The sequence below is a fragment of the Sturnus vulgaris genome, chromosome 17 (genome assembly GCF_052056855.1).
Source record: "Sturnus vulgaris isolate bStuVul1 chromosome 17, bStuVul1.hap1, whole genome shotgun sequence".
NCBI lineage: Eukaryota > Metazoa > Chordata > Aves > Passeriformes > Sturnidae > Sturnus > Sturnus vulgaris.
Window position 1 is genome coordinate 466674 of NC_142259.1, and position 59118 is coordinate 525791.

General features: G+C 42.6%; 1 protein-coding gene across 2 annotated transcripts; it reads right to left on the minus strand.

Moving 5' to 3' along the window:
- Positions 1 to 1378: 1378 nt before the first annotated feature.
- UQCC1 (ubiquinol-cytochrome c reductase complex assembly factor 1) lies at positions 1379 to 48672 on the minus strand. Of its 2 annotated transcripts, none has more exons than XM_014886230.2 (10): positions 48613 to 48672; positions 44345 to 44449; positions 42927 to 43031; positions 37635 to 37742; positions 35005 to 35077; positions 29229 to 29286; positions 23311 to 23419; positions 7441 to 7518; positions 5975 to 6088; positions 1379 to 2969 (listed from the first exon to the last, which is right to left on the minus strand). In XM_014886230.2, exons 1-10 carry the CDS (start codon positions 48634 to 48636, stop codon positions 2835 to 2837), a joined length of 909 nt encoding a protein of 302 aa, XP_014741716.1. In that variant the 5' UTR covers positions 48637 to 48672; the 3' UTR covers positions 1379 to 2834. The 2 variants fall into 2 exon arrangements, with proteins under 2 accessions (XP_014741716.1, XP_014741717.1); XM_014886231.2 differs by having other exon boundaries at positions 35005 to 35074; positions 48613 to 48668.
- Between the last annotated feature and the right edge of the window lie 10446 nt (positions 48673 to 59118).

Consider the following 59118-nt stretch of genomic DNA (forward strand, 5'->3'; position numbering starts at 1 on the left):
GAAAAGATGGGCTTCACAATGTTTGGTTAACCACCCCCCATTCTGCTGCCCTTGAAGCAGAACTGTGCATAGGAATCACTCACCTGCCAATCTCTGCTGCTGGAACACTTGCAGAGGGCAGATTTTGCTACTTGGAATGTATTTTCTTTCCTTCTGGCTGGAAAGAGGTCTTATATAAGATATTGGCAATGGCAGCTTTCTACCTCACTTTTCTTAACTTCTTGAGAGCAGTAGGGGTCACATTAGAATCCCAGAATGGCTTGGTTAGAAGGAACTTTAAATAGAGCTCATTTCATTCCACCCTCTGCCATGGACAGGGACACCTTCCACTATCCCAGGTTGCTCTGAGACCCACCCAACCTGGCCTTGGACACTTCTAGGAGCAGCCAGAGCTGCTCTGGGCACCATGTGCCAGGGCCTCCCCACCCTCCCAAGGAAAGATTTCTTCCAGGTATCCAATCTAATATCGTAGGATCCTGTTTCTGGGTAACTAATACTGGGAAGCAAAGTCTGTGTAGCCTCCAGTGGATTTTGACTCTAACAAATTAACCTTTTAATTCAGAGATGGTATCTGCTTTTTTTTTTTTTTCCAAGGTCCCACAGCCCAAGCACACCCCAGTGCTGGCTCAGCCCTTACTGCAGGTGGGTGAAGGCATTTCATGGCCCAGCCAGAGCCATGATTACAGGCCTTTATTCTCACCCTAATAAAAGGTGCAAGGGCAGATGCCAAGGACTCCAATCTGACACCATCACTTGTAGAGCCTCCTGCCCATAAATACAGGGGAGGGCTCAGTTTGACCACATGCTGTTCCACATTCAGATCACAAAGGTGTTCTTCCCTCCAGGCCAGCCAGCCCAAGAATTCCAGCGGCTCTCCAACCTCCCTGCAGCCACGCATGGTCCCAGGGCTGGATGGTGGTGTGGTCCCAGCCCTGTACTCCCATGGCATGAAGAACATGAGCCTAGGGTTAAATTACACAGCAGGAAAGGGGTTAAAGTTTAAATAACTGTTTTGTATATGAATTAATGTATGTAGCTTTGAGCCAAAATATCTACCATTAATTTTTCCACCTATTTTAGGAGCAGTAAGATATACAAAGTAAAGTTTATTTTGGTACTTGGTATACTTCACTCTCATTAAAAATAAATTAATCAGCAAATTCCTACACAGCTCAGCCTTCTTTTATGTAAATACAAGCCAGCTGTAATGAATTACAAGGTGTTATTATCTCACACACACTGTATAATACTTCACACATAAGAGGTTTCTCTGCTTAGCTCAGCTTTCAACAAAAGCATCTTAAATAAACTGCAAGCAAGTTGTTTGGGCCGTAATGTTTTCACAGACAAGGGATACACCTCACACAGAGAGAGGGGCTCTTTACATGACTCATTTTATTACAAGTTAAACGGAGGAAGCTTGCCCTGGAAAAAAATAACAAAGTGCCTTTTTTATGCACAGAAGGCTCCCTAAAAGAAGATTAGAAAAACCCCCACAAGGCAGTGTTTGGAAGCCTCTTTGCTGCATCCCATTGCTTTTTACGTGGGGAAGGGATGGCAAATATTCCCGAACTTCAATCAACTTGAGAAGAAAGAACAGTCACAGTCAGGCATAGTTACACTTTCACCAGACTAAGGAGGGAAAAAAATTAAAAATTAAATTAACAAATTAAGGATTATCATCTTCTACTTTTGCTTAATACTTTTATTAGGAATAAATCCTGATTTTATAGGGCTTATTCTTATCAAAAGCACACATGGCACAGAATACAAACATACAGCAATTTAACACAGAATGACATTTATTACTGACTTAGATTTTGTACAGGAGAGAAATGAAAACTGTTTTTGCCACTGACCTGGAAAACAGCCTGGTGAACCATCCACCCACACATCCACCCTGGCCTCTGCTGATCTCATCAGTGCAGTTCCTGCTCCCCTAATTACTACGTTGGCACCATTTGCCTGCACAGCCATAGAAAATTTTCATCGGTGTTGAAGGATCTTGCTAAAAAGCCCTGGACTGCTGCTTTGGGGGATGAAGGATGGCAGAGTCCGGTCCCAGAGACACACAGACACAAACAGGGATATTATTTTCATAAAGGAATTCCTAGAGCACAATTCCACAAGAATGTGGACGTATCAGCAAGGCAGACTGAAACATCAAGTACTGAGGCAGCTTTTAGTGCCAGGCCAGCCCCAACTGGGGCTTTTATCTCCCTAAGACAGCCAAAGTCACAGAAGATTGCTGGGGACTGTGTATTATTCTTTGTATTCTCTTATCTTTGTGCAACAAAGCGGAGAGTTCCTAAAAGGTATTTTCATAGAAAACCCTTCAGAATCTGTTAAAGCAATTCTTAACTCCACTAAAGCAAAGATGGACCATTCCATCTTGATATCAAGCATTTAAAATATATATTTAATATCTAAATAGGCATAGCTCAGATTTACATTTATAACCATTCAGGGAGCAGAGGACACCACTGTGTCTCTGAGTAGCAGCTCTTTAAACAAGGCAAGGGACAGAAATGTCTTCTTGAGAGAACTCTACATCATGGTGAATACCTGGTTTCCTAAAGGCAGAAGGCAGCTCTGTCCATTTGTCAGCAAGGGCCACTCAGGGCCATAAAAAGGACAGACGTTCTTGAAACAATGAGCATTTATTTGCAGGTGAAGATTCAGGATTACAGCTGTCCAGGAGGCTACTGAGGCACCACGGATGGGAGAGCTAATGAAATATTTTCCTTCCAACAGCAGACTGTTCCTCCTGATCACACAGCCTCAGCCCAGTCCCATTCCAGGCATGCTTCCCAAGCTGTTCTGGCACATGGATCTCAGAGTCCTTCGTCGTTGTAAACGGGGGACACGGGCTTGAGGATGCTGCGGGCATTGCTCTCCACCAGCGGCCGCCAGTTCACCTCGCCTGTGAGCAGCAGATCCTCCCCACTCAGCGCGTCCAGGTGCTGCACCTGCAAGCACAGCAAGTCACTGCCACGTGTCCCATCGCCCAGCCAGCTCCCTCAGCAGCTACACAAACACCTGGCTTTCCAAAAAGCAAGCACAACAGGGAGATTTCAGCCTACTCTGCCATTTGTGTGAGGTAGACCTAAAAAGGTCACTTTTGACTATGAGAAATCGTGGAAAGGCCAGGATAAGGATCTACAAGTTGTCTGGAGTTCCCTGCGTCACTGCTGCCTTAGCTGATGCTAAGCTCCTCTGAAGCTTTGGCAACAGGGCAAAGAGGAGCCACGCAAAGCTGCCATGAGTCACTTCATCCTCCTGGTGGTTATTGCAGGTGACACTACCCGGATCAGCACCCCATGGAGAGCTCCCATCCTGCAAAGAACCGAGGCTTTAGCTACAAAAAACTTGCCAAACCAGCAGGGAACACCCGGGATTTATCAAATAAAAGCAGATGAGCTGGAAGAGGTGAACATGCAATGAATGCTCATCCTCACAACAGAAGAAATTTCTGAATGGTTTGAGTTGGAAGGGACCTTAAAGCCCATCCACTCCCACCCTCTGCCATGGGCAGAACACCTTCCACTAGACCAGGCTGTTCCAAGCCCTGTCAGCCCGGCCTTGAACACTTCCAGGGATGGGGCATCCACAACTTCTCTGGGCAACGTAACTGGGATCTAATGTAATTTTAAGGGGCAAAGTAAGCAAAATTTTTAGAAACCCCCTCTCATCATACAGCGGAGGGTCAACTTGCTGCCACTGCTCACTCCAGATATGGGAAATAGGGGGAAAAAAAAGAAAAAAGTCACTCAAGGATCAGTCAAAGACAAACCCAACACTATTAGCTCAGGAAGGCCAGGAGAGCTGACTAGGGGCACAGTGCATGTTGTCCTGTCAGTATGTTCTCCTCTGGCATCCACTAATAGCCATTGTTAAAGACAGTATCCACAAGAAATTGTGGGGACAACCTGGTACATAATGTTACTGGAAACAAAGGACAAGGAGTTTCTCAACAGGGCAGTGAATGCACCCATGGCCACAGAGGGTCACACTGGAAAGCCACCTAAGCACAATGTCCTGTTCCTGACAGTCACCACCAGCAGTTTCCCTAGGAGGAGTTAAATACAGCATACAATGCTCTTTTCCTTGTTCATTTTCTGTCCCTCTCAAAACCTGAAGTGGCTGTGGATTTAAGAGCCCCCGGCAAACTTTACTTCCATAAACCTTGCCAGTGGCTTTGGAACCCACATGCCATTGCAGCACCCCAGCCAACTGTGGCAATATTCTGTCCCCACATTCCTGTGTCCCTGAATACCTTTCCTTGCTCACCTTTCACATCCCTTTGGGATTTCCCAGAGATATCTCCCATTTTTTCTCCCATTCTTTTTTGGGCAGGGGATTCTACCCATTGCTAATAAAAGAACAGTTTCACTGTCACCCTTAGTGCTCCTCTATGAGCCTTCTTCAGTTAATGTTTTATCCATCCTGGTGGTCAGCACTCAAACCAGACACATTATTCCAGCTCAAAATGGTACCAGAGATGTAAAACTGGCACCACAGCAATATTAGACCCTCTATTTCTTCCCTAGTAGTTCTAAGCATTTGTTTTACATGTTTTTAAACACTATGGAGTGCTGAGCTGACATTTTTATAATACAACTGTAATCTCAAGGCCTCATTCCTGTGTGGTACCTATGTAAAGCTGGGAATGTTTACCTCAAGTGCACCACTTGTCTGCAGGAATGACCTGTCTGCACAGAACCTGTGCTCATTCCTCCCCAATGTGCCACATTTTACTGCCTGATCCCATTGAACTGCTGATTGCTTCAGACCTATTCTTTGCTTGAATATCCAGAAATGCAACAAATCCCCCATCTGGCAAGAAATTATCCCAACTTGCATAGTTTTTATATGTGTTTGTCCCCAGCAAACTTTCCTACAGCTTCACCATTGAGCATCAGCAACATTCAGCATTTAATTAAGCCAGTCCTTCCCAAGAACTCTCTGGCATTCTCAAAGTGTCCTCAGTCCCTTAGGAAGCTCAGGAATTTCCCATTTTCTCAGACACACGCTTAAGTACTGTCTCTCCATACCTCTATCTGATCCTGAATATGGTAATGGAAATATTACATAGAATGATGTTGTGAAAGTTCTGATCTTTAATTTCCTGTCCAATACCCTCCACTTTTCCTCCATAACCTCTCTTACCCCTTTTCTTTGGCACCCACATGGACTTTATCCTACCAACATTTCCTAGAGATCTGGTTCATAAACCTCCTCAGGGCTGAGAGGACAAACACTACTCAGTGTTGTCTCCTCCAGGTAATAACTGAAAGAAACAGAAATAATTCTGGAAACAAACTCGTTTGTTTCTTTTCCTCAAAGGTCACCGAGAGACTTTCAAGCTCTATGCACTATTTCACTATGAGGAGAACCCCAACTCTCTAACATTGATAACAATTCTACAGAAGTCTTCAGACTATTTCTGGCATATTTTGCCAAGCCCCTCCATAGCACGGGTCCAGGAATAGGTGAGAACGATTGCTTTCAATATTCCATTTATTTCTCTGCAGCCATTTGTCATCAAACTGCAGTAATGATCTGTTCTCTCTGGTGACCAGGAAAGGACCTGAGGGAATGGCTGGAGCTGTGCCAGGGGAGGGTCAGGAGATCAGGGAAAGGAATGCCCAGGGAATGGGCACAGCCCTGAGGCTGCCAGAGCTCCAGGAGTGTTTCGACAGCGCTGCCAGGGATGCTCAGGTTTCGGGTTGTTGGGGGGTCTGTGCAGGGCCAGGGGCTGCCCTGGATGATCCTTGAGGGTCCCATCCGGCTTAGGATATTCTGTGGCTCTATAATAAATACCATCCAGTTTCCAGATTTTTACCTTCTTCTCCTTAAAAATGATCACTGGATATTAAAATCAGATTTATTTATGGGAAGTGGGCTGCATAGCAAGCAATAAAAGCAAGCACTCCCTGTCCTGAAGCAGAGGCTGAGGAGAGCGAGGCCATACCTGTTTGCGCACGTACTCCACAAGCAGCTCCAGGTGCCGAGGGTCATCACAGTTTCTGTTAAAAAGGTTTCTCCAAAGAGCTGCTGCCAGAACATGATCATCACACAGGATTCCCTAAAGGGAAGTAAAGAGGGGGATTAAAAACTGCACGTGAATAAGGTCTGAACACAAACCACCCCCATTCGTGAACTTGGCCTCTGGCCACAGCACCTGTCCCAGAGCCCACAGCTGCCATGGGCTCTGCACATGGAAAGGCAGCAACATCACTCTTTCCCAGAATGGAAAAACAGCCCTGGCCTTAAATTAATTTACAGAGCAGCCTGTAACCAATTTTCTGGCAAGTTAATTTGGAAAAAACCTGGGTCAGGGTATTCCTAACGTCGGAGCTGATAACTGAATTTCTATGTTATGAAATCTTTACCATAAAAATGGTGATATTACAGAGAAGGCAGAACCACCTCATGGGAATGTGTGAAGCCTATGACACTTTAGAAAGAAAAATTAAAGGATGTTTAATCCAATGTTGCAGAACTGTAGTCTGGAGTTTGCTATTTTTCTTTGCTTTTTTACTTTTCATTCTAAATGAGAGAGAAATCCTACTCATCAAGAACTATCTAGATTTTTCCAGTTAAATCTGATATTAGCTTTGGTTTATACAAGAACTACATCCATTAATGTTATTTGTCCAAATTCTCTTGAACTTTTATTGTCTTTTTAGATTATGTGGTGCTGTCACCACAGGCTCGTAACTCCTGTCTTCTGCTGACACATTTGCCAAAGGCAAAAGACTTTAAAATATTCAGTTAAAAATAAAAAAGTCAACATTTGTCTTTAATCAAAGCAAACATTTTGTTTCCAAAAAGACTGTCAACAAAGCACAAGCAGCCAAATCCTGGCTATACTTAAAACTAGATTAAACCTCGCATGTGTAACACTGTCTACAAGTTGATGAGAATACATTAATAATGCAAATCACTGTGCAAAAAAATAGTATCATGATGTGAATAAGAGTATCTGAAGAGCAACACTCACTACAGCAAAAAAATGATGTAATTGTATTTTCCTTTTGAAAGTCCTCCAGACACCTGTGCAGAGTGGTGTTTTTTCTTTTTTATGGCAGTGCCTATAAATATTCTCGCATAGAGTCCCTATAAATACTCTACAAATCCTCTCTTTGCTTTCAAAGTACAGTTGAGTACAACAGGATTCAGAGGGAGGAAATGATTTAGTGGTTGCCAAGAAGGGATGGTGAAGCAGCACAAAGAAAACCCTACCTTCCATACCCCACAGTTTAAATCCATATGCTCTGTGCTGTTTTCTTCTAAGAACTTTCACTCAAAGCTGCTTCCCTAACATAATATTTGTCCAAATAAATGGACATTGAGTGTTTTACCCATCTAGACTATTCTGTGTTCAGGAATTAGATGGTCTACTTGTTGTACATTCCCTGAAAAGAGCCTTCTTACCTCATCATATCCAAACAGAGCTGCATAGAAATTTTCTACCATCCTTTTCAAGTCTTCTTTTAGAACAGCAGAATTAATCTGAAAAACAAACCAGAAAACCATCAGTACAGGCTCTAAGGAAGTGGTGAGGAGAAAATATTCCCAGTTTCACTGTGAGTGGACAAAGAACTAGCAGTGCCCCAGCCCACTTTGCTGAGATTTGGCTGCAAGCAAGAGACAGTCACTTTGGAACCCTCCATGACACAGCTCTGTTAATTCTGACACAGCTGAGGTCAGTGTTATTCAACACACAACTGGCAGGAACATCCCAGCCAACAGCTCTGCCACCAGCTGTAGGAGTGGAGAGAAAATGCTGCAGGGGGAGTGTGAAGCAAGGCTGCCCTTGCAGTGGCAGCACAGCCCAAGAGCATGGAGACCCCTCCGTAGCTTCACTATTAAGCAGTTATTCTAGACCTTCATTCAACTGTAGAAATTAAAAGGTTTTTCAACTTTTTTTTTCCTCCAAAGCACTCACTGCAGGGCTGGATGTACTACTACAGTGGAAGTACTGGAATGCTAAAGACAGAGACACCACCCTGCCACTGCTCCTCCTGTACTGTCCACACTGACTCTCAGCCAGCAAGAACATGAATTCTGCCTCTCCAGCATCTCTAGCAGCTCTGACTCACAAGTTTTTGGCTATGATTAAACTTCTTTCAGAGCCTGTGATGACACAGCAACTTCCTCCACGCTCTAAGTGTGACTCAGTCCAAGTTCCATGCTGACCTTTAACTAAATTTAATAACTGCATAAGTATTTGCTGGGTTGGCCTAAGCCATCCATTGGTGTGAGAACTGACCCCATGTGAGCTTAAAATGGGACTGGAGCAACTGCTGGATGCAGAGGGATGGCTGAAATGCCTCCTGTGCCTCTCCACACTGTCTGTCCCTCTTGCCTCTCCTCGTTACCTCTACCAACATAGTGATGCAGCTCCTCTCCCAAGGGCCCAGCTACACTTTGGTAAAGCTTCTTCTTTGTACTGACTCCCATGAGGGATCCAAGAGACACAAAGCATTTCTTTTCTGCAGCTCTCACACGCTCCAGAAGTACAAATTACAAGGTCCATCAGTCCTGCGCACCAGCAAGATCCTCAGGTGTGACACTGCACTTTGCAGAGACAAGACTTACACACAAGAGACACCAGCCCATCACACCCACCACACTGGGAACCCTTTGTCCTGAATTCTCTCTCAATATCCTTACGAGTATTCACCTTGGCAATTACACAACAGCTCTTCTATCAAAATATGAGTTAGCTTCTGCCAAGTGAACAACCCTCCAGTTCATATACTCTTCCCTTAAACCACTGTCTTTTTTCATCTGTTGATTTTTATAGCAATGCACATAGTGCAAACACAAGGAAAATTCCTTTTATGTCAGTTACTCATATTTTTCCATTAATATAAACTATTAAAATTCAAGCAGATATTTTATAGGCTATCAAGATTTGGAGACTGGTTATTACTGAATGTTTAAAAAAAGAACTAAACATAAGAAATCAGAGGGTTAAATGATGACTGCAACTTCTGTAATGACTTAATTAAATTTTTATTGAGTACATAAACTATGATGTCATTTCTACCCAACCATGCTCAAACCTTCTGTGCATGTCAGAGATCGTGGTTTTTCTCAATAGAAAATACTTCCAAATAAGCTGCACTTCTACAGCTCTAATAAGGGGGAGCAGGTCTCATGTAACACACTCAATAAATTATCCTTCCATTTTAAACAAACAAATTCCCTGAGTTATTATATATTTGCCACGCACTTTTTATGACATAATAAAAATGTTACCTCAAGGATTACTTAACACATACTACAAACGTTACAGCAGGCAACTGCAAGGGGCAAAGAAAACAAATAGTCCCATTACAGAGACAAGTCCTGGACTATACATCCCTGGGGAAGCAGCTTTAAGTTAGCAAGAAACAGATCGCTGAAGGAGATAAGCAAGTTAAACAAACATGGCAATAAATACATCTTAAAAGACAGTTTCAGATACAAAATCTGAGTTTGGGGATGGAGACCTATCTCTGGCAATGAAATTATATTTAAAGGAATATTGCAGTTTCTGAAGAATACAAATGGCATCAGTCAAGTGCAAATACTGAAGGAAAAAATCCTTTATAAATCAAGTAAAATGAGCAAATCCAAAGCAGCGTTTGCTGGAAGTGCTTCTTTTGAAGCTTGTACAAGTTCTTACCACTGGCCAGTTTCAGAATCTGGTTGGTCAAGATTCCGCTGACTCTTCCACAGTTTGTTATAAAGAAGAAAAACTGCTAGAGAATTCCGAGTCAGTAATTGCTAATAACAAGGAAAAAATCAGTAACGTTTGGAGCTCTTCTTGGGACTTTGCCCCTTTGCCTTCCTTGGAACAGCCCAGTACAGAGCTGTTATTGAACAGATTTATGTGCTGAGCGACACAGGACTGTTAGTTTAAAACAAGGGACCCATTTTTGGTACACATCTCACCTTTACAACATCTCTGAAACAAGGAAATGTACAGCTAACATTATCTTCCTGGTACAGGTCACAACTGTTCTCTGAAAGGCTCCCTGAGCCCACGTTCTGCCTGTGGGACAGCCCCAGCAAGCAGCTGCTGGATTTTCCATGTCACAGTGAAGAAACCATCTTCGGCCTCAGGGAGTCCATGTGCATCATCCAACAGCCATGTGCTGGGGGTGACTCTGCAGCAGACAAGTGGCAGCCAAGTCACACAGAAGGTTTTGTATTCTAAGAAGACTTCTAGGGAAGTAAGAGCACAGTGCTCTTTTGTACAGCTGGACACGTAGCAAAAGCCCTAACACATGGACATGGTATTTAAAGTGAATGCTGCTCTAGAATCAGTCCATATCAGTATCCTGTGATGGACCAAGAACTTCCTTTGGTAATGAATCTCCTCTTCCTCCCAACTTGCTTTGGCTCATGTTGCAGAGTAGGATCACAGACTGAAAGGTAACAAATGACAGGGCAAAAGGAACAGCCTCAGGTTGTGCCAGGAGAGGTTTAGATTGGACATGAAGGAAAAGAAACAACAAAAAGACTTTTAAAAGATTGGCACAAGCCATCCAGGGTAGTGATGGAGTCACCATTCCTGGTTCAAAATACGTGTGGGTGTAGCAGTTGAGGACATGGTTTAATGGTATACATGGAGGTGTTGTTGACTGATGGTGACTGGATGATCTGAATGGTGTTTCCCAAATTTAAAAATTCCATGGGCTCTGATGTGCTCTGCCTCCTAACAGCTACCAGCCCAGGGACAAGCCCAGGCACCAAGGTGCAGCCCCTACCCTAGGAGCAGGACATGGATCCCTGGCACTGTCACTGCACACCTGTGTCCTGCCAGCACTGCCCCAGCTGGGATGGCCACAGGCGGCACTGTCTGAGAGCACTGCAACAGGAGTTTCTTTCTGCTTCAGCTTTTGCCAGCATGTGTTGCACCCTTAAGCTACTTTAAAACATTAATCCTTCCATAGACTATAAAGCCAGAAGGGGCACTTCTAACTGCCTCGTACAAGCACTAGTCATTGAATTCCAGGCAGCAATTCCTCTCTTTAGGCTGTAAGTTATGCTTGAACTAGACTTTTTTATGAAGAGATTTCAGCCAGAAGAAATGATTAGATCATAGAACCTGACCCTCTGCATATCACAGACCATTACATTTCACTGAGTTCCCCCTGTACTAAGCTCACTAAGTTGTGTTTGGCTAAAGCATATCACCCTCACAGTTGAACATGTGTATCTCATTTCATATTTTAATTTTCTGGCTTGGGTTTCCACCCCCTCATTCTCATTATACTATTCCTGCTACAATAAATAGCCTCTTCTGTACAACGTGTTTGCTCCTGTACTTGTACACAATGGATGTGTCAGCACAGTCACATTTTCAAACCAGGACTGGGCTCTTCCTGGTGCACTGCCACACCACACCAGCAGCACACTCCTGGAGTGGTCAAAGTTGCAACAGCAAAGTAGTGGTTTATGCTGATACAGTATAAATTAATCCATCTCTTGGGCAAAACAAGTTCCACAGGTCTGAGTACACTCATCTTGTCATGGCTGAGTCCACTCTGGGGACTTCTGCAGCCCCACTGCCATAAACATCAACCACCCTCACTGACGCTTCTGACTGCTGGAGCAGGAACATCAGCAGAAATTCCTGAAGGAGACACAGGACTGATCTTTCATGGTAAAAAAATGTCACTCCACAAATATTTAGGCTTTTTTATGCCCCTCTTCTCAAGTTGCAATTGGACAGAATTACTTGTAATATGGTTTATGTTATTCATAAATAATAAATAAGCACTCTTATATTTTATATATTATATAAAAATACTTATATTTTATACAAGCACTTATATTTTTGAGTGTTTGCTCAAAACACTGTGTTAAAACACTCATGACATTAAATGGCCAAACACAGCCCTTTTATTTCATCCTGTAACATAATGATTGCTTGCAGGACAGTAATTTTGACATGACTGAGACTGCAGCTAGGATCAAAAAGATTAAATTAATAAAAAAGATTAGGAAGATTTCCATAGCAAGGGGCCATAATGGCCAGTTCCTTCAGGCACATACTTGTGAAATGACAAAGATATTGAAGAAATTATTTTTACAGTCTTCAATCTTTGAGCCTTTTAACTGCCCTGCTACTTAGTCTGAAAGTAGATCATTGCTTTTAATCAGCCACAGCTTGAGTTCTGTATGCTTCAAATATCAACTCTTCTGATAAATTCTCAATTGTTTAAAATTAGAAGTAATTTTGTAACATACCTCCACAATCAATAACTTCAGAGAATAGTCTTTAAAGTCTTCTTCAATATTCAGTGATAACCTACTCCAATATTCTTTTAACCTAGACAAAAGCTAAATGTCGGGTTCTAGCAGAACCAGCTCCTGCCAAAAGCTTCAACCCATAAAAACAACATCTTAATGGAAAAAGTTGTGCATGCTCAACCTTCACAACAATTGTGCAATCATCAATAAGGCTTCTCAGAGCAAGTTTATTCCAAGAAAGACACAGAAAAGCAAGTTATACAACATTACCTACATCTTTCAGCAAAAGCAGATGCTCACACCTACCTTTCTGCTACCCAGAAAATGAGGTTTGTTCCTACCTTGCAGTTTATTAATTTGGAACCTCTGCCGTGGTAACAGTTACAGATGCAGAGATCACAGTACAATCTGAACTGTATTCAATGGCTTATTCCAAATTCCTGCTTCTCTGCAGAATGCGGCTGGCAGAGCTCACTGGCAATCTCTCAAGAGAAGGATCAGGGAAAAGAGGTCAAATTGCTGGGCTTCAGGTTGTGCTGATTCTCTGTAAGGTGAGCAGTTGTCAAGGGATTTTGCTGTAATGCCTCTTGAAAAAACTAGTTGCTAAAAGCCTAAAGCTAATTACCAATGCGTTTCTGAACATACCATTGTCAGGAATTCAGCCTGATAAACTGATAAAGGAAACTTCAGAATCAAGTTTGAAAGCAGCACTTGGAGAAGACAGTAGTAAAGGTAGATAAATCATTACGGTAAATATGCACCGTGAGCACTCACAGAGATCCTGTAAAGCTCCAGCTCCTCACTGAGACAAACCTCAGGGGCTGTCAAAGTGTCACACACCAGGAACACTGAGCAGACCAAGAGGCTTCCTACCAGGGTATCCTGCCTTCAACAGCAGCCAGAATCCCCGAGAAAAGGCGAAACCCTACAAAAGTTGATATATGCTTCCTCCAAGATTCTCCCAACCAATTTCAGCTAAGAATACTTCCCAACTCTTTCTATTTGTTTAGAGAGTAACCTCCAGAAGGTCTCTATGTCCAGCAGCTTGTTCAGGGAACTTTCTGTGCTCACTATGTGCGTCAGCAAGAAGCACCCTAGTCTGCTACCCCTAAGGACATCTATCTCCTCCTGTGGGTTCCCCCTGAAACTGGCTCCTGCTGGCTTCCTCTGCTGGCCCAGTCTTTCCACAGGATTAGGCAGTGAATACTCATTGCTCCAACACCTTCTCACAGCACTCAGGATTTTGAGAGTCTGAGAATGACCCCAGAATGGTTTGGGTTGGAAGGGACCTTCAAGCTCATCTACTTCTAACCCCCTGCCATAGGCAGGGACACCTTCCACCAGACCAGGCTGCTCCAAGCCCTGTCCACCCTGGCTTTGGACACTCTCAGTCCATGATACTCCAGGTGATATGATCCAAGAAAGGCTTCCAGTAACTTAATAAAAGTCAAGAGCAACAAAAATCCAGGGATTGTAAAGTACTAAACTAAATTAAAATCTTAGCTAACATTAGCAGGGCTGAAGAGACAGGAAAGGTGGCACCCATTCTGAAAAGTCTTTCAGCAAATTAGTAGAAAAGACAGTAAATGAAAATAAAAATCACAAATAATTATGACCAGTGATATTCAGTGCTGATAAAGGTACTAGTAGTAGGTGTTAAAAGAAATAATCCATAAAACCTGTTTAACAACATGCACACATTTGGCAGCTACAGATTGGAAATGGATCTTTAAGAGAAAAAAATTAAGTTCAACAATTCAATAGTGAGGAAAAAGATAAATAAATTTTAGGAATTCTTATGAGAGGAATAGAAACCAAAAGAGGAACCCTATTCTGCATAAATCCATAATGTACTGCATATAAAATGCTTAAAATGCATAATTGTTGCCTTTTAATCTCCAAACAGATCTAAAAGTAGTAGAAAAGACATAGAAAAAACTACGATGACAGGATGCGACAAATGACAAAACACTCAGGAAACTTTTCAGGATGAAATGAGGAAGAAGATGGTGGAGAGGTAAAATCATGAGTGGCATCAAGCAGTTAAACAAGGACTTATTGTCCACTGTTTCTCATTAAAAAAGATGTAGAAAAGAATCTAATGAAATGACCAAATAATATTTTAAAATTTAGGTGTTTTCTCATGCAACACATTTAAGTGGCAGAAGTCATTGCCACAGGGCATTAAAGAGCAAAAAATATGGAAGAGGTAAGAAAAGGCTGCACATTCCTGGAGGATTCCTGGAGGATTTCTGTCAGTGATCCTGAACAGGCGGTCCCCGTGCAGCTCTCGGGTTACTCGTTAGTGAATGCCAGGAGATTGTACCAGAAGGAACTGACCCACAGTTCTGTTTCTTATCCTTTAACCCAAATATCTTTGGTCATTGGCAGCCACAGCACACACTGGATCTTCATCTGACAGGAGTAGGAGCTCTGAGCATGTTCTGCTTCATTCATTTTTTGCTGACCTTTGCAGATACTGGCTGGTATCTCTCCTGTCTGGACCTCTGTTCTTTCCTGCCCTGATTTCCAGCAGGATAGGTACAGCTCATGAGATGGTCCTGGACACCAGACATCAGGTCACTTTGCTGACTTGGCAGGAATTTCACCTGAAAAGTGCTAGTGCTATTAAAAAGCCGTCTCCCTTTAACATAGCCTTTAATACCCTCATGGGAAGAGGCTACATTTTATGCAGTAATATGAGCAAGAATGATCCTGCTCATACCAAATAGGTCATCCTCCCCTAGGGGAAAAATAGTAAGAGCACAAAAAAACCAATTCTTTCTCCAGAATTTGGGACTAGAACGAGCTTCTGTTGGAGGGGAACAGCAAGGCACCCTCTCCTAAAAAAACTGTTAAAAAAAAAGTTGATTTCATTTCAAATGGAGTGACAATTGCTAGGATCCATACAATTAACCAGCATTTAACCAGCCTAATCCTTACTGCAAGAACCTTTATCCGGTGACAGAGGCCAGGATAAATGCAAATACTCCCAATTACTATCACCTTTTCCAATTAATTTCTGTAGTGCCTGGCAGACTGGCTGGTTTGTGTTTGCTCCATCAGCCTCCCCACTCTGTCCTAGAAGGGCCCTGCTCATACGTGACCTGTTTGACGTTCTCCCATCAGTTCCACATTTGGGTAAAATTCTAATTTGAAGTCACATTGCTTTCACCTTCTACCAATATTCTGCACCTTCTGGTTTCAATTATAAGCTGAGAAAAACCCGATTTCCCCAAGCATTCCTCCTCCCCAGGGCTTCAAACACACACAGGCCACAGAACAGTTAACTGTTAAATATTTTCTTGCCAATATTTTAAGAGTGCAGAAGGTTCCAAATTGCTGGTAAAATAAACAATGCCAGACTGTGAAAACTCTTGCCTGCCATATACTCTGATGTTAACAAGAGTTTCTTTATTACTGTAACCTTTCAGAAGAGAACAAAAATTATTTCTCTACCCTAGTTCTGCCCTCAAGTAAAAGGCAAAGGAGGAAAGTGAACCATGAAAATGCTGCATGGTAAGATACTGCGAGTTTTCCATCTTACTTCTGCATTTCATTCAGACTTGATGCTGCTGTGAATAAACTTCCAGAAGATCCTAAAAACATGAGCAAGGATTTTAAGAAGTCAAAATCTTCCTTACAATAAGGAATATTTCCTGAATAACATGGATTAAACCTATATATGGGTTATCTTCCCTCCTGCAAGGACATAATAAAATAGGAAATACAAAAGGGCAAATTTAGGATGCTCTCAAGGAGACACATTATTTTTAAGCTCTTGGTACCTGGCTTTGTCCTCTGGGGCTTTAGTCCTGTTTTTCCACCAATTACAGGGCCTTTGCCACTTCCCCACTTTGAAAAAATGAAGTCTTCAAACAGCATCTCCAAATAAAATTGTTGATACTCAGCATCAATGAGACGCATTACTCCAAAGCTCAGGGGACCCCTAAAACCTCTGTTCACCCCCAGGCCTGCCTTCTGTTCTCTGCCAGATCCGTCTGGATGCCCAAGCCCTATGAAAACCTATTCAGACCAGTATTGCTCATTTCACATTGACCAAGACTGTACCGACCCCATCTCACATTCATGACAACCCAACCATAAAACTGTCTCTTTTATGCACACTTATTCTCCTGGCCTCAAGGTCTCCTAACTAACTTGGAAATCAACATGATGAACACTTTGCTATCGACAAAGAGAGATCTCCAAGATTAGATTTGCTGGTATTTTAAGCTTTGGCACTATTTCCTGACCTTTGAATGCAATCAAAACATTCAAACTCTTACAGAATTGTAATGGTAATTGACTTATTAAAAGAGATAAAGCAAGTGCTGTTTAAGACCAGTAAGAGAAAACTGAGAACAGAAGAAAGGAATATAATCCACTGAGATTCTCAGACCAGAATGAAACACAGAAAACACCTCAGTTTCCCTAGATGTATGCAGAAGTATTCTGCGCTGTTGCTTTACTAGGGTTGTAAAAGAAATCAGAGGAGCCAGCAAGTGAGGAAGCACTGGGGGCACTGGGATTACTGCAGAGATTGCATGTGCACTTCCGGATCATCATATTTTATTCTCCTGTAAGAGTAGTTAGCAAAAGCAGTCAGGGAAAAAAAAAAAGTTTCAAAGAGCTGCCAGCTCTGTAAATGGATAAAATGGGCCAGAGAACTCAGAAAATGGAAGCAAAAAATAAACCAAGCTCTAAGAAGAAAATACAAGACTCTCTCCCGAAGTGGAGGCAGAATATATCAGTGACTTTCTATCTGCAGAGAAAAGCACAAGCAACAATGTGATTAAAACGTATGGGAACAACAGAGAAGCTCTCAATGGTTTGTTTGGTTTGATTTAGAACAGACTCTGGTCTTGGTATTATTTCCGTTTTTTTTGAAGGATCTTAAAAGCATATTCTGGGGAAGAACCTTTCCCTATATAATGGACATAGAGTAATATAATACTGAAAAATACATAATACTGAAAAAAGGTATCTCTAGAAATCATGCCACAAGGCAGCTTCCAGTGTAATTCCTGCAGGCACTCAAGCAAGGCACAGAGCAGGCCAATGACACCACCTTACAGTAACAGGGTCCAACACATCTAGGAAACATAAATTGATTTTTTTTTTTTGTGCCAGAATTGATTTTTTATGCCAGAAAACTGGTGCAGGCCAGCTGAAAAGAACCCAAGCATTTATTACATCTTGATTTCAATACCAGGTATCCTCAGCATGGCCCAAACATTTCACCCAGGTGTGTTGATCCCACAGATGCTGTCTCTAGAACAACTACATCACAAACTACCTGAGAAAGAAACCCATATTTCAATGCTTCATGTGCTGGTAGAACTACATTTGCATCATTACAGTTTGCTCCAGATATCATCACAGTTGAGATAATTCAAGGTAACATTCCATACACATGCACTATCCTACATATTTAGTTATTAAGATTTCCAGAATCTAATTTACTGAATTTCCTCTGGAAAAGTACCTACTATAATTCATTTATGAAATGACAAAGTACTGGAAACTTAGTGTGAACCTTCAAGCTCTTTGAAAAAAGATCAAGGGTTGATAAACTTTTCTTTGTGATGGTCTTGAAACAATAACATCAGGTAAAACTAATCATACAATGTCTGGTATCCTACTAAAAAAACCCACAAAAACTACACAGAGCAATTTTGTATCTCACTATTTTGGCAATGGATTCGTTTCTTTGGTTTTTTTAAAGGGAAAACTAGAAACTGGTGAAATTTTATATATTCCAAGTGGTCATCAAAAATCGTAACATTTTTCTCCATAAAACGTCCTAGTAAAGCATTTCAAAATATACATAGATAATTTAAAACTTAAACTTCTCTTCTTTAGTTTTATAGGTTTTTAAAAACCTTTTCAACTGTACTGAACATGATCCTCTGTCTCATATCCCAGTCCATTTCCTCAAACAAAATCAGTACCTTCTCTGCAATACTTTGCTTCAGCACATTCCGTTCATCCGAACTCCCCATTCCAGCCCCACTTTTCTTCTGCCCCGTTCTCTCTCAAAAACGTAGTTTCACTCCTGTGCATCCAAAATCTACTCCACAACTTCCCATCAGATTTTAGAGGCAGGCCTGGAGAGGACCCCTGAATATCCCAGTACAGCAACTTCCCACTTCAATTAATACAAAGATCAAGTTCTATTTTAAAATTTTATCCATTTTACACCCTGTCCTCTCATCCTCTAAAGCCATTCTACAACTTGCTGGCCTCACTCTGACCATGCTTTCTTTAGTTACAAGGTCAAACTTTAAACAGAATTAAACTGAGTTTAGGAAATTCTGTAGCTCCTGTAAGGTAAAATGGCATTTTTAATCAACTGAAATTTTCTAATTGTGAAAAGAAAACTGTCATTTTCAAGACAGAAAATGGTATTCAAGTTCCCAGAGCCATTTTCAGCTCTCAGTTACATGTATTGATTCTGATGCTGTTACTTCAGATGTACGTGAGTGTGTAATTGAGAGCAAATTATGGGTCACTGGGTATAAACAGATCTAGCTAAAAGTGTAACAAAGGTTGTATTGTGCTACACACAGCAGAGCCAATAAACGAATTCAAAAGACACCTAGATGTGTTTCTGGAAAAAAAAGGGGGTAGGAATCTGGTGGGAAAACAGGAAAGTGAGATTATGATAAATTAAAACAGGTTTGGTACACTGGGCTGGACAGCCCCTCCTAGTCCTATCTCTTTTAGAACATTTATTCATTATAAAATTAACTGTCATTTTGCACTGAAAACAACTTTAATTCATTTCAGCAGCAGAATTCTACCACAACATACACGACCAAGGCAGGTAAAGTGAACCTACAGTTTATTGGAATTAAGCCTGATGGATCTTCCTGAGACACCACAGGATTTGAACCCAAAAGTTATTAGTGTGGGGTGCTTGGAGGAGGGAGAAGGGGTGTTGAGTTTTTTGTTGTTGTTGTTTGGGATTTTTTGAGTGGTTGGAAGCCTAGAATTTATTTATTTAACCCTCATATCTCTTGTCCTATTATCAGCTGAAATCCTGTTGTAGGGAACACCTACATGTCCTTCCTATCAACCCTGCAGCTTAATCTAAATACACTTAAACTTTTACAACAACTTTAAAATCCACAAAGGTACTAAAGCACAATACTGAGATCAGCCAGGTTAATTCTCAGGTGGCTCCAGAACCCCCTTAGGGAGAAAACAGCACCAATGTCTAGTCCTGAGAGAATTCCCTTTCCAAACTGATGAGGCAGCTTGCACAGGATAAATCTATTCCCTTCAAGCCACGAGGTGGAGATCTCTGGCAAAGCAGGATCCAAAGGAAGTCTTTTTACCCAGCCTAATGTTACTATTAACACTCGGAGCCATTGCATCAAGCCAATTTTTCTGTTTGTTTTTAAAGTTTGATAGAAATGTCACTAGTGGAAAAATTAAGTAAAGAGCACTGGTTAGCCACAGAACTGGACACACCTGGCTGCAAACCCACCAAAAGAGACTGACTTCATTAGTACTAGGGACAGCTGAGTAAAATTTATATCTGAAATATGCCTGCACCAGTCGAATTTGCTGAGGCCACAGACTCTCCGTGTGTTTTTACAGCTGTGTCAAGTTTGGGTTTCTGACTCTTGCCGACATTCAGGAGTGCTGAAGGAGCCCAGGCTAACAGGTCTTTGTAGCAGAGATTTAGATCTCAGCAGTTTTAACAACCAGGTTTTGAAATAATACAAACTCCATTTGGAGCTGGAGCTGATGTAAATTTGCAGTTAAAATGCTTTACATTCTACCCCTTTTGGCTCCAATGAACCAGTTAAGAGCAGATGGCACATTTCAGTAAACCATCAGTATCACTTCAGGAATATAGTGTCCAGCATCAAGTCGTTTGCTAGATTTTTGCTAGATTGCTAAAGAACTGCAACTTTGTATGTCAGCAAGTCAAACTAATTGCATCCAGCCAGCAATTCCATCCAGGTGCTCTGTCACTTGTACCACAATACAGGAGTCAGAGTTAAACCTTGACCTTTGATGCACTGTATGAGAGAAAAGGCAAGGAACAGAATTTCCTAACCTCCTAGATTGTATGCAGATGATAATTTAGTTCTCTGAACGTATTCAGTAAAGTTTCTTTTCATTCATCCTATTTCTGAGAAAGATTCTGAAATTTAAAAGCATTGGCACAGAAACATTAATTTAATCTTTTTATCTACTATTCCTAATGCATTTGACCACCTTCTTGTGGAGGCAGGATATTGACTGAGTGCAGGACTACATTACTTGAAAATAAATTGCTGTTACACATATCCCTCCATCACATCACAAACCCTCCGTCGTTACCTCAGCTTCAGTTTAAAAAAGTCATTAGGGATAAAGAGGTCAAGATTAATAAAAAGAATGTAGCATTTGGGAAACTGCCCTTTATTGGTCACTCAAAACTCCTTGGAATTGCTAAAGGTGAGAAGTGAGAAAGATTTCAGTCAGGGTACAGCTCTGTGAATGGAAGGAAGGTGAGTGGAGAAGAGTGAGCAAAATAGGAACTGCCCATGCAGGGGCATGAGTGTAGTGGGATATGAAGCCAGAACACTGGCACTGACGAAGGAAAATAAAGCAGTGATAAGGAGCAAGGGAACTGGTAACATCTTCAAACATCAGTACATAGATAACTTTCATCTAACATACAATAAATATTACCAAGAAGAAGAAACCAAGAAGTTTGTACATCTCAACAAAATCCCAGAAATTTTGGGTTGAAGCTCATCCCATTTCACCCCTTGCTGTGGGCAGGGACACGTTCCACTATCCCAGGTTGCCTCAAGCCCCACTGAAGCTGGCCTTGGACACTTGCAGGGATGGGGGAGCCATAGCTTCTCCAGAAAACCTGTGCCAGGGCCTCCCCACTCTGACAGAGAAGAACTCCTTCTACATGTGTAACCTAAATTCCCTCCCTTCCATTGTGAAGCCATTCCCGCCTTGTCCTGTCACTGCAGTTCCTGAGGAAGGATCCCTCTCTAGCTTCCCTGTAGGGCCTTCAGATTCTGGACTGGTGCTGGCAGGTCTCCACATAACCTTCTCTCCTCCAGCCTCAACAGCTCCAACCTTCTCAGGCTGTCTCCATAGGGGACGAACTACGAATAATGACTGAAAGATCAGGAATAAATAAAAGATGAAAAAACCAAGCCAAAACAAAATAATCCACTGCAAGATAATGAAAGCCCTCACTAAGACTACAGTGAAGACAACAGTCCTGATTTCCAAATTGACCCCCAGGAGAGTCCACTCTGCTTTCTCACTCCCTCTCAGCGCCTGCTCAGGAGATCGCTTCTCAGTCAAGGAGGTTCATTAAACCAAGGGGCCTCTTTACAGCTCAGCTGTACTAAATACACACAGGTGTAACTGCCTTGCAGATTAATCCCTGAAATTTGCAGGTTCTTCCTCTGAGCGTCTCCTGTGGCCATATAAAGGCTGTGTTAGTACCAGGCCACAATCTGGTGTATTATAGGAATCACAGTACTGCAAGCTAAGCACACTGGAGATTCTGCTGCAGGGTCATTCCTACAAAGACTGCATAATTTAAATTCAAGGATAAACTGACCAGATGCCCAACATATCAAGGCAGAGAATGAATGGCATTCCAGCAACTTCAGAGCTCCTTGCAGTTGCATAACACAGCAACCATGCTACTGCAAAATGCATGTATGAACATCTCAGGGTACAGACTGGATGAAAATATAAAGACACCTATGGGGTTTTTATACTTTGGGGAATTTTGTGGAGCAGTAGAATAGTTTAGTTTGCATAAATGGGAACCCTGTGCATCCCTTTAAAAAGAACTGACTGTAAGCACTATCATTTTTCCCCTAAGGTTTACAGTAAAGCTCTCAATACAGGCCTAACCTGCAACATTCTTTACTTCAGAGCCCTGCATTGCTTGGAAGGGCAGCAAACAGCCAGCTTGGCTTCTCTTTGCTGTCTGCTGCTTCCAACCCTGCACAGAAAACTCCAGGCCAGCACTTTGCTCATATAAGACAAAATTAGGGTAAAAAGAAACAGACAAAAAATTTTCTGTTCCAAAAGTTCATTTTCTCCACGGAATCAGGCAGATACTTTCAGGTGCTTTGGAAGGTTACATGTTTGGCTGGGGTTTGTTTTTGGTTTGGGGTTTTTTTTGCTTTTCAAGAAGAATCTTATATTTACATCCAGAGTAAAGATCTGAGCTGTGTATAGTTACTAGAGAAAGCAGAACCAACCAGCAGTGTGATATGGAAAGCATTGGATAAGGACAAAAATGCAAAAGCTCTTTCCTCCAGTCTTTTTCTCCACTACATCTGATTTGTCAGGCTCACTCACACTGCCTTACCAGAAAGAGGAGATTCCCACACTGGAATTTATCTAAACACATTAATATAGCAAAAAATTCTCAGATGTGTGAATTTAAATTTAATTCAAAAGAAGAGTAACAGAATGTCTTGTCTTAAAAAGCAACGTGTAACAAAGTAAAGCTACGGAATTCCCAAGAACTGGGATTTTTTTTGGTGATAAATATCAGGTATACTGAGAATCCAAAATTAAAAATACACTAAGGACTAGTTATAGTCATGTGCAGGAACTTGACAAAAACCTCTTGTTGATTAACTTTCCTTTTAGCACTTTAGATACAGAGAAAACTCAGAGCTCTGCTGGAATTACTGAAGTTGTAGCTATATTGGCACCAGTCATATTCCTCCCTACCCCAGCTGCTTATTCCTTATCCCCATTCTGTTGTAGCAGCATCTATTTCTGCAATGACATGGCAAATCATGTAGGAAAATAATTAAGTTCATACAAATCAGTACCTTTGTCCAGGCTACAACGCACTTTCAGAAACAATGTCAGTGGCTCAATAGAACAGCTGAGGGAATAAATGGTCAGGAGTGAGGGCTGCAGGTACCAGCTTAAGCTAGCAAAGGAATCAACCGGGTTGATTCTCAGGCACTTTTCTAAGATATTTAAATCCAGAAGAGCATTGAAAGATGAGAATCATCAGGATTAACACCACCAGAGAGGACTTACCCCCATCACCTTCCCACGCTGTTCCACGTCCTCCCACATGCAGTGAACGATGTAGCGGCACATGTACTTCCCTGTGCGGCCCTCCTGCTTCAGCCGCACCAGGCACATCCTGCAAGAGCAACACCAGTCAGAGCTTCTAGGCTTTTTCAAAAAGGAGAGAGCAAATTAAATACATTCCATTATATATACACTCCATTATACTAATTTAATGTTTTTCTTACAGTATAAGTTTGTGATCAGGGGAAAAATGCACAAGGATTTTTTTTTTTTAATAAATCATCACAAATGTCTCCATTTTGTACTCAGGAGCTGTATCTGCTGGATTTTGGCTAATCCAGCCATCTATTCTTGTTGACAGCACTGTAATCTAGTTAAACACTACTGCAACCTAAATTCCTCACCCTCTGGAGCAGGAACACATGGCTTGTCTAATCCGAGCCAGCTGTAGCTCAGCTTGGTGCACTCAAGTGCTGTAAGAGTCCAACTAGCCAAGCTAGGAAAGCTTAAGCAAGTTACAGAAACCAATCCACATTAGCAATGTCCTAAATTATTTCAATTACAGGGGTATTTGGCTACATGTCCAGCCATCTGGTGAAACTGCCATAGGCAAGACTAGCTCGGAGGTTTTTAAGTGCACTGTGAGATCTTAATGAGAATATCAGGTTGAGTTGACTTTTTTTTTAAGCATTAAAGACACTTGAACTTCATTGCTGCTGTTCTGTCTACAAAACAAAATAACAATACTATTTTGCCTCTTATAAAACACCTGTAAAGAGCATAAACTGAAGCCCAGGCTGATTCCTCACCAGGCTGGGACTATTCACCTGCCTCATCTTCTCTACCTCATTCAGCAACTCTGCTCCTGTGCTGAAAGACAGAAGTGCCTGTCCAGGATTTACTGAGTGACTGTAGATGAAGTGATGCTCAAACACTGGAGCTGAGAGAAGCCACTGCTTTTCACAGACATGCCAAGAAGGAAACTGCTTCCAGCTCCTGTAAAACCAAGACAGCAGAGCTGCTGGAGGCCACTGTGCAGCTGCTGCACACTGACAATGGTGTATGTGCCACAAAAGCAAAAAGAAAAATATGACTATTTATTTGTTAATAGGTTAATTTATTTAGTGAATATAAGCTCTACAGGCATTAAAAGTATTTGGTGACCCATGAATGCCAGCTCCACAGGGAAAATCACAAACACCTGAAGTGTGCTGAGATAACCTGTAAAAGTACAATGTCCATCTTTATGATGGGTTCTATCTTGTGTACGGATTGTAAAGGAAATATATTTTTTAACCTGTAAAAGAAGTAAAACTTACTGTCAAGGACAGTCAGAGACAAAAACTGAAGGCAGCAATACCTGCATAAGTTCTGTATTCTTCCTGCTACTCAGAACGACTGTCCCACCATATAAATGCAATTAAGATGGGACCAAAACCAAATCCTCATTTTCTCTCAGAAGGATGACAAAGCTTTCTGTTCAAACAGTGGTCAGAGAACAGCTGTCCAGGTACCAGACCTTCCACAAAACAAATGCACAAAGAGCTTAAAACTTTCAGTTTACTTCTACCCGTTTCAAAACCTTTGTTCTTCTTGTGCATTTACATAATTGAAATGTACAAAGAAGTGAATTACAGAATTGAAAATTCTTACTCACTCTTAACAAGTCAAAGAGAAAAAGACTCAGTTTAAAAGACTAATTTTCCACTAAGAAAAGCATTTTTATACTTCTCTTGCTGAACAGCTGAACTCAGGGGTGAAAAACTCAGCGGCAAGAAAAGCTTCCCTTGAGCATAAATAGTGTTTCCTATCCTGTGTGCCTTCAGTGGTGGAAAAGGAGGACAGAGCAGTGCAGACACCAACAGGGAACAACGGGTCAATGACGAGCAGGAGTGGACCGATGTACAGAGGGAAACCTGCTACTTATGGAGCCTAAAAGGGAGCTCTTGTGTTTGGATGCACATTGCTATCACAGAGCTGTTCTGCAGCCCCACGAGTGAGGTCATGGAATTTGGCAGCTTATTTGAAAGTTTGGTAGTTGGTTACTACACCTGCTGTCTGAGGTGACACAGACTCTTTAAAGCCTACAAACCTCCTAACTAGATCACCATGGTGTGAAACATTTCATCGTTTCACTGCACAATCTGTTCTGTACTTTAGTCATACACTGACTCATCTTCATCAAACCCCAAAAGAAAAATTGTTCCAAACTATCTTTAGAAAGCTGTCTACCTCACACTAGTTGGGTTGGATAATTTTTGCTGTGTTTAAGTTATGCAGAGAGATTATCTTAGAAGAAAATTATATGAAAGGATAACTTAAAAGGATCAGGAGCATCTGTAACTCAACCCATGTCAGCTGAGATGTTGTAGTTTCTCACAACAGCCTCAGCTACAACTGCTTCTGTAGGTGTTCCCAGAACACCAGAAGTGGTGGCAGACACCCCCGATCACTGCTCTGAGGCACCCTTGTATCATGCATCAAGGTGTGATGAGCCATTAAAGGTAAAGCCCACTCAGACCTTCCACTCTACCTGGCCACTCATTCCTGCTTCCTCAGTTGCTCCAGAGCAACTGTTTCGGGAGCTATGTTATAGTTATTCAAAGAAATTACTCTGGCCTAACAACACAAGTATCAACAGCATTTTTGGAAGGCTTTGTTCTGCTTAACCCACTCATGAACAGCTACCAGCTTGGCAGACAGCAGGAAACACCTGAACTGACTTTTCTATCAGCTCTGTTGTGACATTACACTTCAGTGAATGACAATCACCAGAAGAATTCTGAACAGGTCCTAATTAGGTTTGCATGTTCTCCTGTGCTCCAGCCTGGCCAGCTCCCCACCACTGCTCTATCCAGCAGAAAGAACCCAGCCTGGCTGTGTAGCCTTCTCTTCCCTGGGGCCTTTGTTTAGGCTGTTGTAGCCCATTCCCCCATGGTAAGGCAGGATCAACTATATGCTGGAGACATTCCAAATAAACTTGTTCTTTAAATCTCTCTCAAGCAAGACTATCCTGATGCAATTAAGACGCAAAACAGAGAGTTTATTCTCTTTTTTCTGAAGCACCACATTTCAAAATGGTACTGTGTCGTCAGGCTTCTCTATGCAAATCAGAGAAATCTTTTCCTGCAGAAACTGTTTTCTACGTATACTCGGTGGTTGTCATTCTCCTCCAGACTTCCTCAGGCTGATCAAAACTCTCCTAAGTGCAGATTTCCTTAAGAAAAACAATGCTTAGAAGAACTTTTGAAGCAGGTCTCTGAGTCAGGACAGGAATTGTAGCACCACTCTATTTGATCCTAAATACTTTAGAGATGTCACCGTGTTTGGATGGTGAAAATATGAAGGGAGCTCTCAGTATCTGCATGACAAATAATGAACCAAGACACTCCTGAGCAGTCACCCAAGTAATTTCTTTGGCAGTTTAGTAAGAGCTCTGCATTCAGCCAATACTTCATTTAGATGCATGGGAAAATGCAAACCCAGCAGTAGAAATAAAGAGCTTTTTTAAAGGTCTGGACGTCTAAATATAAACCGAGTGTCCTCCTGACATCAGAGGTGTGAAGTAACAGAAACGGCCTATAAAACATGACATTCAGGAAAGAATAATCATAGGTTGGTTTTCTAAGTAAACCATATCGATGGGTTGACTTTTTAAAGCATGATTTTACCACGGCATTGGAAGGCACTGGAGTGTTTCTAAAGGAATATTATCTTGAATGAAGTTTGCAAAAGCAGAGGCTAAACATGAGAGCCCAAATCCCTCTCTTTTTAAGTGGCATCAGTAGGAACATTCTACTCACAGACAACAAGAAGAAGGAGCCAGAGATTCAAAGAGAACCCTCCAGAATGTGTAACACAGCAACCTGCCGTGACAAGCACCTTAAGTCTGTGAAAGCTGGGATGCAAAAAAAACATGGAAAAGTTGACTATAACATGCTGGGCAATGGCAACAGTAAGAAAAAGACACGAAGCTTAAAAAAGTAGGGAAAATTCTCATCTTCTCTGGCTCCAGAAGACACTATCAGCTGAAATTAAGCTGCTGACCAAGAAGGAAGAAGTACATAAGAAAGTGATGCAGACTGCTCTGCTAGAGAACAGGAGCAGATGGTGATCAGAATTTCCCACAGGTCATTGGTCACCAGATCAGGAAGATTTATAGCCCCTGAGGCAAATGGTCCAGCAGAAAAGACAGAGAACCGGAGCCTTCAGACGGGGGTAGGATGTCCTTGACCTTGTCAAAGCCAGCTGAAGCACTTCTGCTCCCACTTTACTGAGGACAAACTACCTAAAGGAAGAGAATCCCAGGGAACATAGCAATAAACGTGCCTAGGAAAGCAAAGTATGTCATGGCAGGATACTGGCCACTGATCTCATCACAAGCAAAGCCCACAGCATTTCCCAACAACCCAGGTAGTGAGCAGGCGTGTCACAGGCTTCTCTGTGTCCTGGAATATCAAACCAGAGCTCTCATTTATGGTCCAGAATGAGAGTGCTCCTTAGCTGAAGCTGCCAGGAACACAGAAGAGCCAGGCTCACAAACCTTAGAAAAATTAACCTCTAGTGCTAACCTCCACACTTGAATTTTCACTGTGTCACAACAAGGCAGAGGGATTTGGTTCTTTCCTGCTTGTGCAGGATATTGCTGTCAACCTGTCCACCGTATCTCACATGCAAGAGTAATTCAATTCCTCTCAGCAAATCTCTCCATAACATCACCAGCTTGAAGTACAGCAACTCTCGGCCACCTTCAAAAGAAGCCAATGTAGATTTGATCTTAGAAACTTGTGTCTATCCTACACCAGTTTCCTCTCTGTCATAGTTCTCTTGTTTATTTTTATAATTAATCTTGAATTTGATGCTGTGTATTAATCACAGGATACATTGTCCTGTCAATGAAAAATCAAGATGAAAATATTGTGTTCTCTGTGGATTTATCTTTGAGATGAAACTCTCTTTGGTTTCCCCAGATACTTACAAACAGTCTGGCTTTTAAAATTTATTGCACTAGTTTTCAAAATACCTATATGAATTATTAGCTCATCAATTCATTTTTAAAACATTTTTCCCATAGGGAACAGTAGGAAATAAATAAACTGCAGATTTCAAAGGTCTTCCTTACTTGGTTCCACTGATTTCATTAACTGATTATAATTTCAACGGTTTTGCTCATTTATTCACTCTTTAGTGTAATGAGCTGCCCCATCTTTCAGTATATTGAAGAGTCAGGAAATTAAAAGGAGGGAAGGGAAAAAGGAGGAGGCAAGGAAACAAGAGGCCTGAAAGGCAGCTATTTCTGTACAAACTTCCTTTCAGCCTTTGAACAGCTGAACCCAAGTCTGTGGACTTCAGTTCCCTGAAAGATCTGGCACTTAAAAAACTACTGTACTCCCTTGCACATCTTCTGACCTTTATAAGTATAATTCTAGAGGAAAACCTGATTTTTTTGGCTACTATTTACACAAATGAAAAAGGGAAAAAACTTCATGTTTAAGGTGTTAAATATTTTTACATGCAGCCAAGCTGGCATCCACCACCCTGCACGTACGTTTCAGAAGTGAAAGAATAAATGCCAGTGCTATAATTTGTTAAACGCTTCTCATCACCACAAATCCTCCCAATTCAAATGACTTTTACATAAATTTAAACCTTTTCTAAAACACCCAAGTAGGACTTTTCCACATAGCCTGAGCAAGGCTTTTAGAAAACTCATGGCAAAGATCATTCCACTAGTGAGGAATTTTGAGATGTAAGAGATGGGACATTTTGTTCTTCAGCAGAAAACTGCTGAAATTCAATCAGTAAAATTAATATAACCTTTTTCTCAACCATGGATAGAAGGCTCTACTTTTTCTCACATTAAGTTGTATATAACTCCACTTCCTGAAAGTAATTATATTACTATTTTCTTTTTCACTTACCAGACATGAAGCTGGGCTACTAGAAACCATGAATTCAAAGTATCAGGCATTTGGCACCCTTGATGGAAGAGGAAAAAAAAACCACAAAACCAAAACAAAACGTTAAAATTAATTTAAACACATTTTGTGCTTAACAGAAATTCACTGCATCAAAATCTAAAAGCATTTTAGTAATTTATTTTCAGCAGTAACAGTACATACATACTGGAAACATACATCATTCACTGTCACATTTGTGCTTATACCCTAGAACATGCAGCCACAGGATGCTGTGGATTCTGAAAGATTTCAGATTTCTAAGATTTCTAAGTGTTTAGAGCTCACTTGGATAACTTTTACAGGGGAGAAAAATTCCACAATGGCGAATGAGACAAACATGTGGCTTCTAGCTTGGAGAGTCCCAAAGCAGCAGTGAGTAACACAGAGGAATCAATGGAAGCTTTGCTCCATTCTTACAGTCTTCCGTCCCATAAGCTGCTGTCTCCTGCCAGGGACAGAATTCTGTGCTACCTGGATCTCTGCTCCCACTCCACTGTTTGGATTCACTCCATGGTTCCATAGCCCACAGCACTCTCAGTGTTCCAGCCAGGCTACATTAGGATTAAACCCATCAACCAACCACAGAAACAATCTCTTTCCAGATTCAGCTCTACTCCCACAGCCACTGTTTTCCCAGAGATGGCTTGTCTATATGTGTGTTCACATGATGGATTTCCATGTGCTGTTAGAATGTGAGGCTGGAGATTTAGGCCACATGGCACAGAAACCATATTCTTCTTCCTCATGCTTGAAAAAAATGAACCTGTGGGTTCTATGCATGCCAAATCCTTCAGTTCCTGTCAGTCTCAAATCTTCCTCCCAGGCACACTTCTGCATCTGTTTCCTGGAATTTTTAATAAGGCAAGGCCCTAACGAGCAGGATCTGAGGCAGTCACCTTGGCCTACCCACCACTTGGCACTCTCTTCTGAGCTGTTCAAACCTAATTGGAACAAGGCCAGAGAGCCTTCAGAAAGTGACTCTACAGTCAGATGTGCCCCAGAGAAGTCAACCTCATCTTTTCTGTACTGAATAGATTCCTTCCTGGCTCCTATACTTCTTGGCTGTCAAGTATTACAAAGGAGATTCACTCAGATCATGAAGCAATACTTTCACAGCCTCCTTCTTTTTATATGCTAGCTCTGGTCAGAAGAATCAAACAGATCACCAGTATTCATCCCTCCCAAGAGAGATGACTCCATCAGTCCTAGGAGGTGCCAAGCTTCAGCACCACTGCCCATACATCACCTCTAAGACAGTACAAAGACACTAACAGTCCATGTTTGGAGACTAAACTCAAGTGTCCCTCAAACGTCTACCCTTTTGGCTCTCTCATTCCTTTCAGAAATAATTCCTGTGCCTAGAAATGACTACTTTGACCTAAAGCCAAGCCAATGCATCTCTCACCAGGGCAGGAGCACACAATGCCTGCATTAACCAAACCATCAGTAAATTAAGGTTCTACAGGCAATAGTCAAACACTCAGTTCAGACAGAGGCTTCTCCAGCAAGAGTTCCCATGGATCAGTCCCCCACCACAGAAATCACTCTGCAGTGGAAAGCAAAGCTCACACCTCTACTCCTGGAAATACGGAAAGTTTTAAAAGACTTATTCAGTACCCAGGAGGCAATAACTTTTTTCTCTAACTTTCCAAGAGTTGCAATTCTATTTTTAGAAATAATTTTTAACTTCTATATTTGGACTGTCTGCATGGTAAATTTAAAGGAAGGGTGGCTCCCTTAAACCAAGAAGCTTGCTCTCACTCAGCTATCAGCTTTGTAAAAAGAATGGAATTCTAAAATTTGGGGGGTTGGAACACCTTATCCTGGTAAATTATGTGGGAGAATAATTTTCTGTTTCATTATAGGATTGACCATTCTCCTCAGAGTAAAACTAGATAATGAAAAAATGTCTGATGATAAAGCTACCTATGGAATTACTGTGGTATTATTAGCTGGGAAATAAAGCTGTTCTGTGCACAGAATCCATCCTGGCCATATGTGTGGAGCCATAAGAGACAGGCATGTGCAGAATTATGAGGACGTGTTTTCCCATAGTCATATTCTGCACTTTAAATTCATGAAGTAAGGGAGGCAAAACTTGACTGTGGACCTTTTCATGATGGGTCATCTTTACCATTACCACAATTTTAGGAAGGACACAATGGAATAATACCCACATATCCTGCAAAAGAACAGGTGTACTGTGCCAGCGCTTCCCTGACTGTGGCAGGCAGCAGCAGGAGCCTGGAAGGCACTGGGTGGAGTAGAGACACGAAAATCGGGAGTCCTGTAAGTTCCAGCCTTTTTGAGCTGCACTGAGCCCCACTAGGAGCCATCCAAAAGCTGATTTGGTAGAACAAGCTCTCTACTGCTGCAGCTGCCTGACTCTAGAGAATTAACAGTATTAATAGTTCAAGTTGAATTCAAAGTAACCCTACAGTCCATATTCATCAGTCAAACATCAGTTCAGCTCTGATTATTACCTGCCTGATCCTAGAAGTTCTTTTGATCTTTCAAGTCTCTGAGGTCAGGCATGAAACTGTCTCCTTACAGGCTGCCTCCTCTGTTGCATTGGAACTACCCAAGCTCTGTGCCAAACCTGGCACCATCAACTTTGCTATTCCCTCTGCTGCTTCTCTCTTCTCCTTTAAACAAGAAACAGCTGACATCCTAAAATACTCCACTTTCCACATAAGCAGCACAGTGCAGACATTTGGGATTTGGGCTCTAAAGCAGAGTTCCCAAAGTTTTGTCCATGAGTGATCCAGTATCAAGAGACAAAGGGATGGAAAGCATAATAAAATTACCTGCAGTTTCATACTCAAGAGTCTCAATTAAAACACCTTCTTTATATCCTACAGCAGCCTCATGACTTGCATACCCATAGTCTGTATTTTGGGAACTGCTGTTCTAAAGGCACATACAGAGACAGGCAGTTTGCAGGGCTCTCATGCTGTGCCACAAAAAGTCTCGGAAATTCCACTGGGCATCAACAGAAATGCAGTGAGATAGAAGAGAGCCCATAAGACATGAAATGCTATCACTGTCCTAGTACTCACACCACAATATCCACTCTTTACACTATCACTTCTGTAAGAGAGCTTCCCTACGAACTCCACACACCAACCCAAGTTCCATAAGGTCACAGTGCCATTTTTCCTTATGCCACAGCACAACCACACCACAAAAGCACATCCAAAAACATTGAGGAGGGCTCTGTGAAGAACTGACTCTTCTCACTCAGGTTAATGAGCCTATGAGTGGTTTCACAGATGATTGGCTGCAGGTTTCCCAGGTCAGCTCCACAGGTTAACAGGGCTCACACAGCCAGGAAGGAGCTAATAAGCTCTCCAGAGAGTAAAGCTGACTGAGCAGTTCACCTAGGTATCAACACCCTCCAGCTAGAGCCAGGAGTGCTGGGGGCAGCATAGCACAAACACAGCACAGGTCAACACACAGCTGTGGCTCAGACAGCACCATTCTGCCCTGGGGTTCCCTGTGGGCACCAGGCGGGGCACAGCACCCACAGAGCACAGGCTCAGGCACTGCTCTGCTGTTGCAGCACCATAGCACAGTTTGCAGATAATTGCTTCTCTTCCTACCAGTTTCCCTTCAGGAGTGAGCAATGGGCTTAAGCAATGTCCATCTTCAGCTACAAAAGGAAAAACCCAGCTCGTGACTGACACAATTTGATGAAGATATGGTGAACTCGAGTGAAAGTTGGGTATCTTGCTCCATGCCATGTTCCCCTCTCAATTATTCACTCTAGCACGTGCTTTGTGCCACAGCTGCTCTCCACCAGACCCTTCCATATGCCACTTTAGCTCACCAATACAGCAAGCTAGGATGTCAGCTGCTCTCTTTCAGTGACCTTTAATCAAGGACATTACTGTGCAGTCCAGAACAGGGGCACAGAGAGATGGAGATGTGAGACTTTCCCCTTTAGCTGCTACTTCAACTGCCCATGGAACCACAGCCTAAAGCTTCTCCATGGTAAAATCACATTAAAAATTTCCCACCCACCCCACACTGCCTGTGTTTTAGGGGAACTACCTTTTAACATGGATAACAAGCATGTTAAATTTTTGAGCTAATCCCCCACAACAGCTGCATTTCTACGTAAAGAGAAGTAGAAGAAACTTCTTTTACCTGTTTTGATATGAAAACAATGATTTCTTTGGAACTGAAAGCACTGACCCCCCACACCATAGGTGTTCTTATACCACCAATGGGTGCCTCATGCACTATTATCAATCTCAACAACTGTCTCAAGTGCATGAAACATATCCTACTCTATAAAATGCATGTTTTCTTTTTCAGACAGTAAGATAACATCAAAAGCACAACTGAAACTATTTTACTCCATATTGAACCTGAGGATCTGTGCCAGTATTTTTTCCACTGATACGTTTAGAAATTCCTTTAAGCTAGAGCAACATTTATAGATCTTTGTACAATTAAACAGGGATTGTGAAACACCAGTTAAAGACAGCAAAGCCCTTGTCTGAGAGGTCAATACCACGAATAGAGGACACCCTATCTGAGCAAGCCTGGGAGGGCACACAGCTGGGAGAGGATGTGTGCAGGGAAAACGAGGTTCTCAAGTTTTGATCACTAGTGATGAAGCCTACTGCTCACAGAGTTCTCTCACTCCTGCAACTGCCGAAACCACATCACAGGTCTGGAAAATCTTCTGAAAAACACTTGAAAATTTTGCATTAGCACCACCATGTAACAAACCATCCTCAATAAGCTCTGCGCTGGATGAAGGTGTCCCTTCAGCTGATCTCTCATGAGGCAGCAGTCCCAACCTGTGCTGTAAGAAAATATCTGGTAGCTCAGGAATCAAGGTGCCAGGCCAGATCTAGCTAATGGGTTTTCTACCAGCTAAATCATACTGACATGGGAAATAATTCATGTAAGAAAAAAATATTATTGTAGCTTACATAGGTCTCAAAAGTACCTCTTCCCCCTTCACCAGCCAGATTTGAAACTATTCAAAGCTACAACAGATTTTTTAGCTAATAGATGAAAAACGCTGTGTATAACATAAAAAAAACCCATCCCAATCCAAGCCATTAATACACCTACATACTTATTGGAGGGACTTGTATCTCTGTTCTAGTCATACTCTCTACCCAGTCAAGAGATGTGTCCTGATTTAATGCTGTCAGGGCCAGAAAATAAAGGTAGAAAGTCTCTTCAGTGGTACCCAAACCTGCCCCAGCCATGATAGAGACAGACAAATGCTTCCTGTGATCTAACTGACCTTGTATCATAAAAAAGTTGTGCATTAGTGGATGGTGGTGATTCCCTTACCTACACTCCAGTCATACTGGGGATGGCACAGGGTAGGACACAGAGATCATCTGACCACCATAAAAAGGGAAAAGGTATTTGGATTCTTAGTTTATCCCACCCCAGTAATAAAAAATGGCAATATCCTTTGAAATCCAGGATATTCCAAGTTGTACCCATCCCACTCCTGTTCCTGTTCCCCACTGCAGCAGGGAAAATGCAACAATGCCATACTCCAGACTCTGCCCTTGTACCCCTGTTGCTCCAGAGCTTAAGGGAATGCTGCAGTACAGTCCCCTTCCAGCTGACTATGCTCTGGCAGGGTCTGGCAAGTCTTTTTGTTGTTGCATTTATCAGCACAAATATATCCAGTGCCATAATTCCATTGAATGTTCTCTTACCAGGGCAGCAGTTCAAATACCAAAAGTTCACCACTTACTGTTAAAGAATTCCTCGTAGTCAGTTTTTTCCACACAGCACGTGTACATGCGCAGCGCTGCCACCTTGATCTTCTAAACAAAAAGAGACAACACTTGAAGTATTCATCACCAGGGCTGGTGAACACTTTGTTCCACACACTGCCACTTTCTGAAAACACTTCTTTTGAGAATCACCATCACTTGAGATTTTTCAGGAGCACATTAAACTATTAGATCTCCCAATAATGGCATGAGTATAATCAATTCTGTCTCAAAGGAAAAAAAAAAAAGAAAATGTCTTCCTGGATATCCTTCCAAATCTAGTGTGTTAAAATACTTGGTATAATTACAGAAAATATAAATTAAATGGCTTTCCTTACAGCATCTCTGAAGACCTCAATTCACAATTCCTGGTTTCCTCCAACAAATTTAAGTGATGTATACCACTAAGAGTGTTTTGTGTAATTTAAGTTTTTAATATTAAAGAAGTCACATACCAGATGTCCTAAAAATAGTTGCTTTTTCCCTAGAAACGTGACACTTGACAGACTATAAAAGTGAGAAAGGAATCCCAAATGACGAACAACATGAGGTACTCTTGGGTGCTTTGGCATTTCTCATTTTGTTCCTGGCCTGCTATTGTACCCAAAACACTTCCAGTGCATCATCTAGAACACAAACACACGTGCTGAAGCTTCAAAGAGCACAATAACTAATAGCAAAAATCTTAAAGAGAAATAGCACTGGGTTTGGATTGCTCTGGTTTGTTTTTTTGTTTTTTCTAGTGACATATACCAGTGATCATCTCAGTGCTCACCATACTGCAGGGATGAGCATCCTGCCTGCTAAACGACAGTTCAAATCAATGTAATTAATTGTGTCTCCTCCAACTGTTGCCCTGGAGTTTTAGCCTTCTGATGTTGATACATTCCTGTTACACTTTCTCATACTATTCTTGTAAATAAGGATTGTTCGCATTCCTCTCTGGAGGAAGAGAGGATGGATGGACATTGTAATGAGCTACTGGAGTCAGAGGTTTCTTCATCACTGTCCAATCCACGGTCATTGTTACAGATTTCCATAAATAGTCACGTCATGTAAGTAAAAGTCTCTTTTCCTGTTCACTCAACTTGGAGTCAGGTGTGCTTGTTTCTCTCTCTCTGTGTGCGTCACAACGATCCATATCCAACCAAAAGGAAAGTAAAGAAGTTGCAACTGATTGCTGAGGAAACACAGAAGCCCATTATTTTTCTTATTCAGTAATCTCAGGCTTCTGTCAAAAATCAAGCATATATCTAAACTTCTTGAAGTAAAATGATTTACATGGCTTACAGAAGTTCTGAAGGTTTCCCTTTTAACGGAAACACTGCCTGGCCTGTGAGCAGAGATCTCCCTGGTGAGAGCCACTGCCCCAGAGCAGGCATTACTAGACATTAAAAACATATTGTAAAAAACAGTCCCCACAATCCAGACCTTAAAAAATGCAGGTAACAAAGGAGAAACTGATGAAATTTAACCATGGAAGTTTCAGGGTGTAGAAGAAATGTGGGGGAAGGGAGAATAAAACAGAAAAAAGCGAGAGAAATATTAAGAAACTTCCCAAATATCTCTTAGGGAGCACGGGCAAGGCCAAAAATTAACTCGGGTCTCTTGGGCCCTAACCACAAAATAACTCTCTCCCAACCCAGGTCCTCAGCCAAAAGCAGGCAATAAAGAACAGCAATTAAGGAGAATTCTGAAATCAACACTTAGAGCTAACAAGAATCTTTATTACAACAATATGTACACAAGCACATGGGAAAGAAACTACACTTCTCAAGAGGTTTAGCATCACCTGATTAAAGCAACTGATTTTAACCAAAATAACTAAGCCTGTTACAAGTCATTAATCTTTGCTTTACACTTTCTGAGGAGCAGTATGCAATCAGCAGCATTTTCATATCAGTCTCTGAAGAGGTGCACTCTGCCTTGCAGCTATTCAAAGCACCTTAAAACTTCTATTATTTTTAATCTTTTTATTCAAATAACTGGTTTTAATTTTGACATAATTGGGCTCAGTCCTTCTTTCAAGCTGCCTTTTCCTCTCATTCTTTTGTACTCTTCCTTAGCTCTGAGAAAAGGAGTTACGAATTTCATCTTTTTCTTCCACACAAGGAACCAAAAGCATCTCTCACTGAGCTGCTCTCACTTAGTCAGTGTTAACAACCATTTTATGAAAGGGCTATTTAAAAAGAAAAGAAGAAAGAGAAGGACCTATTTGTGACTTTGCCCTAGTCAACTACCACTGAATAGTGATCTGAATAGCAGCCACACCATATCTCGCCACTGACTACTCAGCAGACCCTCCTGGTAAAGGCTCTTACACTGTTCTTTGGTTCACAAATGAAGTAAAAATCAGATATCTGAAGAAATTCAAGAAGGATTTAGACTCTACAAGTCAAATATGGTATTGTTGCATATGTCAATGATGGCAATACATAATGGAGGTTCAAGATCTGGATTATTAATCCCTTACATCAGAAAACAAGAATTTACTTTAAAACTTTTCCATTAAGTACTGTTCCTATCATAAGAAAAAAAAGTGGGGTATTTTCGGTCTGCTTTTTAGAACTATCAAACAACCAAAAGAATTATTAAATTACTGCTTTACCCATCTGCTGTACTTGAGTGGTCCTGTGAACCCCATTGCTTCTATTATCCTTGTAAAAGCACCCACTTTTTCTTCAGATGGCTGCAAGGAATCTTTTGCAGAAAGATGCTGTAAAATTGAAATAGCATATATTTCAGTCCCAGCAATTAAATCTGACACATTTTAGTTAGCAAACTTATAAATTTAACAGAGAATTTAAAGGATTTTTTGCTTGCTTCCTTTGTTCAACAAAACAAAACACTCTTTAGGTGTCCCCTGAAAATATTCCACTGGTTTTCATATGTCCAATTCCTCTGTTTATGAATACAGACATTACATAACCATTGTGATAACAACATCCATTGGAAGCTCACATTCAAATAGTTACAGAAAACTGCTTTCCAAAATACGGCTCCTATCCCTACACACCCATATTCATTCTAGGAGTCTTTACTTGAGCTTAAGTCTTTTGCAGATAAAATGAGCAAACAAATCACAGAAAGAGTAGATAAAACTAACCTTTCACATTCCCTCTCACAGGCATTCTACAGTAATTATACATTATACAAACCAATCAGCTCTGGTTTAAAACCAATGAAGATACATGAAACCACCATTCTTGCCAAAGAGCTCCCCCAGACTGTTATTCCCCTTACAGTTAATCCACAGACTACTTGCAGAAAACCCAGATCAGCAAAGTACTTAGTCAGCAATGATTTGCAGTGTCTGCTAACATGAAGATAAACGTTCTCTTCCAGACTTACCACACACTTTAAACACCCCTGGGTTTATGCCGTGGCTTAAGCCCAGTGGACAGGTGGGGACAGGGGAGAGAACTGGGAGGGCAAAAGTGAGAAAATTCAGGGGTTGAGATAAGGGCAGTTTAATTAATAAACAAAAGCCACAGACAGAAGCAAAGCCAAAGGAGAAATTAATTCCCTGCTTCCCCAGGGCAGGCAGGTGCTAAGGCATCCCCAGGACAGCAGAGCTCCATCAGAGTAATATCACACCAATGTCCCCCATTTCCTCTTTCTTCCCAAGCTTTATATGTGAGAATGATGTTGGATGGTCTGGACTGTCTTTGGAGTCAGTTGGGATCAGCTGTCCCCACTGTGTCCCCGCTGTGTCCTTGCAACTCCTTGTGCACCCCCAGCTACTCCACTGGTGGGGTGAGGAGCAGGAAAGGCCTCGACCTTGTGTCAGCCTTTCTTAGTAACTAAAACATGTCTGGGTTATCAGGGCTGTGTCCAGCACAAATACAAACCACAGCCCGTATCAGCTACTAAGAAGAAAATTCACTCTGCCCCAGCCCAAAGCAGCACAACTGGTAAGAAAACTTTATGGCATTCTGCCTCTAAGCACTCCAGCAGCAGCCATCAGCCAGCTGTAATAACCACTAGTACTCCAACAAATAATTTCCATGAATTAAGTATGCAGTATAGACTTTTTGCTATCAACAAATTACTTTTAAACTATCTATTGCACATGAATCTCCTTCATACACTTGAGAAAATACAGCTTTACAGAGAACCATTATAACCTGCAGAAGTAATGAGACCAGAATGCCAACTCCAGCAAGGATCAGAAGAAGACCCTTGGGGATTACACAAAAGCAGAGAAATACAGCACACACCACCTCAGCCTTCTGGGATGTACCCGTCCAGCTTTTGACAGACTTTCCTGCACAAGAAAATGTATCCATTCATTTTTTTGTCAGCTCCAACCAGAGGAGTTTGAAACTATTTAACCTCAGTAACACAAAGTTGTGGTATGTTGGGTTTCACAGTTTAATTACGTTAAAAAATCCCTTGAGCCTTTTTTAAATCCAACCTTGTAATTTGGACTAGATGACCTTTAAAAGTCCCTTCCAACCCAAACTTTTCTATGATCCTTGGATGCTCCAAATTTTCCTGTAAGAACCTGCAAACAATCATTTCCTATCCTACTTTTCAGTAACTTTTATTACTTTTATAGGCCAGGATACATACTCCTTAGTTTAGAAGTGTCCTTGAAAAGGCTATTCTCATACTGAAAGTTTTTCCCCTTTCTTGTCATTCTCTATAGACTTCCTAGCATTAATACAGTAGTTTTTTAAATGGCATGAATTGTAAGTAAATACATATTCAGATACAGATTAAAATAGAGATCCATACTCTGCACAAGTTGCTATACTTAATTAAAAAACAACTCTAAAGGTGACAAAAAACTATAGCTCTGAGACAGAATCTATCCCTGTGTATATCCACACACAAGTCTGAGCATTTGAGATAAAACACTCTGCACTTGTGCACTGCCAATGGATGGCTGCCAGTGGCTTGAATCCTGCCATGCCCAGCATTCAGGTAAATGGGTGAATCATGGTTTTAAAGAGTTAAGATTTTTGCTAAGGGTAGAAGTAGTTTCCATGACCAAGATGTAAGTTAGGCAGGTAAATGGGGAATGATTACTAGATGCTTAAGCTAGAGCTAATTGGTATAATTATCTGTTATTATGAACTTACTTATAGAAGAATGTAAAATAAGTAAACTGTTAATCATGAAGCACAGGGTCTTGGATAGTGCCAGAGGGTCACTGAGACCTGATGAAGACTTTCTTGACTTCATCCTTCAAGACCACTGACTCATTTCGAGACCACCGACCCAATTCAAGAAAAGAATTGCAGACGTGTGAAGGACTAATGGGCTCATTTTAATATTGGACGGGGATGGGAGGTGCTGGGGTTATGTATATGTATTGTATGTAAGATTTTGGGGAATAAATAGATGGCAAAGAACCTTGCTTGGAGTGGTCACACCTTTCAGAGATGACTCCCGTGCCACCCGCCAGTGAATACACATACCACTTTGTAACTTTAATTAGTTTCAGGGCCTTTGTCCGTGATTATACCGGTTTTCTAACAATTCATGGGGAGAAACACACCTACCACCATTCTAATATCTGTCAACCACCCAGACAGTGTAACACTGTCCAGGATCTCCTGTGATACTCAGTTCCTCCTCTAAATGCTGATCATCGAACTTGTTCACCACGTCCCTTCTTACCAAGGTCTGCACATCCCACCCTCTGCCACACGTGATGCACCCAGTGATTCCAGTGACACGTATGTGGGTATTTAAACCAATTTTTAGTACCTTCTCTTCAGGATTATGCAATGCAATACTCTCTGCTACACTACAAAGGGCTCCTAACCTTCCATCAAAAATTCATAAGCCCCTTCCAGCCAGGCAATGATAGGAGCTGCTCAAGGCAGAACTTGTGTCCAATAACCACTGCAACACTCACTAAATCAACATTCATCTCCTCCCCAGGAATTCAAATAACATAGAACTCCAGTGAACCCAGGCAGAACTTCTCTACATGCCTCTTATCTATAAATGCATATGAAGTCTCCCTCTGTACAGGATTTTCATAATGCAGAGAAAGTTCAAAACCAAAATTATCTCAATTCATCTGTTGTTAGCTCATCACTAAAACAATGGCTAACCAACAAGTAGGTTTTTCTACGAAATGCCAGGTTTCTTGCTCCATTCTTCTGCAAGGCAGCCTGGACTAGCTCAGGAGATGTTGAAGGGATTTAAGCAGAGAGTGCTTGGTTCAACCTATGGATAGAGCCCTGAAGCTCACCCTGCAAAGGCCAGGACTGCAGCCAAATGCAATTAAACAATCCTATAGGCATCTGAAACACTAGGAAACACTGGGGTGAGGAGGGGGGAAGCTGTGTGGTGCTTGGTTGCCAGCTGGGCTAAAACCCCAACACAAAGAGAGAGAGGGAGGGAGAGAAAACTTTAAAAATATATTTTATAACTCACTCAAAACGAGCCCATCAAGAGCTGTGCAAGGGACATAAGCCTACCTCAGGCTGCCTTTCCTGTTCAATACCTGAAATGCAGCGCTTAACAAAACAATTACTTCAATTTTGACACCAAACATAAAATGAAACATCTGGAGCTCACCATTAATTCCAAACCACTTTCCCACCAGGACTGCACAGTCAAGTTCACATTCCAAAGATGAGTAAGTACTTCTCTATTCAAAATAATGAAGTTGCAGTCCAAAAACTCACCTCAAACTTACAGTGTTGTAAACTGCTTCCCCTCTGGTCATAAATCCTGTCTGGCTTCTTACATCATGCCTGTTTTAACTGGGAAATTTCCTCATCCATCTTTCAACCCTTGTACCCCTCCCCTTGCCCTTTCCAATACACCAAAAGCAAACCTTGAGTCTTGCCATGAAGACCTTCATGGCACTCCTGGTTTGTTTGACCTACTATCTTGTTACCCACTGCTCTCCCAGATCTGCTCTGCAAGTGCTGCAAGTCTCAGGGAAGTGCATGCAGGAATGGAGATTAGGGGCATGCACCGTGTTTGGGAGTTTGGATTATAACTTTAGCTGTGGCCATGATAAATTGTGCAACCCCTTTGTCTATGCTTCAATCTCTGTCTGCAAAATGTTTAGTTTATCAGGCAGGGTTTCTTCCCCTGCACACTTAAGTTTTATTTCATTTTTTCTACCCATGTCAAAATAATAAATTTAAAATCCTTCTTAGTATGTGCCTCTAACTCCACACCAGCAAAATGCACTATTAGCTAGATAGCAAACAGGGTTTATTGTTTTCATTAATGTTTTACCCATGAGTCTCTAACCCTTTTTCCTTCTGTCCCCTCATTTCTCATACATGCGTTCCATTTTGCCATATTCTTCACACTGATTAACAAAAGCAGCATCAGGGGATTTTTTAGTTGAGAGATGCTAACATCCTTGGTTTAAGTGGCAAACTGATCTTACGGAGTTGATTCATGCCTCAGAAAACTTCTACTCCAAGACAAAAGACAATACATGTACAAGACACATACCACGAATTAATAAAACAGTACAGACGAACAGTAAATTATTACACCATAATTAGCTGTTATTAGTAGACTGCATGACAATTTTTAGTGTTCAGAAGATAGCAAAACTGTCACCACACATTACTAAAGAATCAGAAAACATCTTGTCATTTCTAATATGTGTGGAAGGAACATCTGCCCCCAACACTTTGACTTAATTTCTTTCCTCACTGGAAGGAAGCCCTCATGGAGCCTTCATGGAATGGAACCTTCACCCTGATAACCCAACTGTAACTGCACCTTCCTATGCCAGCCCTTCATTTTCTGGAAAGGAACAGAACTCCTTCTCAAATTACCAGACCCATTGTTCACATCTTTGAGAGAAGCTGAACGCTCTCCTATGTGTTCTGAGAAGCGTTTTGCCTCTCTGTAGAATCCCTAGCACATGTGCCTTCCAACAATAGAACTACCCAACTCTTCTCACCTTATTCCTATTGTAAAAGGATCTGTTTTGCTGTGTGATGGCTCCATTGGCTTGAATCAATCCACCGCAGAATTTAGAGAGTTGGAAGGGGCCAGCCTTCTGTCTCTAGAAGAAATAACAAAAGAAAAGAAAAAAAATTAAGAGACCACTGACTTAACTTGACATCAGTCACCCGTAGTTTGCTTCCAAGTCAATTAATTCTAGCTAATCCTGAAAAACTCTGTATCACAAAAAGCACAAATTTATTATAACAACTGCTGCAAACAAAATAGCTGTCAATATTTAATGCTCTACACCACATTTTCCAGTGTTCCATATATGTACTAATAGAATGGACTGGCAGAACACTGCACTCAAAAGCCACAGGCTCTCTGCTTTGACTCTCACACTACTTCTTTATGGGGTTTGTCTCTTTATAAAGAATAATTGTTTTTTCAGACTTACCAGACAAACAGCTATTTTTATCTACAACTTTATACTTGCTTTTGTGGCCAGGACTTGAGAAAACACAAATTGCAGTGTAAAAACTACCACTACAGCCCCTATGACTTCAGAGCACATGATTTCAATCACAGAGCTACTGCACAACAAAGAAAACTCTCAAGCAGGAGCAAGTGGGCTCCCCAGGAAAGAAGCTGCACATTGAACAGAACACTCCCACAGCCTCCCAGCACACCCAACTTAGTAGTACTTTATTTATCAATTAATTCAGACAAAATAAATATGCTGTTCAGAGCAGTCATCTCTAGATGTGTACTGTATGTAGAGTAAGCCCAACTTCATTAAACTTCACAACTCATTTCCACCTCTAGTCCCAACATCATGTGCTACTGGTGTGAACGGATGCTTTAATTGTAGGGTTGGCATCTATTCCCATTTTCTACACATTTTTCACCCCTTTATCATTAACTGCTATTACATGATGCTGTAGTTGATTTACTCTGGACAGACACACTCTGGCACTATGCTGGCTGTCTCACAACTGTGAGTCAAACTGCAAAGCTTCCACTGGAACACTACATGTGCTGTGCAAGGTAAACATCCATCAGTACTAGGAAGTCCAAGGCCACTGTACAGCAGAGATATTCTATAAAATAAAGTGTTCTCTAAAATAAAATGCTGGAAACAGCATGCAAACATGACTGGCTTGTAATAGCTTGTTGGAAAAGTAACACCTCCATTTGGACTTCTGCATTTAATCTTCTCACAATAGATCATTTGGATCTATTAAAAGACACACCTGGGCATGCAACAAGAGTGGGACCTCACTCTTGCAGCGGCAGAGAGCTCTAGAGTTACCTTGGTACTCCCACAATACACAGTGATGACATCACTTTTGGAAGCTACTTTATTAGTTTTTCTTGGTAATTTAAGATCGTTCCATTTTTCACACACTTCAACATGCTCTGATGTCTCACCTGGAAAATACTGCAGAGCATCTGCTGACAGCGGCCCGGGACTGCAGCAGTCTGTAGCAATCCACTGCACCCTGCTACCCACTGGGTTACTCCAGTCTGGCAGCTCTGCAACGAGAAGATGAGCAATGAAGAAAAAGACACAAATATGCAGAAGTAGTTTAACTGTCCCTCTGCTTCCACAGGATTTATTCATTCATACAATAAGAACAAAATGGAGCTGTGTCAGGGGGGCGGGGAGAAGGATTTAGGTTGGATCTCAGGGAAAGGTTCTTCCCCCAGAGGGTGCTGGACACTGCCCAGCCCCCCCAGGGAATGGGCATGGACCTGAGGCTGCCAGAGCTTCAGGAGTGTTTGGACACCACTCTCAGGCACAGGGTGGGATTGTTGGGGTGACTGTTAAGGGGCGGGCATTGGACTCAATGATCCTCGTGGGTCCCTTCCATCTCAGGATATTCCACGATTCTAACAATCCTCAGATTCAATTCCCAACTTGTGCTTGACAAGAGCATAAATTTTGATATGAAAATATTTTGCCTTCTAGTACAAGTATCCAACCCAAGTCTGATGGCAGAAACAGATGAATGGAAGGAAATGGTGGGCTGTCTACATCATAAAACCACACCACAACTTCTCTGTCTATACAATAAATTCAAATGCTTAAGAAGCGTTCTTCAATTGACTGAGTAAGCTCTAAAAAGCCTTCCTCCAACTCAGCTTTTATGCCTCTTTCTCTTACTTTACTCAGGCACAGCTAAGAATTTTCGTATTCCAAAAACACATATTGTCCCAATAAATTTCAGTGAAGATAATTACTTTCTGTCATGAAAATATCAGCAATACAAAGAAGAGGTGGGGCTTTTTTTGCCTGCACTTTCTTTGCACCTTTCACTTTCTGCAATATTCAGGTTAGTACAATATTTTCCTCCTTCAAACATGCACTACATTTATACTGGAAATAATGTATATCTTACTAGGATGGAGATGCCATTTCTAATAAAAATAGCTTCATTTCTGGTTGGCCACAAAGATGACTAAGAGACTGAAGCACCCAACGTATGAGGAGAGGATTAGTTTCCAGAAAAAAAAGACTTCAGGGAAATCTTATCAATTTGTATTAATACCTGGTGGGGTGGGCAGTCAGACTGTCCCTGGTGGTGCCCAGTGAAAGGACAACGAGGAGAGCAGCAGATCTGCTCAGAGATAAGAGGAACCAACACAAACCAACCTGAGCTCGTGTTCCCCTTCTGTGACCTGCACAGTCACTGCAGTCCCTCAACTGCAGTCCCTTGCAGGCTGTCCCTCGACTCCTCCCAGAGCTGCACTTTGAATCTATTAAGGGAATTTATTTGAGGTATTAAAAACTGCAAAGGGAGAGATGCTGCCCCACGACAAATGTGGTTAGTATTCACTGCTACTACACCTTCCTACTTCTGCTGTAGCAAGACTACTCAGGCTTCTGATCTTTGGATGTAACATCACCATCAGCAAGTGAAATTATGAAAATGATACATTTCTATCCAAAAAAACATTTCAGCTGAGTCCCACAAAGTACTTTTGAGATAATCTAGTGTTCTGACACAAACAGCTTAAGAAACACTTCAGTGAGAAAGAAGTAACTGGTTTTGTAAACAATTACTACAATATCCCAAGATTTGACAGAACTTTTTTGAGGCTTTTTCTCATTAACATGCCCAGGTTGGGATATGGCTTAGAGCTTGAACATACTGAGGTTTAGAACTGCTGAAATGCACAAATGCGACAAAACTGGACAGAGACATATGAAAACAAAAAATAAGCATAAACACACTTAAAAACTGAGATGTGATAAACAATCAGTAGTAATAAAGAAAACACACACCAGGAGAGAGCAGGGAGGAGCTAAGGAACTTTCTCTAAGCCAGTATCACTTTGCAGAACTCAGTCTTCCTTTCAAATTATAAGTGCTACTTTTGTTTCTCCCCTTGGCTGAAGAAAATGTATCAAGCCTAAACTGAATAGGATAACCCAAGAATAGTCTGCCGACAGCTGCCCTGTCAAAACAGCTATGAAAGAATATGACTAGTCTTCTAAATCCTCTTGGCAACCTTTAGGAAAGTCTTAGGTAGCAGACTAGCTATTTATCAAGGTACCTTGGGCAAAAGCCAGATTTACCATAATGCCAGTAGCAAGGAGCAGAGCTGAAATGTCAGGGCTGTATCACACCAGGAGCTCGAAGTCAGACAAAAAACAAATTTTCCTTATTTCCAGTAGAAGGAAGAGAGACAGAAAGTTTAAGACTCGTTTTCATACAATTAGCCAACCACTAAACTCTAATGAAGAAACAGGTGCTGAGAAATGCCAAGGATGAGCAGTTTTTGAGCTGAACCTGAGAATACTTCAGGTCACAAAAATGGCAGGTAACTACATCATCTCCTCTCTAAAGAGAAACCCTTCTGGTCAGGCTGAAAAATCCAATCAGCTTACTTTGTCACATCAATGACAGAGTGGCTGGAGCTGGCTGAGGAGCTGCCCAGGGACAGGTAAGCCCAGGAGGCAAATCCTTCCCCTTCAGAAGCAGTTTTCACTGCAAACCCTACCCTGGGGGTGCAGCTCCACAGACAGCTGAGCCCTTCTGGTGCCTCACTGCTTCCCTAATGCTCTCCCTGCTCCCTTCATGCCTGGCTCCCCCCTCCCTGTCTGCTGACCATTGCCTCTTTAATGCTTTCAAGCTGCAGAACTGTTGTCACTGTTCTGTCGCTCCAGCACTTGGATCATGGAGGCCAAGAAAAAGGCACGCAGCACAGCAGGGACAAAGCACAGAGAAAGGGCAGGAGTGGGAGGAGAAAGTAGGAACTCAAGGTCGCTGCCTTTCAGCTGCTCTCAGGTAGGTTTGTGCTTGGCTGCTTTCACCTTGAGACTGGAAAGGGCAGGGCTCCCCACGCTTGGGGAAACCACACCCTAAGCCGTTGGCCTGGAGCATGTGGGAGACTAATTTCATAAGTGTGTATTTTCCCTGTACCAAAGGCCTTTCCTGTTCCTGGGAAATCTGTCCCCACTTAGCAGCACTGACCACTCTGTGTGATGATAGAAGATCATACCCAGGTACAAAATTCCGTTTTCTAGACAATATGCTAAAAAGAGGAACTCTGCTGCAGATGCTTCAAAGGCTAATAGAAAGAAAAAACACACATGAATGGGAAAGAAAAAAGGAGTGGAGTCATTGGAAACCCAAACTTTCACAGGAACCCAAACACTTCCAGTCTGAATCACAAAACCACTAGGGCTGGAAAAGCCCTCTAAAATGATCAATTCCAACCATTAACCTAGCACTGCCAGGTTCATTACTAAATTATGTCACCAAGTGCCACATCCACATGGTGTTAGAACACTTCCAAAGATGGTAACTCCACCACTGCCCTGTGGTGGTGCCAGTGCCTGACCAGTAACACAGAAATTGGAATATTGACACTATCCTTGCTATCAAACAGCTCCAGAGTGAGAAGGGAAGGTCCCATAAGGGCAATGCCCACACCTTAGGGTACACATTGAGCCCAGCAGAGGATTCCCACTGGCATACACGTGTCTCCAGTCCCCACCAGGAATCCAAACCCTTACACAATAGAATTACAGGATTAGTTAGGTTGGAAAAGACCTCTGAGGTCATCGAGTTCAACCTATGACCCCAATGTCACTACATCAACTAAATTACGGTACTGAGTCCCTTAAACATCTTCCAGGGATGGTGACTCCACCGCCTGCCTGGGTAGCCCCTTCCAATGCCTGACCACCCTTTCAGTGAAGAAATTCCTCCTGACGTCCAAGCTGAACCTCCTCTGGCACAGTTTGAAGCTGTTTCCTCTCACCCTGTCCCTTGTTCCCAGGGAGCAGAGCCCGCCCCGCCCCCCGGCTGTCCCCTCCTGTCAGGGAGTTGTGCAGAGCCACAAGGTACCTCCTGAGCCTCCTTTTCTCCAGGTTGAGCCCCTTTCCCAGCTACCTCAGCCGCTCCTGGTACTCCAGCCCCTTCCTCAGCTCCGTTCCCATCCCTAAACACGCTCCAAACCCTCACTAACCCTTCTACAAACACAAACTCCGCGGGAAATCTCGCCCCGCTGCTTCGCCAGACATCGGGTGCGAGGCCACGGGGCGGGAAGCAGGAGAAGCCTCCGCTTCACGGGGCTGCGGGGGGAGGCTGCCACAGGGGCGGCGCGGGGACAGCTCCACACGTCGCTCGCCCCTCAGCACCAGCGCTGTCTGTCCTCCTTCCTTCCCTTCCTCCTCCCTTCACTCACCAGGGCCCGCGCCAGCGCCGCCATCAGTCCCCGGCGCCGCTTCCGCCGGCGCGGCCCTGCCCCTTCCGCGGGAAGCGCCAGGCGGAATGGCGCCGTGAGGCATGCGGGCCGCCCCGCGCTGCCCCACAGCATCGAAAGCCTTCCCCGGCATGCAGCAAACCGGTAATGGCACGCTCGAGAGAGTAGTTATGTAATTGTGTTTCCATGGGAAAAGCATCCTTCCCCACTGTTTAAAGCGCAGGTTATAGGCTGCCCATGGGAGGTAAATGTTAGGGAAGCTTCCCATTCTGACCATTCTGTAGCGCCCGGCAGTCACAGTGCCAAAGGTCAGAGAGTCTCACTGCTGGAACCGAAGCCCTTCCACAATGGGGGTCTCAAAAGAGCCGAAAGGTGTCCCTGCATTCCCCGCACTCACACAGAACAGGTTTCCTGTAGCAGAGTCTCACGTCTCATTCCACAGAACAATTTATTCACAGCGCAGGAACACAGAAACAGCTCCAGAGAGGGACCTTGAAACCCTGGGCTTTTACACCTTCACAGTCCAAGCACAGCAAAGTCACAGCTCTTCCTCGTGAGTCTTTGGCTTCTGTCCCCTCCCTGTGTTCATCCACTACCCTGTCTCCAGCATTTCTCAGTGTTGTCACCTGGGCCTGTCTTTGTGCCCTTTGTTAACCAGAGGTTGGCAGCTCATGGCTCCCACCCAGAGCTCAATCTCCATTTCAATCTGCACCTCAATCTGCAGTTTTTGCAGGCCGAATTACCTGGACCAGATTTATTTCTCAACAGTAAAGTCTAGCAACAGCTTTCTGAGCTCTCAAATCTTGTATAGGAGCAATCTCTGGATCTAGTTAGTTTTGAAGCAAATTTTGCAGCCAAATTGCAGAGGTCGGGTCTGGAGAGTGAATCAAAGCACCTTTCCTTTGGAAGGGAAACACCTGTTTCTCCTGTTGGTGCTGCAGGTGATACTTGCGTAGTGGTGGTAAAGGCCAGCAAGTCTTTTCTATCCTAGCACCTTTTGTGTGTGAGCAATCCTTGCTTGTATTCAGTGTTGGAAGTGGTATCATAAATTTTGGTGATGGGCCCCTGAATGGAAATTACTATACTTTTCCATGGGAAGGAAAGCAAGTAGTCCCAATGCTCCAGGTGCAGATGATGGGCTGCCCAACAGGAGGTAAAGGTCAGCAAGACCTTTCTTTCTTGGAACCTGTTGTGTTGTAGCAATCCCTGGATGTGTTCAACCTTGGAGCTGAGCTCCTGATGCCAAACTGGGATCTGCATGTAAATGACACCACTTTTCCTTGAGAAAGGAAGCACCTAGTCCTGCTCTTGATGCTGCATATGATCATCTGCCAATGGAAATAAAGGTCAGCAAGATTATTTATTTCAGAGCTGTGCAAGCTTGGGTGCTTGGTGATATTCAACAAATCCAGCATGCCCTAGCAGACTTTGCACAGCATTTTTTAGCCACAGAAATTCAGAGTAAGTAGCTTCCCAAGTACAGCCCCTCTATTGAGGTCGGTTAGTAGTTTCCAAACAGTTACATAACCCAGGAGTCTTTTTGACCTGTAAGCATGATGTAGGTATCACAATGAACACAGTTCACCTATGGGATACATGGACCTTGACTATTTTGCCAGGTTAGCAATGTAGACATAGGCATACATCAACATCTTGAATTACTACGTCCTTAAAGCTTGTTAGTTACAGGATGTCCATGAGTAGAGGATGCTCCTGCTCCCTGTCTCCTTTCTTGATCATTAGGCTTGAAAGCACACAAAGGCCTTACACCAAAGAACAGCCTGACTTAAGATAATCTTGACATATTACACATTTTTGCAACAGCATGGGAGGCTCCATGTGCTGGGTCTGTGCTGGGGTTTGGTTTGGAAGGGGCAGAGGTGGTAGATCCATGCCTGCCTGCTACTGTCAGCCATGTCCTGGGTCATGGTGGCTCTACCCCGGGGCAGCAGGGAGAGCAGCATGGAAGTGGCTGTAGCATCCATGGCTGAAGTTGGTCAGGCCAGCCTGGCTGCCCCAGGCATCTGTGTGAGCCTGCACATGTGTCAGCACTGGGATAGTACGACGAGAGCATGGCAGAGTCCCTCACCTAGAGTCCCGCAGAGCCAGCAGCTTGCTACCAGGAGCCATCCTGCCTGTCCCTGCTGCGTATTCCCTGCTCCTGGCTGCTGCTGGCACCAGCTTTCATGAGGCCACAGAGTGAGCCTGAGCAGTGACCCCACGGAGTGAAGTGGGCTGGCTTGTTTTGCCAGACTGAATCTGGATCACATCCACATCACCTCACAAACGCCAGTGTTGGTGCAGATGTGAGCAGCAGCAGCTGGGGCAGGGAGTGAGGCTGCACTGCTGACAGCAGCGCTGGCTTAGAGGGCTTAAGGAACTATAATATTCTCCTCCTCTCTTTCCCAGCACGTTAACTGGGTTGTCAGCTTCTCAAGAGGGCAGTAGCAGCTGCTTTAATGGCCCTGAAACTTCACAGTAGTCCTCAGACATCTTTCACATGTTCTTAAATATCAGGCCTCAGGGGGCCAATAGAATCACCTGTCTGGATTTCCTATCCATAGGCATCCCAGATCCCTGTGCTTGAAGCCAGTCTTTCCTGAGATGTTCTGACTCCCCACAGCTATCTGCTGAAAGGGGTTTAACTGTGTCTGACAAGGTGTTTAGTGAACAAGTTGTTTTGACACGAGGCAGGATGTTGAACAATGCAGGGAACTGTGGGATCTCTGCTGGGGGCATGCTACATTTCATTTTGTTCTTGTGCCTGCAGCAAATTCCAGGAAGGAAGGTTAAAGCTGTTTTTGTTGCTTTCTATTTGCTTAGCTGCCCTACGTGCATTACACTCAAACCAATATTAAATATCATTGTTAACAGCAAATTTTTTGTAGGAAGGCAATGGAGAGGAGTGATTACACTTTTCTGAGCCCTCTTTGCCATTATTGAGTTACAGCCATTAAAAATGACAACGCTCAAGAGGCCCTAAAATGTGTAGTCATGCAGAGAAAAGGCTCTTGCCACTTGCAGTGTCTCAGTGATGTGACATGGTCTGTCCACCACAGTGGACACTTTCCAACTCAGAGCAGTGCCTGATAAATGTTGACACTTACCTGTGTTTGTGTTACTCCTACCTAATGATGCATAGAAAGATTTTGACACACTTCAGTTGGAGAAAGTTGCTGTCCCACCTAAGATTCCTCTGCCTGTCACTTTTCCATGTAGCACCAAGCCCTTTCTCTGTCAGTCTGTCTGAACACAGCTCCCAAAAGGAACAGAACAGCACAGCCTCTGATGGGACATAAAGCCAGAAGAGTTGGCTGTGGACCTGAGTTTCAATTTTAGTTTCAGTTCTGAAGGGATTCCCTCAGTCGAAGCACTGGCAATTTATTCCCCTTTACATACATTTTTGCTGTCCTCAAGCTCCTCCACTCAGCTCTGTTCAGTGGGCAGCTCCACAGCTGTGTGGGTCTTACATCTGAGATAATGAATCTCCATGTGGAAGATTCTGCTCTTCCTGGAGGATTGTCATCTGAGGCCACTAAAGAGGCTGAGAAACTTGCTGTCACGTGCTTTCTGAAACATGTTGGGGAACATCAACAATGGCCTCAGGTGTTCATGTGGCTGAACAGGAAAGAAGGACCAGAAAGGATATGATGATGTTTAATGTAGATAATGAATTAGAAAATGAATTTATTAGTATTTGTAATAATATTCATTTATTAATACATTATACTTAATGAGCCTCCTGATTTGGCCTCAATCCTGTCTTCTCTTTAATCTCTCCCAGGCTGGTTTGGTGGTCATTACTACAACTCTCTTTCCTTTTTGTCCTAATTAACAAGGAATGATAAATAACTTCTAGACAAAGACATTTGAATTTTTTATCTTCCTGTCCTCCTCATTCCTCATCAGCACATAATTTTATTTTAAGTGTTATCATAGCAAATTCTCTGCCTGTTTTCACACAGAAAAGCAGACTGATCATTTTTATTCAGGCCTGTGCTTTTATATTTTAAAAGATTAAATATGCAGGCTATCTGACCATCTTGAAATAAAGTCCTGTAACAGCATCTTGTACTTTTCTCTTCTTGGACACAAATCAAAAGAATAAAAATTAACTTGATAAGGCAATTGTTAGCTCAACATTTGCAGGGGGGAGCTCCCACCTTCTGAAAAAAACCAGAGCATTAGACCAAGGCAAAACTACAGATCTTTCAACTTCAATCTTTCCTCTGCTCATTCTCAAATTCCTGTCTAAGTAAAGATTTAAAATTGTATTTATTTTCCTTCTTAACCACCTAGTCCTGCTTCTGCAGAAGTAAAGTCAAAGGAATCTCATGGTCATATGAGGAAAAAAGATCTGCCTATATTTCCTGGGACAAGCAGGGCTGGGACATTCCAGCTAACAAGAGGGAAAATAGTCCATATGGGTATTCCAGGGTACTCTGGAGATCATGATAAAGAGAAACCCAGTAGAAAAAACTCAGTTCAAGTCCAGCAGGTCTTATTAATTCTGGTTCTGTGCCAATAGTGCAGAAGTGCCAGCTGGCCCCCACAACTGCGTGAGTGTCTTTGCCGGTGCTCCACGTTCTGAAAGGGCTTTGTATGTACCACTGGAGCCAGTGTGGATCTGGCACTGCATCCTGTCTTATGCACTCCTTTAGGACTGGAAGTGCAGATCAGTGATAACATATACCTTGGACCACTGATATATGTGGATTGACTTCTTCCAGAGCTTTCCTGGATGTGTGTGCACAGTACTCCGAGTTCCAGCAGAGTGATGAGGGGCCATCTGGCCGCACAGAGAAACCTAGGTTCACTGGATTCCTGCCTTTGGCTGTTGCTGAAGGAAAAGCAACATTTCTAAGCTTGAACTAGTAGTTCATAAACATATTTGTCATATTTTGCTCTTGCAAAATTTTTCTCCTTTTCATACGGAGTAAATCTCCATATAAATCTAAGTCCACCCTTAGAAATACGTTACAAGCTGAAAAAGGACTTTTAATTAAGAAAGGAAGAAAGGAAGAAAATTATATTTTAGCAACATAAAGATGCTTACTCCTCCCCACCAGTTTGGGGTGTCAGTGTGCATACATTTTCTATTGCCATTTCCCAGGAAAAATGCTATTTAAAAATATGAAATTAAGATGTATTTTTAATAATAATACAATCCTTACAACTCAGTATGGACCCTGAAGGGTTTGGCAAGTATGGAGATCAGTTCCCTGATGCTTGGCTAGAGGTGCAAAGCAGTCCTTGCTCTGGTCTCCAGAAGGGAGTTACCCCTCTTCTGCACCAGAGCTGCAGAAGGAAAAGCAGATGTGAAGCAGAACAGGCTGCTCAGTGCTGCACCTCGCTGAGTTTGGTGAAGCCTGGCAAGCACAACCTGAACTCCATGGCTGAACTATTCAGAGGGAGTAGAAACAGAACCTGGTTACTTTTTCCAGGCTTTTATATCCTAGTGGCTGCTGCTACTGTTAAATATGATAAACTCCTATTTGTTCACATTAGCCGGCCATCAGTACTCCCTGTTTGCTGGGCAAGCCCAGGACGTTCCCCTCCCCACCTGTCAAATCTGGAGTGTGCTTTGGCACCCTGCCACCACAGAGTCTCAACGACTTGAGCAGAAATGAGACATCTCAGCACTTAAGCTGCCTCTGTTTCATGAGCTTTTCTTCCCATCTGTCTGCTTTCAGAAGAAGAAGGTGTTTGCTGGTTAGAGAGGTTTTCCACTTGCACCTCCTTCAGCTTTCCATTACCTCTCCGAGGTTATATGGGGTGCAGGGCTATACACTGTACTGTACTATATGCAGAGGTGTTCAGACTTAATTTATTCCCTTCTCCTGGATAAAGATTATTGCAGCTGTGTGTTTTGGAAAACTATCAATGAAGGGAGTTCAGCTCATACAACACACTTTGAATAGGGTACTGTACTCTATATTTCCAGGTTCTGTTTTAATTACACTTGCATATTACCTTGGAGGAAGCTGAAATCTGGAAAATGTTTTCTCATATACCATGTCTTAAACCTTCCTGACCTTCTGTTTTATACCAAGTACTTTTATGTTTGTGATGAAAACCGTATAATATGGAGCAAGGTCTGGCTATCTGGGATAATCTACCAGAGACAAGCTGTCAGTTCTTCCTAGCAAAGACTGAGCAATTCTAACTGAGAAACGTCCCCACCATCCCTCACCCCACCACTTTCCAGGAGTAATTTCTTCTTCCCTCCATTCACATGGCTCCCAACAAGAGCCCCATGCTGTGAATAGGGCATGCAGTGGCAGGGAGAAGTTCCTGCTGCTCCGAAGAATCTTGAGGGACTGAGCTACAGGCTGGTTATTGCAGTGCCAGTGTACTGCCTGTATCCCAGAAAAACAAGGAAAAGGCCCAGCCTCATTAGAGGGGCTGTGTCCAGCAGTGCACTCCTACAGTTTCTCAGAGGCTGGTGAGCCACAGCAGCCCAGGAGCCCTTGGGGTGCGTGAACAGCTCTTCCTGGAAGCAAATGCTGCTCTGGGGTGTCTGTACTGGCTGCACTGGGAACCACTGGAAAAAAAACCAAACAACCACCCAGTGTCCAGAATTTAAACCTCCTCAAGACAGCTGGCACTGTCCTGGCAGAGTATGGCATTGGTGAAAACTCTGGCGTGGCACGTGCCCTCTGCCAGGAATAACTGGCTACAAGCAAGTTGCAAGCAGGTTACAAGCAGGTTACAGAAGTGCTCTATGGACTCACAGCAAGAGGTGCAAACCTCTTCCAGTGATCTGAGAGCAGAGAGCATGTACTTCCGAGGACTGACAGCAGAACAAAACGTGTAGGAATCAGACCTCTGGTCCAGAGCAGCTTTCAAGCAAACTTTAAACCCATGCCAAAGAGAGCACATCTTGATTTTCACATCCTTAGGCTGTCTGGAGAATGTCCTGGGACAAAGGGAATATGTGTGAATACGTCTGAGCAGCAGAGGGTTTGTCTGTCCCCTGCCCAGCTCTTGAAGCCCAGCTCCTCACCATTCCAGAAGTACCAATTGCTGCCAGCAGCCTTCTTCCATGACTTCTTGAGGAGCTCACTCCTCTTGGAGGCATGGGATGGTGGAAAACCCTCTGGCCTTGGACCCTGGGCTCTGCTCTGTAGCCTGGCACTGACAGGGCTCAGGAGGTCCCCCCTTCACTTGTCCCAACACCTCACCCTAAAAAGCAAAGTAACTTTGACTTACTAATGAATGACAGGAATTACATAAATCATGTGAAGCAGAGACGTTTTAGTGGCACTGAACTGGTTTTTAACTCAGCTGTAAACAAAGATTTTCAACTCTGAGGCAAGAACTTTTAAAATGGAAAGCTTTTCATTAGAAAGCAGTGATTATGGAAAAGCAGGGCTGGTCATAATAGAAAGCTGATTCTAACTCCTAACGTGATGCTGGAGCTGAGAAGGAAAGCTGATCCCCAGACTGTAAAGGTCAAAATCTAGTAAAAGTAGAAAGTTAGTAGTGCCTCTGTGGTGTTGATGAGAGGGTTACTGCAGTATTCAGTGAGTTCTGGTGTTTACACACTAAAAGTATTTGGAGCAGTGAGAGCCTAAAGGAAAAAACACAAGAAGAAAAAGTCTGGTAACAAAGGTGCACAGGGAAAGCAGAACAAAGTCGATCAACCTCTTCCATAGAAAACAAGAGAAAAACATTCATCGCAGTCTGCACAGGTAGAACAATGCTCATGGGAGTCAGTTTTTTCATACAGCAGACAAAGAAGCCAATTCAGTAATTCAAAGTGGAAACTGAACAGTAAGTAGAAATAGCTGCTTATTAAAAAATGAAGTGCTAATATTCCCAGAATTAGCTTAGAGCTGAATGCGGTGAGCTTTTTAAAATTTTCTGTCTTTAAATCAATCCTGGATCTCTCTTTCCAAATATGTAATACCCAGCTATTACATAGCATAATTTAATTCCACAGAACTCTAAAAATAGGCTTAAAAAAAATAGATGGGAAAAGAGACACCACATCAGACAGCCATGCTCCTCTAACAGAACAGTGGCCAACCCTGTGGTAAGTCCCACTGGTTTGCGCCATGATGTCCCATTGCACCGTTTTACTCTGAGTTTTGGGCTTCATATGGAAGAATAGTTTTGCCAGGTTAGACCATGCATCCCATGGAGGTCATCTTCTATACAGAACAGCAGATCCCTACAAAGAAAATAAAGACAAGACAAATGTGCAGGAAGGTTTTCTTGGCAGAGCTTTTGAACTTCCAGCTGCCAAAGGCTCAGAAAGTCCCATGGACTCATGTGCAGCAGCTTTTCATGGATTTGTCTTCCTTTTTTTTTTTTTTTTAACATATATAAAATTTATCATCCCAACCAAGGTGTGCTCACGAATTCTGCAGCTGGGCTACCCTGAGGGAATCAGTGTCCCTCTGCTTGCTTCAAGCCTGTCTTGAGCCTCTATTATTTGGTGTACTGTGGTTCTTGTTTGGGAGAAAACTTGCTCCCAGCTCACATTAGTAGTCCTCACCACTCTTCTTTCTTGCCCCAGTCACCTTACACTGAAGGACTCCAGTCTCATTACTTCTCTCACAGAAGCTATTCCATATTTCCTGTCCTTACTGCCCTTCTCCAGCTCTTTTGTACCCTGAAGTGTTTCAGAGTTGTGTGCAGTTGTCTTCTCATTTGTTCTCTATTTCCCTGGCAGTCATTCCTAAAATTGTATTTGCTTCTGTAATTGCTGTAAAAACTGATCTGACACTTTAGGGGCTCAGAAATAAAAATTTTTACCTGGGGTAAGCAGAGCTCATCAGGCCAAATGATCCTCATTGTTCTTTTTGCTCTTATCACCTGCAAATTAAATTGCCATTCTTCAACCACATTATTAGATTCAGTCAGTATCAGCAGCCCCATAATTTGCTAATGATTGCCAGTTCAGAATAGTCACCCTTTAAAGTACTGAATTAAGTTCCTTCTCTCTTGAGACTCCCAAACATCTGGAATTTCCCCAAAATCCCAAGATTTATTAAAAATCAGTAGGCTTAGCGGTGCAGGTTAAATGTTTTAAACTCTGGCAATGCCAGCACATGCTCCTCATCACTTTCTTATCTTACTGGCATGGAGAATATTTCATTGTGTTGCAAGAAGTGAATTATTTCTTATGTCTTTTTCTGTCACCAAAAATATAATTTTGAGGGACAGATAGCTCCACTGTGTTTTGAGATAAAGAGCAGGTAATTTTTCTAAAATTCCAAAGAATCAATTTGTGTTTAAAGTTTCTGTGCCACTGAAAGATTCCATCTTATATTTTCTGGAGCTTACTGATCAAATATTGTGCTCCTGCCAGTTGCTCAAGTCCTTTCTTTCTCTCCTCTCTCCTTCCTCACATTTTCTTACCTGTCTCTTGAATAATTCAGCAGCTGCTCTCACAAGGCTGCTGAACTACCAAGCTGTCCATGACCAGCTGTTTGCCTAAGAACACAGGAAGTAAAAGAATCAGTTAAATGTGGAAACATGTACTTTACGTTCTTCCTCCAGGTCAGATCAGCTATTCCCTAGGGGTTGTGCAGAGATAGGTGTCTGTCTCAGCCCTGTTTTGCAATCTGTCCAACTTCATGTGGGGCACAGGCAGGAATGTGACTTTCCCAGTTGCAGCGGGAGACATGGGGAGTTCCCGCTTCTGGTGCCTCCAGCCAGGCAGAACTGCAGCAGGGAAAAGGAACTGGGCCCAAGCTCTCATCACCTAAGCAATTAAAAAAATCTCCCAACAAACCCAGGGACTCTTGTGTTTAATAGGAGAGTTTCCACTCCCTTTTTCTCCTGGACAGTACGATCCTCTCATGCCTGCAGCTTAATCCCAACAGGACAGAGGGACCCAAATACCAGTACCTGTCCCCAGCCAGGAGGCTCATTTGGGACACTGTGCCTGGTGCCACCAGCTCCTTCTCGGCACAGACACTTCAGCTCACCCTCCTAGTGCCTGGCTATTCCCTCTTGCTGTTGGGGAAGCTGCTTACTTCAGTGCTCTGAATCAGTTGCTGGAGCCAAAGGCTGGTGAGAAAAGCACAAAAATGCCAAAGTTAAGCACCTTTTGAAGTCCAGAACCACCTTTAACCCCTGGATGCACATGGCTAGAAGAAGACAGACAGTTTGTGCCTGGGGCCCAGCAATGACATGTGTGATCTAAAAGTCTCATAAATGAAAGTCCCTCATCGTCCAGACTCAGACTTCTAACCTCTATTGGTTTAGATCCCATAACAGCACACATGGCCACAGTCAGCATTGTGGGAAAGTTACTGCTGTTTCTGCCTGTTCAATGCCGCTGTCAGAAGCTATTTGCCTCTGTTGAGCTTCTGAAGTATTGTACCAGCAAAGGTGTGGCCAGCAGGTCCAGGGCAAGGATCATCCTCTGGTGATGGGCACTGGTGAGGCTGCACCTTGAATCCTGGGACTAGTTCTGGGTCCCTCATGACAAGAAAGACATTGAGGGGCTAGAGCATGTCCAGAGAAGGGCAA

Excerpts from the sequence above, each read along its gene's own strand:
- UQCC1 (XM_014886230.2), bottom strand. The coding sequence starts at position 48,636 with ATGGCGGCGCTGGCGCGGGCCCTG. Across the intron at positions 43,032-44,344 it reads TGCTCTGCAGTATTTTCCAG|AGACAGAAGGCTGGCCCCTT; the intron begins GTGAGACATCAG and ends TATTTCTTCTAG. Across the intron at positions 6,089-7,440 it reads CTCTGTTTGGATATGATGAG|GGAATCCTGTGTGATGATCA; the intron begins GTAAGAAGGCTC and ends ACTTCCCTTTAG.